This window comes from Pogona vitticeps, chromosome 1 (genome assembly GCF_051106095.1).
Source record: "Pogona vitticeps strain Pit_001003342236 chromosome 1, PviZW2.1, whole genome shotgun sequence".
NCBI classification, from domain to species: Eukaryota; Metazoa; Chordata; class Lepidosauria; order Squamata; family Agamidae; genus Pogona; species Pogona vitticeps.
Window position 1 is genome coordinate 279,583,787 of NC_135783.1, and position 57,215 is coordinate 279,641,001.

At 40.5% G+C, this 57,215-nt stretch overlaps 1 long non-coding RNA gene across 1 annotated transcript; it reads right to left on the reverse strand.

The window, feature by feature from the left end:
• Positions 1 to 8,618: 8,618 nt before the first annotated feature.
• Positions 8,619 to 29,152, reverse strand: LOC140702568 (uncharacterized). Its single transcript, XR_012081778.2, has 2 exons — positions 22,017 to 29,152; positions 8,619 to 12,742 (listed from the first exon to the last, which is right to left on the reverse strand). It is a non-coding gene; the product is annotated as an uncharacterized LOC140702568 (long non-coding RNA).
• Between the last annotated feature and the right edge of the window lie 28,063 nt (positions 29,153 to 57,215).

The window sequence follows — 57,215 nt, forward strand, 5'->3', positions numbered from 1 at the left end:
TAGTAATGCACTCTGCTCCCATGTGCATCTGGGTTCCCTGGGCATCAAAATTGGTTTAAAAGGTTTAAGGGCACATTTCTTGTTAGTCAGCATGCTATGCCATTAACACTATGTCTTATGCAATCTCAGCTATTAGCATCTGCTTCATTATTTCCTTCTCAGTGTTGACGAGGCCATCATGCAATTAAGACAAACAACTGATAATCTTAGCCCTGCTTGGTGATGTGTAAGGATGTGACAATTACCTGCACATTTCCTACTCTTTATCAAAACAAGAGTGTCTGAACACAACGGGACTCCATGTCAAAATAATTATCAACCAATGTGAGATTTTTTTTGCTCCCATATGAAAATGAAAAGCACAGTGCTTCTTTCATCTACTTCTGTATTATGAAAACAATGTGAGATTTGGTGCAAGATGTTTTTATTTTGAGTGAACCTCTTCTGTTTAATGGGTAATGTGGGAGACGTTTAGTTAGTGCAAAAGCCACATCTATGATTTGTGTGTGTGTGTGTGTGCGTGTGTGTGTGTGTGTGTTGGCAAAGAAGCACCCAAGTGCAAAAAATGCACAAGACCTATCGTTATCATGACCAGAAAGGGATGGGGGGGCAGTGAGAATGAAATAAGAGATGATTAACGTGCTAGTGACAAGTGTTTTCTATGAGATGCTGGGTAATTCTTGGACCAGTTATTCTATATATATAAAATCTATTTTATTTATTTATTTATTTATTTATTTATTTATTTATTTATTTATTTATTTATTTATTTATTTATTTATTTATACCCCGCCTATCTAGTCATTTGGACCACTCTAGGCGGCTAAACATAAACATAATAGATTATGACAACAGTATGTCAGAGCATTCCAACTCTTTCTTATTGATTGATTGATTGATTGATTGATTGATTGATTGATTGATTGATTGATTGATTAGGCATCCTTCAGTCTCAAGAGACTGTGGCAACGTGGTCTGCATAGAAAACTTGGAACAGCATCTAGCGTGGCTGAGAAGGCCAATTCGAGAATGACAATCCCTTCCCGTGTTGTTTCGACGCTGTATGCGAAGCTGGAGTGTCCTCTCCAGGGCACGAAGCCTGGGTAAAATAATATGGAGGATAGGCTGTTACCCAAGCAGCAAATCCCCCCTCTCCACATCGCTGAAATAGTCCAATGGAAAGGCAACAGCCAAATCAACTGGTTCCAGCGATGTCACAGGAGTTGTCAGAGTGACACAAATTGCCTCCGGGACTCCGGCTCTGAATTTTGCCTCGAGGTTAACTTCTGAAGCCTTTTCCTTCAGTGGATATAGCCGCCAGTGAAGGTTTGAAATCAGAGCTTTCCTTCTCCTAGATGGGCTGCCTTCCAAGGCTGATGAGCCCCACCTACCCGGTGGTATCATAGCTCAAATAAAGAGCCATTTGGGGGACATGCTTGCTTTTGCACACCCTGCTGCTTGGATCCCTCGCAGGTGAAAACCAAGCGAAGCCAAGCTCTTCTTTGTGGAAAGGCAGCAGACGCCTGGGCGTGGATCTGATCTCAACCAGTGCCTCCCCTGGCTGAGTATTTGCCTATGAGAGAGAGAGAGAGAGAGAGAGAGAGAGATGGGGCCTTATCGTGCTTGGGCAGCAGACTGGACATGATGGGATCCCTTCCAGCTCTACAGCTCGCTTCAGGCTTCCAAGCAGACCTCTTGGATAAACCTTGATCTGGGATCAATCTCTTTCTCCTCAAGAACCATGATGGCCTTGGACGAGTTGCTTGACCGTCTGTGCTTCCAAACTCTGATCGGCCAAGTTAGCTACCTTCTCTTCCACCTCTCTGGGTCTCTGCTTGGGGAGACCCTATTGTAACCAATAACTAATAAATAAAACGAATAAACCCATTCTGTAGGGTTTATTGTGCAATCATTGTGCTTACTTACATGGAAGAAGTAATAGCTGGAATAATGAGTAAAAACGTTTTTTTTTTTTAAAAAAAATCCAGTAACAAGTTCTAAGTGTGAGAACTTTTTTGAGAGGGAGGGGCATTTTTTTCCTGAGTAAATACAATAAAGCACATCCCTAGAACAATGAAGATCACAAAAGCAACTCCATCTTTTGATGTTTAATTTAAATCATAGAGCAGTGCTGAGAATTTTACAAATTCTTGTTCAAAATGGCTAAACCATTCTACTTGTTGCTGTCGGATGAAGCAAGATTTGCTGTGTTCTGTACATTCGTAATATACATCATATGTACCTCCATTATAGACATGCTGTTTCATTTATGAAAGGCCAACAGAATTTAATTGCAAATCAATGCGGCAACAAAACCAAGGGGAGTACATTCCACTTTCCTTAGACGCAGCAATAAATTTAGTTGAACTCGACTGATACTCTGGCTGCAAGCCTCAAATTACATTACGCTATGACTGGTCCACTGAAATAAGCAGGAATGGTTTATTTATAAGTAAAAATGTTGAAGGTGGCCATCTCAACCTACAGTTTTCCTATTTATTTTAATATTACATTGATCTGCTACATTTCAGTGGAAATCAAGGGGCCCTGCTAAACAATTGCTCTGTACTGTGCTGCATTCAACATGCAAATAAGTTTTCTTCAATAAAAATAATTACTGGGCTCTAGCAATTACTAACTTAACATCCTTTTCTTTATGTTTTCTCATATCACAGCCACTTTACATTCTCTACATAATAACATATGGCACATAACAAGCTTCCACGGGCACTGAGTTACATTGAGTTTGAAAATAACGTCTTATAGGTAAGGAGTTTGTAGCACTTTAGTTTAATGCTAAATTGCTGTTTTGTGTTAAATAGGAGGGAAAGCCCAGTGACGCATCCAGAAGTTAGCCTTCTAAAAGCTGCAGTTTTAATGCGAAGACATTCAATTTCGAAACATTGAATGCTTATAGAACTCCAATCCCCTGGAAGTGTGGATGACCCTTTCCTTCTTTTCTTCCTTCAGCAACTGAAAACCCACCTCTTTAGAGAGGTTTTTGAGGAGTCAGCAGGCAGTTGAGATGAGGTGTTTCTTTGTTAATCTGAAAAAGTGCAGGTAGCACATTTTAGAAGGAACATAGTGGTTGAAATCCTGTTGCTTAGCATGCTGAGTTGCAGCCACAGTAGGGACATTGATTCAATGGAACTTGCAGAGGATCTGACTCACCAAATCCCTGCAGATTCAATGATTTAATAAAAGAAACCACTGCTTTTATTTTGCAAGACCTCAGCAGGGCTGTTAATGACAGGATGCATTCGTTCATATGGTTGCCATAAGTTGGAAAGGACTTGACAGTGCATAACAAGAAGTATTTTCAAGGTGCAGCCCCTAGGGAAAAGGAAAGAATACTTTTCTCTTTGGGGAGACGCAAATTAACACCGTTACTAAGGAGCATTGAGCAGGTCTGGCTACAGCAAACTAATGAATAATCTACTAAGTTTTCTTCCCTTAGAAGAAGGACTCCAGCGTTAATGAAGTGTTTGCTGCTGTTGTTTGGGAATAAAACAGGAATAAAACAGGGGTAGTGCTCAAATTCAAGAGACAAAGTAGTTGGACAGCATAGGATATTTTCCAGGGTTCCTATATGAGGATATTTTGCAAGGTTCCTGTAAACTGACCTGCAAAGTGTGTGCAGTGTTTGTGCCTGAGAACAGCACAGTGTAAACTTGCAGCGAGTATAAACTGGTAGCACTGCTGGGGGGAAAAGTGAAAGAACTGGAGCAGTGTGAGTGGCCATGCTTAAGGGTATAAATAGAGAAGATGAAGAGTACATAGAACTCCTGAGCAGCAGCTGCCAGAGAAGACACTGGAGGTAGAGGATCAGCAAGACAAAACTGACAAGGAAAATGCTGTGAAGAGAACAACCACAACAACAACCACAACAAGTTACACTGATCACCTGTGGTCTGAGCTGGTGGGAAGGGTGACCTTCCTCCTTATTTTGGATTACAGCCTTCCACTATGAATTATGGTGCTGCAGTGAAGGCCACTAGTAGCAGCCATGAGTGATAAAGGATTATGAACTCAGTTCCGTTCCAAGACTGAAAACAAACTCTTTGGCTGAGTATATGCTCAAAGGCACTCTATTCTTTAATTTTAAGTGCATGACTTTTTTGCACATGATTCTGGTACTTTACACCTAGATCTTTGAGTTTTGGGGGGAAATCCCGTTTCAACAAATCTAGTATCTGCTCACCCTGGTCTACAAAACAAAATGTTTTTTTTGTGATATATTTACTTCTAATTATAAGAAGTACATTCATGTTTTTAATGCTCCATTTTCTGGAAGTGACACAGTTCATAGAGCAGGGGAAAGAGCTCTTTAAAGTTAGACCTATTTTAATTGAGGTAGTTTAATTATGCTGCTGTATTCTGGGATAAACTGACTACCCTGTAGAGTAAATCTGAAAAGCTGCAGGGGCCTTCATTGTGGTTGGGTGAGTTAGGAAATGGCCATAAAAGACACACTGTATCTCGACAAGACAAGACTGCATTTGTTTTGTATTTTAAATTCCCCTAATTTTTGCATGTCTTTAAATTAATTATTCCTCCTTATACATCAAAGCAAAATGAAGGACATTTACAGTTTGTACCGTAATAATTATCCTATTGCTCCAATGACAGGGTTAAACATTTCTTAGGTTTTTGAGATTACAAAAGGAAATGCAACTAATTATAGTTTGAAAGAAATTACAGTTCTGGTTCTTTATATTCCTGGCCTCATTTGCTTGCACACAAACCAACCATCTGTGGGAAGATACCTTAAACTAATATAGACCCATCTGGAAAGTTCACTATCTTGCCCATTAGACCTATTGTTTATTAATCTGCTTTTCAAAAGAAAAAACGTATGATCCTGTAGTAGAAAGATCTGATCGAAGAATTCCACACCAAGAGCCCTAGAAATCACTTCCTAGGTTCTACCTCTTATCTACTTTCTACTTTGGAAAGACTTTGGAACACTCTCCCACAGGACAGGCTGGCCCATCTTTGCTGTCCTTTTGCAAGCAGGTGAGGTCCTTTCTCTTCAGGCAAGCTTTCTCTGAGTAACTGGCTGCCTGATTAAACAATTTAAATAGATTGTTGTGCCTTACTGTTTTGAATATGTTTTGATGTTGCTAATGTTTACTGTTTTTTAGTGTGATATGCATTTGACTCACTGTTGCTAGCTTTTCATACTGTCTTAATGCTGTAAGCAGCCTTGGGTCCTTTTTTAAGGAGGAAGATGAAGTAAAAATATTTTAAATAAAATAAATATTTTTTCCATCTCTCATAGAGTCATTTTCCTTTTCTTAAATAGCAGAGTCCTCATTCTTTGAACCTAAGTCATCTAACTGTGCTGTCCTGTGATGTTGAATCTGTAGTAATTTTATTTAATTTGGCTGCTATTTGGGTGAGTGTGTGAGAATTATGTAAGCTGAGTACTAAATTCAGTCAATACCATTGAAATAGAGTACATGGCTGTGATCCTATGTAAATTAACACCATTACATTTTTAAGGACTTACCTGTGTCTTTCAGCTAGCCTTTGCCCATTCAGATGAATAAAGTTGTATTCTTTGGAAATGTTCACATAATAGTTTATAGAAGTATGCCATGCATGCTCTTGCTTGTATCTAAAGTTTCATTTCTTTCACTCCTTCATTCATGCTCACTTTTTTTCAGAGTCTCTCACTTTGAAAGTATCTTTGTCTACACATGGTTATGTATGTCCTCTCAGGGGTCCAATATAGGATGAGATCAAGGGGATGAAGGGCATGAAGGTTAAAAGGAAAAGAAGAAGTCATCTGGGACCCTACAGGAGACATACATGGCACTGGCAAAATATTTCCTTCCTTCTTAAGTTCAACCCATTGAACAGTGGTCTTACAAGTAACTGCATACCGAGCTAAGAGGCAACTTTCTGCTCTGGCCAGTAGAAATGAAATGTGATACTAGATCTATGGAGGTTAACTTTTTCTACACAGTGGCCTTTGGGTATTCTAAAAACAAAATAAAACAAACACACCCACACCCCACACACTAAAGTCATCCCAGACACAGTTGTTTTTCTCCAACATGGGGACTTCTAAGTAGACTCCTGCATGGCAGAAGTCTAGTTAGCTCTTATACTGAAGGTCTAAGGATATTGTTGCAGATGATTAGCGACTACATTCACTGGAAATCTCACGGAAGCCCCATTTAAATCAATTAATAATTGTGCTTTTGGAACAATATATTGTATACCTTTTCATCTCGATGGGTTACATCTGCATAAATCACAATTGCATGCCGTCCTCAATTCTGACTTATAGTGACTCTTTCCAGGATTTGCTAGGTACAGAGTACTCAGAAGTGGCGTATTATTCTATTTGTGGGGAAGGGTGCTCTGGGAGGGCAACTCCTCCAAGGCTAATCACCTTGGCTATCCTCCTGAGGAATTTAACTCCTGACCCCATACCTAACTCACTACCCAGCCAGCAACATAGTATTAGATAAATAGGTCAGGCTGGTATGACCAATATTCATTTATGCTTTTAATCTTTATTGCATTTTAAAAAGAAATTATATATAAAAAAATAAATATCACAATATTAGCACATAAACAAAATAACTTTCTATTCTCTTTCGGCAAAACAGTAAGTCTTTAACATTTTTACTTCCTTATTTTCCACCAAACATTTATTTTCTTTGTAATCTTAATAATACCTTTCTTAATTCTTATTTTATATCCATATTAACAATCTGCTTTATTTTCTTTTTACTTCTGTTGAGAGCAGTTCTCCTTCTAATTTAAACCTAAGTCACTTGGTACAGGTTTGGAATCTTTCTTCCATTTCTCTCTAAGATAATTCTTTACTTTCACACCATTGAGATTCATGCTCCATTCTACTCTTGCCTTTCAATGAGTCTGTTAGTTTGTCCATTAATATTAGTTCCTGTAATTTTATTAAACAGTCCTCCACCGAAGGTTCCTCCTTGTCTTTCCATTGTTTTGCCACTTGAATTTTGACTGTGTCTAATATGAATAAACAAATTTTTATCTCCTGTCTTGAGTTTAACTTTACCATATTTAACAAATAAGTTTCAGGTTTCATCTCCATTTTTATTTTTTAAGTGTATGGTGATTATTTTTTCTATTCCTTTCCAAAATTTCCTAATAAATTTACATTCCCAGCCCATATGATATAGTGTTCCTTTTATTGTTTTACATCTCTAACATTTATTTTTCTCATTTTTATTCACCTTTGCCAATTTCTCTGGTGTCATAGACCATCTATATAATATTTTCATATAGTTTTGTTTCAAATCTCTACTTATTAATAGTTTTTATTATCATTGCATGCTCTAAACTAGAGATGGGGACAAATCAAAAAATGGCAATTCATTTTGCTCCATTATTTATCAAGGTTAACAGATCAACAAATACAAATATACAAATATATTTGACGAATGATTGGCGGCCGGTAGGCACAATGGTGTGCTATTGTTGTTTTAATCCAAAGGATGAATAAAAACAGGTAAATATTCATCCCTTCGTATTCATCGGGGTCTCTGGAACCCACAAATATGGATCAACAAATATTTAACAAATCAGCTATATTCATTTGAAAAAGAGACGGTTTTTATATTTGTCCCCATCTCTACTCTAAACCAAGCCTCTGTTTGAATTGTTCTGCCTAATTCCTGCATCCATTTTATCATATTTTCTTTAGTTATTTCCTGTACCATGTTTCTTTCCAATAATGACCAATATTCATTTACGCTTGTGAACAGGAATAGAAAGAATGAAAACAGCTGAAAATAGTGCATGGAAATTCAGATTGCCTGTGAATTCAAAGTTTCTTTAAGGGGAGTGCATATTTTGGAAAACTATTTTAAAAAAAACAATTAGCTGTAATTTCTGTTTCAGCACCCACCCATAGTTAAGTATCATTACAGGACAGAATCATATTGCTTTCTATAATTAATAGGGGTAGTTGTGTAAGGAAAGTTAACTGCTTCCTAGGTTGTCCATGGTTGGAAGTGGTTGGGTGCAACTCTGCCACTATGTCACAACTGACATAATAAACAGGGTTCTCAATGCAGATATCACCACCCACAGCTTTATTTGGGTATGAACCAACCATCTACACAGGCAACACAATGGGATAATCAGGAGCATGGCAGATCATGCCAAAAAGACAGAAGCCATTGCTTAAATTATGTTAAATTATTGGTGTTTCTTCAGGACCCAGGCATTTCTCATTCCATATATGATAAAAGTTTTTGTTGTAACATCTTGAGCATTACTTCGCTTGCATGGGAAATTAATGCAGTGATCCTGTACTTACTGCACTTCTTGGTGTCTCCTTTCTTGGGGGCTAGAATGTATATTGAATGTTTCTAGTTTGTTGTCCATCTTCCCCTAGATTTGTAGACATATTCTTGTTAGGATTTTGACAGTTTCAATCTCTGTAGTTTGAAATTGTTCTATCACCACTCCATCTACATTTATTTATTTCAAATGGTAGCAGATCAGCTTTTACTTCACTTTCTAAAACTGCTGCTTCTTCATCATAGGATTATTCAAATAAATGTATCATCTTTGTGTCTCTTCTGTATAGTTTTTCAGTATATTGTTTCCATCTTCTCTTTCTCTTGTTCAGATACACTGTTTCCTTGTTTGTTAGCATCCCTAATAGTTGAACTTTCCCTTTGATGTTTTGGATCTTCTGGAATCTCTTGTTTTTCTTTATTGTTCTCTTCTATTTCTTTGCTCTGATTATTGTAATAGTGCTCTTTTTCTCCATGTGATAGTCCCTGGAAATTTGAATGCAGGATTCTGACCCTACTTCTATCATCTTATACTTTAGCTTCTCACCTGTCCTTACTAATTTTAACTGCTTCTTCAGTCATCTGTCTAGGCTTTCTATTTATTTATTTATTTGATTTATACACTGCACCATCTGGCAGCCAGGCCACTCAAACAACACAATATCAAAACAAGATAAAAATAAAATAATGCATATATTCAAATGAATATGATAACCAGTGAGATAAATTAAAACAGATGGCTATGAAGATGGTAAAAAAGATGATGAAAGGGTGATAAAAACGGTGTTAAAAGGAAGGCTGAGATCTCAAAAACTTAATATTCAGGGGAAGTCTGGTGGAAGAGTCAAGTCTTCAGTGCTCATTTAAACCCATCAAGTGAGGGTGCCAGGCAGATCGCCATGGGTAGGTTGTTACACAGGTGGTGGTAGTGAGACTGCCAAGAAGGCCCGGTTTCTTGTTCTTTCCCTCTGGGCCTCCTTCGGGGTCAAGGCCCTCAACTGCCCCACCTGTGAAGAATGGATATCACGGACAGATCTGGCTGGGAGCAGGCATTCTGATAGGTACCGAGGTCCTAAACCATTTAGGGCTTTGAATGTTATCATCATAACCTTGAAGTCGATGCAGAAATGAACCGGTAGCCAATGAGGGGTGGCCAGATTGGGGGAGATGTGTTGGAATTTCTTCACCCCAGCTATTAATCTGGCCGCCAAATTCTGGACCAGTTGAAGTCTCCACATCAACCTCAATGGTAGCCCCATGTAGACAGCACTGCAGTAGTCTATTCTCATTTTTCCCTTCTTATTTTGACTATAGGAATAGGCTTTTGTTGTTATTGTTGTTGCATTCTTCCCTGATAATATATCTGACTTCAAACCACAGATCATTACTCTGATCAATTAATAAAGAACTAAGTTTGGCCTTACTATCAGACAGAGTGAATCAGCTGCCTTGTATAATGCAGCAATTAATGCCTTTACTGTATCTCAGGACAGCACAGTAGCTTAGGGGACACAGAACAGGCTGTGTGGCACATAGAACCTGGGAGGCAGAGAGAAGTGAAAAGCTGTTACCTGTTCTTTGTCTCCTAAGCTACCATGCTACCTTGAGATACAGTAAAGGCATCTATTATTCCACTAATATTCATCTGACAGACTGGGTGTCATCAGTGTATCAGGTGTGAGAGAAAGCACCCTCTTTGCTGCCATTCCCTTGGGCCAGCCATGTAAAGATAGGAACAGAAAAACAAAAATCAGCTGTATGATGTGGCAGGTAAAAATCCTAATGTAATAATAGTATACCCTCTAGATAATGAAAAGTAATCTTACAACTCTATTCTGCTGTGGCCAAATATCATAAGGAGCACTCTTTCTAGTTCTGGGCACAACGATTTAAAACAGATACCAACAAGCCTTCAGGAGGGTAACAAGAAGTTTGAGAGACCTGGAGACCAGGTCCTATGAGGAAGTCTAGAGGGCTGAATATATTTAAACTAAAGAACAAACCATTAAGACTTTATGTTAAATTGCAGAAGAAAATGTTTCAAATAAATATTAGGAAGGATGTACTAATGATACAGGTTCTCCAATAGTGGGTGGTGGACTCTCCTTCATTGAACATTTTTAAACAGGGGGTGGCTAATTAGTTACTTATCAGGGATGCTATAACAAGCGGATTCTCTGTATTAGCAAGGGGCTCACCTTTAATTCTATGACTATACCTCCATTTTAATTTTTTTAAAAAAATCCATATTAACTCCAGTGACTATGCTGGCCAATACTGCTGTGGAGTGAATGGAAACTCAAAAGATCTTGATGGTGTGTGGCATGTGAACCTGACATCATTTGATTGGTTTTACAAAATATCCCCACCACCATTCAATCTACTTTCGTCAGCTTTACATTGTGAAATACTGACTGAAATGAATACTACAGTTTCACCAGGTGTTGAACTCTGAACTTTGGATCCATTCAACCTGCATTCCTAAATTAGCCTTTGTGACTATAATAACTTATTGTGCCAAACACATCCTTAGTTTCTACCAAATATCTGTGAAATATGAAGAGTGTTACATCACCAGGATTTAGGAGAAAAATTAAATGAAGAGAAAATAGTGTCCAGATTTATAACTCTTGTTGGGCTCTATCTTATTTAATGGTGTCTGGGGTGTGGAGAACAGTAGCAACAGGTGCTTACTTGAACACTCAGAATGGCCTTCTTGAGCAACAAAAGATTCAGAACTAGCAAGTTACAGAACACTAATTATAGCCAAACACTTTCCTTGGAGCTTCTGGCAATAGCTTCCTTCATTTCACAGTCTAATCCCATTACTTACAGCTGACAGCAGTCTCTCTCTCAATCTCTCTCTCTCTCTCTCAACACTGCATATGCCAAAAAAAACCTCCTCCAAAAAAACAAAAAAAAAACCCACTTCTTCTCTGTTTCATATATCAACATGGCTAGCGATTTTTTTTTTCTAGGAGTTCCCAACATTAGCTATTTCCAAACCAGAATAAATATCTCTTGACTTCTTTAGGCTGAAGATTTCCCTTTCATCTCTCCCTCCCTCCTTATTCATGAGTACATTTTTTTCATGAATCTGGTGTTTTTAAAAAGAGTCTGCTGATGAAATGTCTCACATCATTGTAAGGGAAGTAGTGATGTAATTGGGCACAGAGCTTAAAAATAGATGCAGGGAAGCAGCCGCTTTGTTCCTCAAAGGGAAGGAAGATCATGTGTTACCGTTGAAATTCATATGACCTATTTGATAAAGCCGCAGTGTGTTCACATTCCAAGGGCAGCAGCACTCTCTCACACATGGAGGGAGTTTGGACGGGCAGGCGGGAGGGGGGGAGGCACCAGAGAAAACTGTCAGCTAGCACAAATTCCAGCTGTCGTCTGCATTCATCGCTTCCTCAAAAGGCTTTGGTTCTTACCCTCGTAACATAAACCTGTCAGTTTTCCTTCAAACAAGTTACATTTCCTCAAAGATCAACGAAAAATGCCTCTCTTTCTTATTACAGTTTATACAATGGAAGGATCTGATGGCTCCAGACAGGTTCGGAATACACTTTATCGTGCTGTACCGCTCACCCTGCCTCAACCCCCCACAAAAAACCCCTCAATAAATAACACTGCAGCACTTTCTGGTTAATTTGGTTCCTTCAGCTCCCATGACACTAAAACAGAGCTGGGTAAAGGAAACTATGCTTTTGCAGATTTTTCATCTGGACTGTTCGATTGTTGTGAAAAATGTAAGTCTCCCACATCAACATAATAGCAGTACCTTGAATCCAAATAAGCGTGGTCTGAAATGAAAATATGTCAGATGTTCACTGTCTTCTTTAATGTTTCTTCCCATTCAGTGTATGACTCCTTCCAATCATTCTGACATCTCCCACTTCCCACTCCCTCCCTCCCTCCAACACATACAAGTTGAGGAAAGATAACAATGTAATCTTCAAAATCTCTGAAAGCATCAGGTTATAAACATAATCCCACTATTTTGGAAGTTACTTGTTGTAAATAAAAAACTTTGTAATTAATCCCTTTTTTCTTGTAAGTCATCATTTAGTTACAGTACAAATGTGAGGCAATGAGAGATAATGGGCCTATCCAGATGGGCATATAGATCACAATTTGGTTCACTTTTGGTGCAGTTTGGTTCATATCAAATTATGGCATCCACATATGTTTTGACTCCACCCATTCCATTTTTTAAGAGGTGTCCCATTCCTTTCTGGCACAATATTAGGGCTTCTGTTTTTTTCCTTACTATTGATATTTTTTTCTGGTTCCTTCATTGCTACCTCCCAAGTTTCAGTCTTCTTCAAATTTCTTGTCTGCAGCCTCCATTTGGGTTTATGAATGAATCAAGGTACACAACATCCTATGATTTGTCCTTTTCTCATGTATGCCAAGCAACGTTTACACACTTTTTTCTCCTGAAGGAAAAAAAAAACAGATATTAAGAACCAATTTTAATTCTCTGCACTATCCCAAGCATCTCCTCTAAAACTTCCAAGAATTGCACTTAACACATGGGAAATGGCCAAACATGCATGAATAAATACAAAACAAAAGGAACTGGTTCAGAAAGTGAAGCAGTTTAACCACAAGAGAGTTGGACTTTTTGCTCCACTTCAGTTCCTAGCTTTCTGGTTCACTAAAAAGGAGAAGAATTGGACTCATTGAAATGATCCTTCCATGTTGTTGTTGTTGTTGCTTCTGCAGTTGTTTTTTCTAAATGTGTAGATTGGCCTTCTGTTGCATCATATAACATTGCTATAAAGAAGGCTTTCATGGCCGGGATCTAATGGTTGTTGTGGATTTTTTGGGCTCTTTGGCCATGTTCGGAAGGTTGTTCTTCCTAACGTTTCGCCAGTCTCTGTGGCCGGCATCTTCAGAGAACAGCACAGAGAAGAACACAGAGTGCTGTCCTCTGAAGATGCCGGCCACAGAGACTGGCAAAATGTTAGGAAGAACAAGCTTCAGAACACGGCCAAAGAGCCCGAAAAACCCACAACAACCATTGCTATAAAGACTTTGCCCTATTTTTAGGCAAGCCTGTAAGTAACTGAAAGGGAAATTATCTGCATTGATGGATAATACTGTTCTGACTAGAGTTCACAATCCCAACCCAGTAGAACCCAATTCCCTGGGATTTCAGGGTCTAAACCTGAGACCAAGAGGCAGGGCTTAGTTATGTCAGATTGGAAGGCCCATGTAATGCCATTGTGATAAACACTTATCATATAACAGAGGTGGAACAAGCAAGAACTGGGAGAGAACCAAGCACGCAACATATACAAACGCCATTGTACTGTGCCAACAAAAGTTATTGCAAGCTGGGAATGAATGGAGAAAGGTGCCCAGGTTTTAAAAATACCTGTAATCCAAAAATAAGTTTTCTGCTCTTAGCAACACTCATTCCAAGATTTAGGTGTCTGCCTGAAGACCCATGGAAGGATTGCAATAGCTTATCCCTGAGACAACACCCAGCACTCTGCGACTTGGAAAACCTAGCCCTGGATGGTCTCAATTCTACTGCACAAGTTCAAAGGTGGCTTTTCCTACCAGCACATCTTCATGAAGTGAAAAAAAGATGTTTCATGTAGCTTTTATAGGTAACTTTTACCATTGACTGACTGACTGACTGACTGACTGACTGACTGACTGACTGACTGACTGACTGTCTGTCTTTCTTTCTTTCTTTCTTTCTTTCTTTCTTTCTTTCTTTCTTTCTTTCTTTCTTTCTTTCTTTCTTTCTTTCTTTCTTTCTTTCTTTCTTTCTTTCTTTCTTTCTTTCTTTCTTTCTTTCTTTCTTTCTTTCTTTCTTTCTAGTATTTCCCCTTGCCTGAGGAAGGAAGGAAGGACACAATATGAAAAAATGGGTTTACTTTATTTACCTCATGAGCACAGCTCTGTGAAGTGTCCATTGCAGTGTACGTGTCAGGAGACACTATAATCTGTTCAACCTTTCCTTTACAAAATTGAAGCATTATGTTTTCAGAGAAAAATGGTTGGCTGAAAATAATTTGAGGAAGGAACTCAGCAGTTCATGACAGAACATTTTACTCTTCCTGGTTCCTTTCTAGTGATAAACACATTTAGCTATCAAAGTCTTTCATGTTGAAGTGTACATTTATCTTGACAAAAAAAAATGGCCAAGTTCACTACAGTTGAAGAAGGCAGGCAGGGCTGGAGATACAGTGGGAAAGGGGAACAGCTGAGTGTTGTTTCGTCAATAATTTTATCTCACTTAACACACTCCCAGGATATCTAGGAATTAAAGAAAGGAAATATTTACATACTAATTATATATCTGTTTATTTAATTAAGTTATTATGTGGCCCTGGCAGACAGAGATGGCTCTCTTAAACTCTTATTCTAATGTTGCAATTACGGCATTATAAAAAGAATTCAGCAAATAAAACGCTAGAAATCTTAAGACAGAAGAGGCAATTTTCAGTGAGCCAAAGACAAGCTATGGAACTGATCGCTATACTGGAAGGATCATTTATATAAAAAGAAGTATATGATTGTATGGGGCAGAACCCTTGGCAGTGGCAGGGCTGGGGGTGGTAAGTGAAGGGCTTCTCTCAGAAAATGTGTAGAAGTCTCTCCCCTAGTTATTAAATAGTTTACATTGGTCTGCATACAAGAAAGTATTTTCCAATCCATCTACATTGCCTTCTAAGATAGTAATTTTTATGTCAAAGATATTTATATTAAGAATCCCACAAAACCACAAGCTACTTTCCATCGACGCAACCTGTATGGGTCCATATATACAGTTTCCATTAAAACATATGTAGTGCTTTATTTACAGCTTGAGATTTGGCTGTTTATTTTCAACCACTGGCTACTATTCCCTTCAAGAACCCTTTTCCCAGGCAGCAAGTTACAACAGTGAATGTACAGATTATGAAAAGAGAACGCTATGGTCGTCAGAGTAATTTTATAAGATGTTGCCAGCTGATTTCACCACAGATGGAATTCAGCTGCAAACTTGCCTTTCTGCTCAGGCTCATACTGAGACAAAATGGAGTGGGAACTCACCAGTGCTTGGTGGAGTTCCATCCCAGTTCTACAGGCTCTTGTAGTTTTATTTGGGAATTCATACCCAAACTGAGCAAGTGAATATGGGTAATGAATGGGCCATGAGGCTGTTCTTAACATCCTCAGCCCCACAGTCCCTGTTTCTGATCTTGTTGATAGGAATGGTAAAATCTGAAGAGAGGTTTACATGCAATGACTTCAGTGTGATTAGGTAAAAGTTCCCCTTGACATTTTTTGTCCTGTTGTGTTTGACTCTAGGGGGCGGTGCTCATCCCCGTTTCCAAGCCATAGAGCAGGCGTTTTGTCTGAAGACAATCTTCTGTGGTCACGTGGCCAGTGTGACTTAGACATGGAACGCTGTTACCTTCCCACTGAGGTGGTCCCTATTAATCTACTCGCATTTGCATGCTTTTGAACTGCTAGGTTGGCAGGAGCTGGGACAAGTGACGGGCACTCACTCCGTCACATGGATTCGATCTTACGACTGCTTGGTCTTCAAACCCTGCAGCACAGGCTTCTGCAGTTTAGCCCACAGCGCCACCATGTCCCTTCAGTGTGATTAGAGGGCTCCTAATAAAACAAGGGGACCTCTTTATCATGGCTCCTGATGAAACAAAGGGATCATTTATCACAACTCTGAACAAAAGAAGGATATTTTACTTGTGCTTAAACAAACATGAATAGAAGCCCCATTCAGACATCCCTGCTCAACCTAGAAAGATTACATATTGGGGCCTGTATTGAGTAGATTCAATGCAAATAGTCCATGCTCTGCACACCTTTACATACCACCTGTGCAGCACTGTGATCATCATTATTTGTTAATGTTATTTTTAACAGCTAAATCAGCTGGCTGGATAGCCCAGTGGTTTAGGTATATGGGTATGGTACAAGCGAAACTGAGGCACCTGGGATTTTCCCCAGAGGCTGTTCTGACAATGGGCACAAATCATACAAAAACTGAGACAAAGAGTACCCGACATAGAGAGACAGAATGATATTAATCAATGCCCCAACTTGCTGCAGCTGAGCAAGTTACATACCTCTCACTATGTCCCACAACATAGTAGGGCTTCCTTCTGAACCAGATGGGGAGTGCTCCCCTTGGCCACACTTGAAGGACGTTTCAAAAAGACACCCCTTTCAGAGTGGGTATGCCCGTGTGGCTCGGGGGAGGTTGAGTCAACGAAGCACGTTCTGTTCCATTGTCCGTATTATCAGGGCATACGAGAGAAATATATCTCACCCCTAACCGGGAAAATGTTGGGCCCTACGGATGCAGAAAGGGCCAAACTGCTGCTTATAGGATCCAGCCCACAGACAATGAAGCAGTGTGCCAGTTTTTTGGCAGCAGTCTGTAAAACTTGCAAAGCCCTTTTAAGTCTTGAAAAGAGATTCCAAGGGTAATGAGATTAATCAATGGTTACATAGCAAGGATCAATCTAGTTTTAACGTAAATATTCCGAATTTATTGGAGCATTTCCTTTTTAAAGTGCGTACCGTATCTTCGTATACTTTGTTTAATTTTATTGGTCTTTGACCTCAATAAACTGGATGATGAGGTATATGGCTGCAGAGCCAGAGGTTGTGACTTTGATTTTCCACTGTGCCCCTTGACAAGCTGCACAGTCCCAGGACACCCCTAGAAGAAGGGAATGGTAAACTACTTTTGAGTATTCTGTACCTGGGAAACCCTGAAAAGGGTTGCTTTATTTATTTATTTATTTATTTATTTATTTATTTATTTATTTATTTATTTATTTATTTATTTATTTATTTATTTATTTATTTATTTATTTATTTATTTATTTATTTGTTTGTTTGTTTGTTTGTTTGTTTGTTTATTTGTTTGTTTGTTTGTTTGTTTATTTATTTATTTATTTAATACCCCACCCATCTAGACCAAAGTCTACTCTGGGAGGCTCAGAATTGACTTAGTCTCACATTGTTGTTGTTGTTGTTATTGCAGCTAAATGAGATGTCTGTGTTGAACAGCAGCATATCTATGAATGGCAGATACTGGAGATAAGCAATATGTCAAGTGGGTGAAAAGCAGTGGTTGTCTCCTTGCCATTCTGTAAACTTTGCTGAACTGTCTGTTTGGCAATGGTTGCAAAACAATGCTGGACTCAACAGGTCCTTAGTATTTATCCAACATCCCATTGAGTTATGATCCACCACTCTAGGTTAGGGTAAAGGTAAAGGTTCCCCTTGACAATTTGTCCAGTCGTGTCCAATGCTAGGTGGCGGTGCTCATCTCCGTTTCCAACCCATAGAGCTAGCGTTTGTCTAAAGACAATCATCCGTGGTCACGGAACAACGTTATCTTCCCACCGTGGTGGCACCTATTTATCTACTCGCAGTTTGCATGTTTGCATGCTTTCAAACCGCTATCCACCACCCTAGCATGCTTTTATTCACAGAGAAGACTCTAGTAAGATGTCACACTGGTATAGAAAATGTGTGTTTATGTCCAGCAGAGACTTGTGGTTTGTCTACAAGGCTCAATTGGAGTGGGTTAGAGTGGGCAAAATAGGGCCTCTTAAGGTTGGGTAAGGTGCAATCCGTGTTTCAAACAATTCTATTGTGCTCACACCCCTTAAGTAAACAACAAAAACAAACATCCCCATCCTTGTGCTCATCTTTCTCCTCTTCCTTCTGGGAGGAAATTTTATATATATATTTACATTTGTCCTGAGCTTGCAGTTTAAAAATTAATTTTATTTTATTTACGTATATATGTAGTTCCTGAAAAAGGCTGTGCGCTGAAACACATTGTGCATTTCAAAATCAGAATAAAGATTGTCTACATCCTGAGACTTGTTTCTCATTTGGACTTCTGTCTTAATGTGTTTGCTCCTCAGAATCATTCCAGGGTCATCCTGCATGACTAAAGAGCTCTGATGCTCTTAAAAGAGGAAAGGACAGTATCAACATGGATGGCTGTTTCTCCTGTCAAAGCTAAGAGAGACTCCAAACATTTGGAATATTTCCAGTAGGACCTCCAAAAAGTGATCCTCACCATTGGGGGAACAAAATGAGGGTGGGGGCATTCTGTCTCCACTCTTCAAGCAAGTACACTTTTTCTCAATTTGCCATCTATTAGAAGAGAATAGTAGCTGAATTCCTCATAAATTTGCTATGAAGGCAAATACTGTAAACTGCAAATCAGATAAAAGTACACTGTTTTAGAGTCTACTATGCAGACTGGGTATTTGGGGATTCATAGTTAGAAAAAATAACTTTTCTAAGTTCTGTGAAAGTAGTGCATAATATAAGCTGTTTCTGTGCTCCTTGAGGCTCTTGGCCATAATGAGATCTGAGAACTGTCATATGAAACATGAAGGCACTTTTTGCGCCATTACTCGAGGCTAGGAGAGCTGCATTAGGCAGCTCTCTTAGCCACCTACTCCAGGTCTCCCTTTCAGTACTAATTATCTGTTTATAGGATCTGTCTACTATAGAGTCCAGCAAGCCTAGCAGTTAGATGTTTGATGGCTGTTCATTGTTCTGAGACTGTGACCAACCCCCAGTATCGAGGTAGCCAGTCCAGCCAACCTTCCACTCTAAATCTGGTACTGCTGAATGCCAGGTCCGTATCCAACAAAACCCAGGTGATCCACGACCTTATCCTGGAGGAGGATGCAAACCTGGCATGCATAACCGAGACGTGGATTGGCGGGGAGGGGGGTCCTCCCCTGGCTCTCATCTGTCCGCCCGGTTATGCCATCCAGCACCAGGGCAGACTGGAATGGCGGGGGGGGGGGGGGAGTAGCCATTGTTTATAAATCCAGCTTGGAGGTTACTAGGCACTCCTCGGTGGTAAAGCCGGGTCTAGAGGCACTCAACGTGTTGATTGGGGTCAGAGATGGTATTGGGATTTTGCTGGGCTACTGCGCTCTCTGCAACCCAGCCACTTCCCTTCCGGAGCTGGCCAACATTGTCTCCGCGGCACTGTTGGGATCCCCGAGGCTTCTTGTCCTGGGTGATTTCAATGTGCATGTGGGGGCAGAGGCCTCTGGGCCAGCTCTTGAGTTCTTGGAAACCATGGCTTCCTTGAACATGTCCCAACATGTCAGCGGCCCCACCCCTGTGGGTGGCCATACGCTGGACCTAGTTTTTTCCACCAATTGCAGCGAGTGTGGTCTGATGGTGACTGACCTCGTGTCGGTCCCCTTGCCATGGTGAGATCACCATCTGGTAAAATGTAACCTCACAGTGGCTCTCCCCCCTCGCAGGGAGCAGGGACCTATTGTCATGGTCTGCCCTCGAAGGCTACTTGGATTCCAGGAGGCCATGAGAGGTGTTACGGCTGACCTGGCTAGCGCTCCTGTCGACACTCTGGTGGCTAGATGGTCCACTGCTGCCGCCAGGGCCATAGATATGATTGCACCCAAACGCCCTCTCCAGCGCAGAACCCACCCGGCGCCCTGGTTCAACCAGGAGCTTTGAGTGATGAAGCAAATAAGGAGAAGGCTATTGCGTAGATGGAGGAAGAACCTGACAGATCATAACTGGATAGCTGTTAAGGTCGCAACTAACCTTTACCTGAATAAGGTAAAGGCTGTATGTCGACCATTCTTCGCTCACCGGATAAGTGAAGTGTCCAACCAGCAGGCGGAACTATTCTGTATGGTGCACGACCTATCCGGAATGGGTCCAGATGATAGGCCTCCCCCTGGTTTCTCAGCTGACCAGTTTGCAGCCTTTTTAAAATCTAACGTGGAGGCCATCCGCTGGGAGCTATCTCCTTTTTTTAAATATAGTGAGTCGAGCAGAGATGTCCAGTGCTCCGTCTTGCCCAGTAAATTTTGACTCCTTTCAGCCTGTCACGCCTGACACTGTGGACAAGGTGCTTGATCGCTGTCGAGCTACCACCTCCTCTCTTGACCCTTGCCTGGCCTGGCTAATCAAAGTAGCCGGGCCAAAAACAACAGAGTGGGCCACAGCAATAATAAATTGGTCTTTCCTTGAGGGCAGGTTTCCACCTGCCCTTAAGGAGACACTCATTAGGCCCATCAGAAAGAAACTTAATATGGCGGCGGACAAGATTGGCAATTATAGGCCCGTTGCCAATGTTTCTTTCATGAGCAAAGTGGTGGAGAGGGTGGTGGCAGACCAACTTCAGGCGCACTTGGATGAAACAGATGCCCTGGATCCGTTTCAGTCGGGCTTCAGGCCGCACCACGGTACAGAGACGGCATTGGTCGCCCTGTACGATGACCTGTTGAGGGAGGCCAACAGGGGCAAAATGTCTCTGCTGGTCCTCCTCGACATCTCAGCGGCCTTTGATACTGTCGACCACGGTATCCTCCTGGGGAGGCTCTCTGAGTTGGGAATTGGTGGCTTGGCGCTTGCCTGGCTCCGTTCTTTCTTGGACGACCGGCCCCAGAGAGTACAGCTTGGGGAGAGTGTTTCGGCCCCGTGGAGTTCCAATTGTGGGGTCCCACAGGGGTCGATTATCTCCTCAATGCTGTTTAACATCTACATGAGGCCGCTGGGTGGGGTCATCAGGGAGTGTGGAGCATCATGTCATCAGTATGCGGATGACACCCAGCTCTACGTCTCCTTTTCACCAACTGCAGGTGATGCTGTCCTGTCGCTTCAGCACTGCCTGGGGACCGTACTGCAATGGATGCAGGAAAATGGGCTGAGGCTGAACCCAGACAAGATGGAAGTTATGAGGGTGGGGGCCCCCATGGCTGGTGGCCTGGGTGACTCTCTCTCGTTTGGAGGGGTGGCACGAAACTGGGTCTTCTTGGCGGTGGCTCCTCGCCTCTGGAGCAACCTTCCTCCGGAGATTCTTTAGGCCCCTACGCTGGGTATATTTAAAACCCAACTAAAAACATGGAGGTACATCCAGGCCTTCCAGAATTAAGCCTGCCAGCACTTAATTCTTTCTCCTTTTGCTATCTATCATTTATTATTTTTTTGCACTGTTTTTATTATTGATATGTCAATGGCTTTGTATTATTTTAATGAACATATGTTTGTTGGTAGCTGCCCAGAGTGGTAGAATATACCAGATGGGCGGGATATTAATCAAATGAAATCAAATGAAATCAAATCAATCGATCAATCGATCAATCAATCAGTCGCTCAATCAATCAATCAATATTATTCTCTGAGACAAACATGTGTCAAAAGATAGCGTATAGAGAAAAAAGGGCACTTTTTTGAAGCTGTCAGCTTTAGTTGCCCAAATCAGTTTTGTGAGGCCTGCAACCTCCATCAGTTGTGTATCAGTAATCGTTAGCAACCTTTACCTATAAGCAGAGATTAAGCCCAATTCTTTCCATAAAGGCACCTGTACTTTTGCCTTTTAATTCCTCCCACTATTTTTGTGACTTTGCCCTTCAAACTCTTATGCCTAAGTTTCCAGCAGGCTTTCGGGGAAGGTGGTGGTGATGGTGGAGGATGCTGACTATTAATAGCCAAAGATAAGGCTCATTTACCATTGGGGAAAAACTATGTGAGATGGGGATTTTGGTGATTTTAATATGTTACATTTCTATTTTTTCCCCCTTTCCAAATCCACTTTTTGTTTTGTTTTGCTAATTCACTTTGAAAACAAACCAGAATGCAGAGGTAAGCCAACACTCACCAGTAATATAAGCAGATTTTATACCCAATCACTGATTTTTCTTGTTTACTCACCATCTACAGTCTTTTTACAGAAACATCTTGGGATTTCAGAGATGGACGAAGGAAAACACATGCAGAATCAAAGCCCTAGCCATCATAATCATCTGAACCGAAGAGGAAACATTCCTTGCTTTGTCAAACACCTCTTTTTGCCCCTCCAATGAGAGAACAATATTATTTTGGTCCTTAGACTGACTACCCTCAGTAACAGGGCTGCCACGTTTCTCTCCTGTTGGCTGATAGGGTCACACAAATCAGCAGGACAGAATCAAGACTGCAGACACAAATGCCCCTTAGTTCTTCCATGCCAGGGCTTAGCTCACTTTTCACTCTCTGTTGATTTGAGTTTGTAAGTCACAGATGAACCATTGCTTACGGATGAGTGTGCAGGACCAGATCTGGGGGCTTCCCATTTATGTCAGGATTTTTTTTTAATTTTTTTTCACCACCCAAGCTGACAGCTGCCCACTTGGCAAAGAATATGGCATCGAAAGTAGTAAGGGAAACTTCTTGTTCCAGCTGGCACTTCCTTATCTAACAGTGAGAGCTTTGTAAGTGTAGACAGCTGCAGATACAGAAATTGGCTCTGTGTGTATCAATTGGATTTGTGAAGTCAGTAAAAGGCCATGAGGCAGATTCATGGGATTTCCTGTTAGTATTAGTAAATGGAATCTACTGCAGCATTTTTAAGGAAACAGAAGATGCAGTTTATGATTGGAGGCTGTGGTGAAGGCAGAGCAGGGAGGGGAGAGGAATGAAAGTGTGAGGGTGGTGGTTTCCTGAGAAACTGTTGTTAAATTCCATTGGTAAGAAGAACAGTGAGCTGTAGGTAAAATAAGTTGACTGGGTTGAACCTTCTCTACCAAAAAAAAGCTAAAGGAAATGGGAACAAAGTTACACACTGAAGTATAGTAACTATCACTCAACTTAGTCAGACCTTCTGAGAAATACTGCATAGCATCTGAGTGCTGTGTTGATGAAAAAAAGGATAGTAGTATTTTTCAAAGTTACAGTAAGTTTCGTCCTGGAACACCCCTCCCAGAATTCTCCAGTCAGTAAAGTAAATCAGATTCTGAGAGTTGTAGTCCAAAATGCTCTGATATTTAAGGAGCTAAAGGCTGGCCTCCTTTGTTCATTAGCTTACTATCATATCCTCCTTCCATGGAGCTCCCCTTATCCTCTATTGTATCTCCACACAATTCTGTCAGGTACATTAGGGTGAGAAAGCCACATGGCTGCGGGAGATTTAAACCAGAGGTTGGGAAAGGAACTGTTTTGGACTAGAACTTCTGCAATACAGTACAGTTATCATGGAGTAACCATCTCTAATTTAAACTCAGGCCTTAGGCCATGATGCTATTAGGATGACATTATGGTGCACACTTCTAAGGCCCTCAGTAAATGTGTTTACTTTTCTTTAAAAATATTTTTACATTCAGGTCTGTAAAGCTGTGAACAAAGATATAGACTGTTTGGGCCCTCTTTCATCTTCAGAGGTACTGCATAACATTTGAAAGGGGTGGGGTAGAGGAATCTTCTGTTGGAAGAAATTAGTATTTCCCTTAATTTGCAGAGAATAAAATACAGAACAAATAGCTACAGCACAGAAGAAACATAAAGGAAAATCATGTAGATTATAAAAGGCTAGAGCTTAGTTAGAACAGTATTGGTGCAGCATAAAGAGTGGATCCTAGCCCTGGGTGACCAGCTTGCCAGTCAATGCATCCCTTCTGGCCCCTGCTGGGAAAACAAGGATGGCTGAATCAATGTAGGCATGAATACCCGCTCCCCCCGGGTGCAAGACCACTAGAGGGTGGCCCACTGTCACCTGTCGTGGTGGACTGTGGCAGCCCTCTTGAGCCAGACATGCCCACTCCTCAATCTTGGTAAAGTTGGTATCTCACCACCACCAATCTTCTTTTCCTCCTCACTCCTGCTCCAGAGTGCTCTGGTTAACAGTCTCTGCTCTTTGATCAGAGCATGCAATTTATAGCTCTTTGGCTGATTGGAGTATCTGTCAGATCTGTCAAGGAAGGCTTCACCCCTCACACCCCAGTCACCCTGCTCCCCATTGAGTGGTTCCCCTAGTGCAAGGCAGCTGGAAAGAAGAGGATGCCACGAGGCCAGGGGAAGATGGCAGCCAGATTCCACATTTTGTAACTTGCTGGGTCACAAACTGGTACCCAAAGGTAATCTGACTGAGGTGACCCAGGCTTACATATTCTGGTGTAACTGCAATAGTATATATAGTAATGGCAAACTGTTGCTCATGAAGGATTCATCACATATATTCTTCACTATTTGCCAAGTCACACAACTGGTGTGCGAGGAGGAATGCAAGCAGCAACTCCATAACTAGTGACAATTCACAACTGCAACATATGTTATTGCATTTATTTATTTATTTATTTATTTATTTATTTATTTATTTGTTTGTTTGTTTGTTTGTTTGTTTGTTTGTTTGTTTGTTTGTAATCCGCCTTTCTCCTTAGAAAGGACCCAAGGTGGCTTGCAACAATTAAGACAGTATTTAAGTTAGTAACAATGAGAATCAATGAATACAATACCAAAAAATTTAAGCAACACCAACGCACCTTCAATGCAGTATGGCACAAACTGTAAAACAGATATTTTCCTTTGAAATTTAATAAAACTTGTTAGCTTGAAAACCACTAAACAGAAGGACCTGTCCGGAAAAGAAAATCTGTAAAACTTTAAAAAAATGTTGGCAGGAATACATGCAATTTTTAGATTCATTTAAAAAAAAAGCTGGTGTTGGTTAACTAACATTCTTCATTTACCCCCTTCAATCCCATAATACAGATTGAAATCCATACAAATGTGCCCATATCTTTCTGATAAGTTTCTTCTGTTCAGTAGGAAAGAGACACGCTCTTCATAAGCAAGAAGATGGAGAACAGTAGAGCTTAGGCTTGCTCTGTTTTGTCTTGATGCTTGTTGTTCTCTCCCCACACCCCTCAACATTTTCTGTGATGAAGGGAGTGCTCTCAGTCTCATGGGCATATCAAAGCTGAAGAGGAAGGTCTATTTCAAGCTTTCCCCCTTGGTGAGAGGACCAGCCACTGATAGCGGGTCTTCTGAAAGTAGGCAATCAAATCTCATATGGATTGTTTTGGAAATATAAAAGTAGTAGTCAATTTCCCTTTTAGAATAGCATCTCCTTAATGTTCTAAACTGGTAAACAGGGTCCACAGTTGCTTTCCCTTTGTGACTGCTATTGATGATTTCACACAAAATTCCCTACATTTTTGTATTATGCTTGCTTGGGATTCCTTTAATTTGTTTACTCTGTTGCCAAAAGTTGGTATTCTTGTGATAATTTGCTGAACTGTCTGCTCCATTTGTATCCCACATGTGAGATAGTGGTGGGGCTAGCAAGGGAAGGCACTGTAACCAAAAAGAAACAAAAGAAAATTGAAAATTTGAATGGAAGTTTCTGGGGTGAATTATGTAGGAAGCGTGGTTGTGAGAACACAAGGATAAGCTAGAGAGACATTGGGTTTCACAGAGCAACAGCAAACACTTTTATTCAGAAATAAGTCCCATTGCGTTCATTGGCCATTACTGTCAGGTTACATGTGCAAGAGCAAAAGACTACAGATAAAAGTATTGGTCAGCTATGAGTGTGTGTGCATGTGTATATTTGTAAGTGCATGTGTGTGTGTGTTTCCACGTATTTACAGTCACCAAATGCAGAGCTGAAGGTTCCCAAAGCAATTCTCCAAAGCAATCCTCTCAGTGGTTGCTAATGGTTTACCCATAAAGGATGTGGCTGAATTCTATCGCAGTGAGACACACTGTTTTCCCCATCTTGCATAATGCAGCATAGCAAACTCATGCTTTGGGAATGCAGGATCATGAGCCTATTCACAGGAATAGCTGTTCTTCTCTCCCAAGATTGCCTTATTTTGGAGTTTCACTCCAAAGAAGCTTTGTTGGGTTGTGTAGATTGTACATCACATTTGATGTATTTTTAATTGGTTATCAAACCACTACTGGTGGGGTGCGTGTAAGTGTTTTGTTGTAAGGTGTCCAGTTGTTGACAAATGCTAGTTGTACAGACTTAAAAGCAATGCAATATTTCTTTTAAAAAGACAGACTTTTTTTTCTCCAAGAGAAAGAAAACACCAATGAGAATTAGGCAATATACTGAAACAGTACCATTAACAGTATGTTTGTATTTGCAGTGCCCAGAAAGATGTGGCTTAACTCTAGGCACATCCATGCATTCTGTTTGCCCTTGTTTAAGAGCAGGTTCAACTGCCCATTGATTTGGATTAATTTAACTACAAGACATGCATGCAGACTCATATAAAACTTTTCCAAATCCTTCCCATTTCTGGATTATTTTGTCTTGAGTTTTGTTTGGCAGCCCAGAATCCTGATTGGCTATTTCCACCTGTGCCTTGATCTCAGAGGAGGCCAGTTCTTATGGAGGTATGCACAATTAGAACTCCCCTTGACATTGGCTGTGATGTCAGCTATGGGATTGTTCTTCTCAACACTGAGGAGGACTGATTCTCTAAAGGTGGGGGGGGGATGAGAGCTAACAGCTCTAAGTTCTCCTCTACACTATGCAGATTCTTCTCTCACATGAGGAAGAAACCAGTACTCCTTTCTGTACAAAGTGGAACCTTCCTCTTCATGCACAGCAGGAGAGAAAGCTGAACACATTCCATGTGCACTGCCTCCAACGTATTTTTGGTATCACCTGGCAGGACAAAGTTCCAAATAGAGTAGTCCTAGATCGAGCTGGAATTTTTAGTATATATACACTACTGAAACAGTGACACCTACGTTGGCTCGGGCATGTTGTGAGAATGGCTGATGGTCGGATTCCAAAGGATCTCCTGTATGGAGAACTAGTGCAGGGAAATCACCCCAGAGGGAGACCACAGCTGCGATACAAGGATATCTGCAAGCGGGATTTGAAGGCCTTGGAAATGGATCTCAACAGATGGGAAACCCTGACATCTGAGCGTTCAGCCTGGAAGCCTGTGGTGCATCACAGCCTCTCCCACTTTGAAGAGACCCTTGCCCAGCAGGCTGAGGTAAAGAGGCAGTCACGAAAGCAGCAAAATCAGGGAGCTAGATGGGGTACAGATTGTACTTGTCCTAAGTGTGGAAGGGATTGTCACTCTTGAATTGGCCTTCTCAGCCACACTAGATGCTGTTCTGAGTCCTCCATGCAGAGCACGATACCATAGTCTCTCTAGACTGAAGGATGCCTATGATGTATGATGATGGAACCTTCTTCCATGAAACTGGGGACTGATGACATGGGCTGCGTCAGGATGTGGAGGGGAAGGGAAGAGGGGAGAAGTGGAAATTATTCTTCTATGATTCCAAATATGCACACTTTACTTTTCAATTTAAAGCACAGATATACGGGTGGTGGAGGATTTTGTTTGCTTGCTTTTGTTTTCAATATACTTAGTCTCTCCCAGATCAGACCACTTAAAGACACAAGGGATGGAGACAGGGCAGAGAATGGGAAGAAGGAAGGAGAGGTGGGAAGAGAAAGGCAGGGCACCTGTATGGAAAAATCTGGATTACATTAAAGGAAAACTGATTATAGGTATGGAAACCTGGAGTGAGTAAATCTGGATCAGTTGGGGGGGGCATGGTTCCAAACCAAATTGATCCAGGTGACAAAGGCTGTCTTGATATACTGTAAACAAAAGAACAGCTTGGTGTAAGCAAAACAGCAGCCGCCATAAAAACCTACAAAACTAGCCAAAGCAACCTTCATTGCTTCATTTTAGCACGTACGTACGTAACAGTAAAACATATCCATACTTATCACATCCTAACTTGTGGGCATTCACTCCTTAATATAAAGGGAATAAGGAACATAAGTGCCTTCCTAACTATATGTCTATCTACTCAGAAGAAGTGCAAATGCATCCATATAGGGGAGAAGGAAAAGGCCAATTTGAGATGAAACATACATTTTCATATTCATGTTCAATTGTGATCGTAAGTGTATTGTTCTCTGGTGAGACCAACAAGAGTTGGCAGACTAAATTAAAATCATGTATTAAGCTAACAGAGTTTAATTTTGATTTACATATTAAAATACATATATAATAATGCATATATAATTTACATATATAAAAATACAGAGTATTTTCACGTGGCTGAATTGTTAGGGACATATTGGCTCAAATCCTGTAGGTGTAACTACAGCTGCAGAAGGATGAAAATATCACCATTAGGGGTTGATTTTTATTAATTAGAATCTCCCTACTTCTGTCCCATTGCTTTTTTGATTCCTAAGTAATGCCTTTCATTGTATGGAAGCTGTTGGAGCCACAATATGGTAGACATCTTTAATTACCAAAATTCACAGCTGCAGGACAACGTTAGTGGCAAGAGGAGGTTTCTTGTAATTAGAAATGACTTCATCGCCTCCCATGGCTTCAACATGATACAAGGCATCATACAGGACTTCAAAAAGCCATGGGACAGAAGTAGGAAGTTTTTCATCACCAAAAAAAGAGAGCACCCCCTGCTGATTACATCATCACTCTTTCTGAGACATGCGTAAGTTATAGAGCAAGATTTGAGCTGTACTATATATCTTATTGTTGCAGATGCACAGTAAGGGAAGTGCAATTATGCAGAAAAGAAAACAAACTCTTAAAAACTGCCGTTAGAATTTTGAGATTGTTAAACTTCTGGTAATAATATTTTGCTTTGTCATTTCAAACCCGGGCTTCGGAGAAGGAGAGAGAGAAGGGGGGGGGAACAAGAGGTGCTGAACGGGAAACAATGGTATACAGTCCTTCACCACACTCTTTACCATCAACTGTAATCCTTTTGGTGGAATCTTGGATGTTAGCCAACTCACAGTGAAGCATCTGATGCTCTTTCATCCAATGAAGTGTGCTTTTTTGGGTGGGGGAAAGGAAAAATATGATTAAGGAAGCTTTCTTTTGCTACTTAGTTCCTCTGACTTAGTGCAGCCTTTGGCTGTTTCCTGAGCAGAGAAAGCTGCAGCGAAGAGGCCTCCCTGCAATATCCAGTCCCCAACCCCCCACCCTGATCTGCATGTCTCAACATTTTCCTCTCAACCATCATGTAGGTCTCCTAGCATTGTTGATTCCCATTCTGCCTTGGCTGGGATGTAAATTGCTCCCATCACCCCTCCTCTCCTCTCTGTTCATGTACTTTCAAGGGGTTTAATCTGTGAAGGGGGACCTACTTCAAAGCCCTCTGAAGCAGTTCGGTTCTTGAAGGAGAGAAGACCAATAAAACCAAATTAGATTTTTATCTCATTGTCTCTGGAGGAATGAAGTATAATAATTATTTCAGGCAAATACATGTCGGAGACGGTAATTAAGATCCCTATCATGCCTTTATAGACAAGTAGATTCTAAAATAAGCATTATTAATAGGATTAAACATTATTGTGGTATACTCACCCCTTTCTAAAGTGCCTTGGAAATTTGAATATACATAGTTGAGTTCAAAGAGGTGGATGAGGAAAGGAAGGAAATCTACTAGGAGGTATCAGTGTTATTACTTCAGCTCTTGTGCCTCTGGATTATTTTATCCCTTAATCTATATAGAGGGGAATTTGTGGGAATGTTGAAGGTAGCAGCTGCTTAGTAAGGGGCTGCCAAGAGTTTATTCTTTCATATGTAACACAATAGACAGATAGCAAACTCTTAAGGCTAACCTTTGAACCCACCAGATTAGATAGAAATACAGTGAAAACGCTCAACTGAAGAGAATGCTGCATGTCACGAAACCCAAATTGGCCTCACTGGCAATGGTGCAAGCTTCTCAGAAGAACATTTGCTGCAACAAGCTGGACAAAGTTTGTTGACAGCTGCAGAGATGACCCTGGGTGCACTGGCACTGTAGCACAAAGATGGGATTTAGGAATCAGTCCCTCCTCTCTCCTTTTTAATGTACCCTCGTTCCTTGTTGAAAGGTCTGTAAAAGCCTTCTGAAACCTTTGCGGTCACTTCAGTTCCGTTCAAAATGCTCCCCAAATTCTAAATAAACAAGCAAACAAACGCATAACAATTATCTCACCCTGGTAATGCTGGCCAAATTAAACCATAGTTTTGAAACTGCAGCTATGCTTGCTGTGAAAAAACCATCTGCATATTCAGATGAAAGATGGTATTTATGTATTTGATGTACACATGAATTCTGAATACATGGGTGCCTGCATTAATTTTATTTAATTTCATGTCATTAAAAAATACATTTTGGTGTGTTGCTTGGTTGCATCATGTTGATGATACTCGTTGCTGCAATTTCTTTATAATTTGATAAATGACTTAATAAAGGCACCCATTCTGGCTGAATAGCTCTGTGAATTGACTACCTGGCTGCAAAGCCAGAAGTCAGGAATTTGATTCCCTGCTGTGCCTCCCTGGAAAAGAACTAGCCTGTGAAGCCTTGGGCAAGCTGCACAGTTCCAGAGCACCCTGGAAAAAGAGAACAGCAAACCAGTTCTGAGTACTTACTACCTGAATAGCCTTGGAAAAGGTCATTATAAACTGGAATGGATTTGAGAGCATATAAATAGTATTCATACATAATGGAACTTAATTACGAGTGGGTATGTATAGGACTGTGGACAGTAAAGTATGGTTCACATTTTTTAAAAGCAGTCTTGAAGTTTTGGGCCATAATAAATACAGATCCTTCTACAAGACTGAGGACTCATCTTAATTCTGATTAACATCTCTCTGGGTTAATAGCCAACACCAACACAATGTATGTGTGTATACATGTGTGCAGTTTATTTGGTTTGCACACATGACTGTCCACCACCCTATCTCTCTGTTTCTCCTTCTCTCTCTCTCTCTCTCTCTCTCTCCCTCTCTCTCTCTCTCTCTCTCACACACACACACACACACACACACACACACACACACACACATTTTTATTACAAAAAACCTTTTTGATGTCTACATCTTTTGATCAAGACAATTAAAACTTCTACAAGTAAAGTAATTATATATATATATTTTGCTTACACTTTGTAAACAATTGAGGCTGCTTTGCATATTCCACAGAAAAGTCACAGAGGTGTGTGATGAGCTAAAATTTGTCCTCAGAGCAGAAAACAATTTTGAGTGGAAATTCCCAAGCAAATTATCTTACAACAAAAATCGGTGATTTGGTGATTCAAAGCTAGAGATGGGCAAGAACTGCCAATTCAGTGGTTTGTGCTGGTTCTGTAGTTTGACATCCTGCCCCTTCTTGGGGGTGCCCACTGAGAAGTGCCATCCGGAGGAGGTGGGGCGGGGAAAACCAGGATGCTGCTTCTGACTGCGTGGTCTGTCAGAAGGGGTAGGGCGCTGAACTGTGGAACACTTTTTTGACTGCCGAACTGGCACGAACCACTGAACCAGTGATTCATGCCCATCTCTAAAGCTCAGCACTCTAAAATTTAACTCTCTGTGGGAGTACCATACCATCTTGGATGATAGCACAGGAAAATAAGTCCCACCTTATGTTCAAGGCTGCCCATTAGGGGTCAGCATTGGTGGGCATCTTTTGTGGCCCACACTGGGACAGGGAGCACACAGCCAGTGTTTGGAGCTGCTTGGCCCTGCTGCTGATCCTTCCTCTCTTAGCTGTTGTTTTCTGATGCCAGACTAGCACTAAGAGGAACAGAACAATAACTTCCATATGCTTGGTCTTTATTCCATCATCTTCCTCATGACGAGAGGCATGCTATGGCTCTGTCCTCTTTGTCATTGCTTTCAACATGGGAAAGCAAAAGTCTGAGGAGGGTGTGGCCCAGAACCTTTAAAAAAAGGGGGGTTCTGGTTTATGTAGAAGAAGCCTCCCAAATATAACAACTTCCCCCTTCTCAGACTGTCACTTTTACATATTGAAAACTATGATGGAGGAGGCAGGGCTAGTAGACTGTCCTCTTCATTTATGAATTACACACCCCAACTGCATGCCTGACCAGGTATATGGTATAAATTGGTCCCCAAAGATAAAGCAAAGAAATGGTTGACCAGAAGGGGACCCCACTGAAACAGCACTGTCTGTCAGAGCTTGGAATATTATGTTGAAAAATTATTTTGGTGGTGTTAAGTGTTAAAAATTGGAAGATTTATTTATTTATTTATTTATTTATTTATTTGTTTGTTTGTTTGTTTGTTTGTTTGTTTGTTTGTTTGTTTGTTTAATTTCTATGCCGCCCAATCTACCCAGAGGTCTCTGGGCGGCTCACAACAATTAAAGTTCAATACAATAAAAGATAAAATGATTAAAATACAATTAAAATACAATTAAAATTGCCATCATCAGGACCCACAGTTGATGTTATTTCAATTAAAAGCCTTCTGGAACAGGAACGCTTTGACCTGGCGCCGAAATGTCATCAACGTCGGCGCCAGATGAATCTCAGTCAGGAGGGCATTCCATAGTCTGGGGGCAGCTGCCGAGAAGGCCCTTTGTCTACAAGCCATCCCTCTTACCTCCTTGAGGGACGGCTCTTTCAAAAGGGCCCCATGGCTAGATCTTAACTGCCGGGTAGGCTCATATGGAAGGAGGCGGTCCTTCAAGTATCCAGGGCCCAAGCTGTTTAGGGCTTTATACGTCAAAACAAGCACTTTGAATTGGGCCCGGGCAGTAACTGGTAACCAATGTAATTCAGTGCTGTTAGCATTTAAGAGTGAAACCACCTAATTAATTCATGAATTAAAAGCTTAGTTCTGACACAACCGGGTGTTTTAAGGGTATTGTTTATACCTGCTGGCATAGTCACTCTTTTTGTTCACTCTTAGATTGTCTCCCCCATTCTCACACCTTTTTTCTAGACAAGCACAAAATCCCATATTGCAGTTGTTAGCTGGAAATGATGGGCTTCATCATATTTGAACACTGAGAAGTTCAGGAGAGTTGTCTGCCCTAAAAACTGGAATCCTACCTCCTTACTTCAAAAGAAAAAGGCATGCATACACCACCTTTAACTCTGACCATTTTTACATAGAATTTTAAGGAAAACATTGTAGTATTTTCCTACACTGTATTCCTGGAAATATTATGAATATTCCGAGCTTATTCTCTCACACAGCTGTTCAAGTTCCGGTGCTACATAAGGTTCTTAGACTTTAAAAGTGTTACAGGACTTTGTTTTGTTGGCAATACAGCAGCTGATCCACCTATCTGGATTTTTTTTCCAGAGGAAGGGCCATGAAAATCACCCCAGCTTTCATTTTAGCTCAAAAAGAATGCTCAAACTGAATTATCCATGAGAAATTGGAAGTCAGTAGTTTTCAGTTGTTTAATTGTCCCATAGAGTTAGCTGGTTTGACAGGAACTGGTTACTATGATATGAATAGCCACAAAGAACAGTAAACCTGTACATTGATGAGATATTCCATAATTCTTAGAGATTTCAGGAATGGCTTTTGTAGGGTTTTCCTAAGATGTGGATATGAAAATGATTAGAGTTATTGGCACTGTGTTAAGCATGGTTCACAAAGTTAGGACATCAGATATTCTTGAAGTAAAACTCCCAAAAACCTGAACATTAACTATGTTGGCTAGGACTTCTGGGAGTTGTGCTTTAAAACACCTGGTTTGCCAAGTTTGGGAACCTGTAGTTTTAGTGCCAATATTTTATTGGCGGCATATGGATGTACTTCTGAGGAAAGAATTCATAGACACATGCCTTTTATAGGTGATACAGAATAAAAAATTGATAACAGAATTTTTTTTAAAAAATTGATAAACAGAAAATTATTAACAATATTTCTGAAATATTGTTTTAAAACATTAGATCTTGGGTGGCTTTTTACTCTGCTTGATTAAAAATAGTAAAAAAATTAATATGAAAACCTCCACTTTCTATCATACACAATGCATATTTGTCATAGTGAGAGCATTTTTATTTTGAACACTTATGATTAAAGCAAACAGTAGAAGAAACCATTATCCTGCTTGACATGCATTGAACTGCATTCCTAATCTGTTAATCTGGTTGATCCTATGTCCAGAAGCAGACTGAGTATTGTCAGATAGTGAGTCCTTTTACCTTTTTAAAAATTACTTTTGTACAGCAACTTCTCCCTGAAACAATATTCCATTTCACTCTTCTGTATAAGACCCCAGTTCTAAATTCTCCACTCATACTCTCCTCAGAAGACTGTGTTTATTGGGATACAAAGTATGTACACATTTGGGAATGGGGATTTAGAAGGACAGAAAAGTTTAAAAGAGAAAAGTTGCATTATTTTGTAGATTGCTGGCATACCAAAAGTCAGCAGAACATTTCTTTCTATTAACTGTGATCTCTTTATTGTATATATTTTGCATTAAACCAACATGACTGTGACCAAATGCAGAAGTTTCTATGTCTTTACAATCTCTCTCTCTCTCTCTCTCTTCCTCCCTTTCTCTTCCGGTGTATAAATAGTGTAAGACAAATAATAGTTGATGGCAAGCGCAGCTAAAACGACATCACCTCTCACCATGTACAGAGCTGAGGTAGTTTTATGAAAAGAAGACATGGATTGGTGGAAAGCAGGGGAGGGAATGTAAACTGCTGTAACTGGCTGCTTTACTTGAAAATTCATTCAGTGAGGAATTAGCTTGGCAAATTTATGAGGTAGCCCCTGGTAGCAGTTGGAAGAGCAAAAACTTGGACCTCATCTGTGTCGGTGAGTTAAGCACGTCCCTCCCTTTAGAGTCTGTTTGTGCTTTCCAAGGCAATATTTGTTTTGGTCATAGTTCTTAAATTCTCATGCTTGTTTCACAGCAGCAAAAGGATGAACAAGTATTTGTTGCACAATTGTTGCATACATTACCACACTCAACACTGTTGAATTTTGTGTCATCATGACTAATAATACAAATACTTGCCAACAGAAATATGTAGCGTTTTACGAGAATTTAAAACTCTGGGGTAGAATATATTAAGGCTTTCTTCAATGCATGGCCACTTAGTGGAACTACTCTGGAGTAAATATGCAACATATCAGATTAAACACATTACTTCAGATGCATACTTCAGATAAGAGGGACACCATTGTCTGTTAGTGTAGGGTAGTCGGCTGCACTTGGCCTTGGCACTCCAGCGCATACATGTATTGTGTAGGTGCAATGAAACATATTCATGTGTGGTAATTACATAAATTGGTCTACCTATATATGAAGGAGTGATGGTAGATTTATTTATCCTTTATCACTTACTTTGGCATCTACTGTCTTCAAAAAGCAAGGTCTTTGGGAAAAAAACGCTCCCAGGAATGAAATTGTGGGAAGTTCCTTTTTCACTGCAGCTTTATGTCTGGAGTCCTGATTCCATTTTCAAGCAAATTAAAGAGTTAGTTAAAGGCCTCTGAACTGTGAGCTCTGAAAAGGAAATTAAGTCTTCAGCAGAAGTGCTATAACACTAAGCTCCACTCCTGCAACAAGGCCCAGTTCTAAATAATTCAAGCTTTGCAAGGAGATTTTTAAAAAATAGCATGGAAAGACACAGATCTTAGAAAATTCAACCTTGCATTGTCCACTCACAGGGAAAAAATAATAAAGAGGAACAGCCCTTTTGCCTCCATGTGAGAACCCCTCAATCACAGAATAGACATTATGATACTGTTCCACCACAAGCCACCACTAGCTGAAATCCAGTACAATAATTCATGCACAGTATAATGAAGCCTTTCTAATTGCAAAAGATAAGCAGCCATCCCCCTCCCACAGCCAGACACAGCAACAGCCTCTCCCCACACCCCTTTCCTTTCCCTACCTTAGCCTCCAACCCCCACCCCCAACACCCCTTTACCTTAATCACCGCTGCCGAGGTCTCCTTCAGGCCTCCCAGCCACACATGTAAAAGGGAGACTGGCTGCCTTTTGCAAAGATGACAGCTGCAGCTTCCCTACCCTAAGTGAAGCCACAGCTGCCATCTTTGCAAAGGGCATCCAGTCTCCCTTTTACATGTGTGGCTGGGAGGTCTAAAGGAGACCTCGGCAGCTGTGATTAATCTAAGGGGGTGTCGGGGTGGGCTAAAGTAAGGAAAGGAAGGGATGGGTGGGTAGGCTGTGGGAGTGGCTGACTGTACGGGGAGGTGGCTGCCTATCAGCCTCTGATCAGTTGATCAGCGGCCCATAAGCAGAAAGGTAAGGTTTGGGAGGCTTTTTTTGTAATGTTATTGAAGACAAACTCAATGCCTCATGCATGCCTCTCAGTGCCAAAGACCTCTTATTCTGCTGGGGCCAAAAATAACTCCCCCAATACCATGGGCTTCTGCGCCATGTGGTAAACTCTCCTGGGGGACCCAACTTGTGGGTGAATAACTCAGATGTCCAATATCCAATCTTCACCGAAGTTGGCAGGCGTGTTGGGGAAAGACATAGGAAGCGCCATTGTGATTCCAGATTCTCTAAGTACCGGGGGGGGGGACTTTCCTGGGAGTGTCCTCTTTCTGAGTATATAACCTGGGGGTCTGTTATCCAATGTTCATCAAATTTTCAGGGGTTGTAGAAAAGCATCTAAAGAAGCTTTTCTGCAAATTTGGTGTCTCTAGGTGCTTAGAGGCCAGTTTTATAGCAATTTAAAGCAAAGACAAATTGATGAATTGATTCATCGATTCGTTGAAGAATATTTGCATTCGTTGCATCATTAACCTTGTCGAATCGTGAATCAGAACAAATCACCATTGTTTTATTTGTCCCCATCTCTAGTAATGCATAATTATCATAGTTGATATGCATTATCAACTCTAGTGCTAAATTATAAAAGCTACACAGCGAAATCTGGGACTAACACCGCAGTGGGGAGGAATCAAGGTCTGCAGAGTTCATGGGAGAAAAACCCTCAAGGGGTCTTCTCTGCTTCTCCCCCCCCCCATGTTTTTTTTCCTCCTACCCTGTGACACTAAACATTTTGGGATTGCTGAGCATGTTCATCCTCATTGGGCTGCTTTTGAAAGTTGATGCTTGGGCATACATACATACATACATACATACATACATACATACATACATACATACATACATACATACATACATACATACATACATACATACATACAGAGAGAGAGAGAGAGAGAGAGAGAGAGAGAGAAGTTGTGTGTGTATGAAGGTGGGGGTATGGGTGTGAAGGAAAGTTTATTATTCTAGTATGTGTATTGAAGATGTATGAATGTGACACGAGGGGTGTGTGTACTTGTGTGCGTGTGACTGAGTGATGTGTGTGAATATACAACCAGCCGTGAGCCAGTTTGGCCCCTGCACTGAAAATGGTGACTCAACCACTGTTATACACAGTTGATATATGAAGGCCAGAAAATCTTGCTTTTCTTGAATTCACGTAACTGTGACATCTCCTGTGATCTGCAGTGTTAAGAACACTGAGAAGTTTAGGAAGGTCTGCCCCCTCTCTTTGGCATCATTTTCAAGCCCAAGATGATTCATAAGAACTCTTCTCAGTTCTATAATTTGTCCGGGTAGTTATATCCCATTCCACCTCTCATTATCATAAAGTCATATCCATAATACTTCGCTGGATCTGGAAACTTTTGCGTGCTCTAATAATTATTTCTGATGCAGGCAATGTGTTTTGTATTCCAGTCCAGGTGGATGTCTCTTACTTTGGCTTACATTGTGAAATAATGTTTATATGTGGCATACACTACAGCAATACTTGATTCTCTAGTTCATTCTCAAGAGAATCATGAGTTATTCTTGCAATAGTCTAATTCTACATAACCAGATGAGGCTTCCAATTCTCTTCTTGTGAAACGGTGCCATAGTCCAATAAGCTTTCGTCATAGTTGCTGTTCAGCCTAAATGGCCTTTGTTCTAGGCTATCCTGCTACTATTCATTGGGTTTCTCTCATTAATTCTTCTCTCTTCTGAGGAAGTGATTAGAACATCTCAGATTAGTGATGCTATGCCCCTGTCTGTTCGGCATAGAAGTCACTTTGCTTTCACTCTCAATAATGATATTACAAGGTTATTTACATTTAATACATGTTATTCATTTTACACCTAGGTCTTGGTGTGGTTGTTTGTGTGACAGTGCATGTGTGTGTGTTTTGTTTCTAAAATCCTCCCTGCTAATCACAGCGACATTTTTCTTTCACTATTTAACTAATCTTTATCTGAGGATTTGACTGTTTTTAAAATGGCTTTCTCAGTGATGTTCCATGCTCAAAAGCATATCCTACAAAACGGCTATGACTCTGGAGTTCACAATCCTTGAAATTTCACCAGTGGAGTTAGAATTTAGTTTAAATCTCATCATCAGTAAAATGTGGGTTTGGTGACTTTTCTCATGAACTCTGCCCCCTTTTTATACAGCTATTACTATAGGCTGATTTACAAAAAGAGCAAATCATATATTGATACTATTCTCAAATTTCACACCCAGGAGCAGGGGCAAACTGCATGCTTGACTGAAAACTGAAAACAAAGTGTTTTGGAGAGCGTCTGAGATCTGCAATCCCCCCCCCAAAATAAAAAAAAATAAAATTACTTTTCCAAGCACTCTGTGTCACAACTACCATCTTTTACATGTCTGAATGTATCAGCATTCAGCCTTACTCAAATCTACACTTTCTTAGTTTGATTTGTAAAGGGAGGAGGGAGAGTTCCTTAAACAATTCCTAACCATCCAGACTTACTAGGATTTGTTGAATGTAATTCAGTATTATATTTTGAAAAATGTCACAGAATAGTCCTTCATGATCAAGTTACAAACAAAATGTGGTCCTACTTTTACTGGTTTCCTCAAGGGGCTGTTGGTGAAAGAAGACACAAATAATTCTAAAAATGTGCACACATTCTTTTTATTATCCATAAACCTCCGCTGCTTTAGAACAGAGTACATATCCTGCTAAATTAGGCAGAGGCCATCTAGTCTAGCATCCTGCTTGCCACCTAGCTAGTTAGGTATTTCTGAAAGCTCACTTACAAGACATGAAGAGAATAGCTTTTTTTTAATCCAGAAAAAGTGTGTGCTATTCGCTGTCTGGACACAGATGTCCAACTTAGTGAATATGGCCACAGATAGTACCTGGCACAACCTGGAAAAAATTATAAAATACAACACTGGTCATGCTCACCAGGGGATTCTGGGGATTGTCCTCCAAACCAGTAACTTTTTGAAGGAGTAGCAGTTTGCTTAGGAATTTGAGAAACTCTGAGAGAAAATTTCTGCAAAAGTTATAGTTTTAGACTACAGAGTTGTATCTTGGAGAAATAATAGTTTGCCCTTGGCAGAGAACTGCCAGGATCAGTCAAAGGCATTTGGTTGCCTGTAACAAAGACCAAGATGACACCCACTCACCGATGACCAAAATAGCTGTTGAATTTTAGTTTCACACTAGCTATGGGAGAGTTTTCATTCCACTGTGCTTAAGGGAAAAGCAAAGCGACACACCTACCTTTGTCTTCCAACAGCTCATGTTCACTCATTGCCAGCTTCATTGAGCCTGGCCTGAGGAGGAGATATCCCCCTTCTGAATGATAAGGCTTGCCCTAAGTCCAGGGCCCTAGCTCTTCTTATTCTTCTCCTCCTCCCAACTTTGCTTCAGCTAGAATGCTTGTTTCCACATTAGAAATGGAGATGAACGACCAAAATGGCAGTTCGTCTTGGTTCATGGTCCATTAAAGTTGACAATCACGAATTTCCTCTCCGTGAATCAATGAACCACAAATTGTTTTGTCAGTTGATCAGGTTTTTTTTAGACAGCCCAAGGCTGTCTTAAAAAAAGCTGACCCCCCAGCGTGCCCCCCCACCCAATTCCGACTACCCCTTTCCCCGCCCTATATTGGCTGCCGACATCTGTGTCATCATCTGTGCCCATCTACCACCACTCACTGCAATGGCCTCTGCAGCCATGGCTAGCCTTAAGGGAATCTGGGCAGCCCTTTGCAAAGATGGCGGTGGTGGCTTCCATGCCCTAACCAAAGCTGCAGCAGCCATCTTTGTAAAGGGCAGCCCAAATTCCCTAAAGGCAGGCTGTGGCTACATGAGGCAATGGATGGTGGCGGCGGCACTGGACAGCCTCAGATGTTAGCAGCTGCTAAGATAGGGAGAGGAAGGGGTGTGGGACAGGCTGTGGGGCTGCCTGGCTGCCTATGGGCCCACTGATCAGCTGTTTGGTGCTCCCACAGGCAGAGTGGGAAGGCTAGCTTTCTCTTTCGCTGTATGGGGGAGAAATAAAAATGACCAAATATTCATCCCTTCATATTCGTTGGGGTCTCTGGAACTGACAAATACGAAGGGATGAATATTTAACAAATCAGCAATTTTAACGAATATCACAATTTGGTGGGTTTTTTTGTTCGCCCCCCCCTGACTATTCCACATCCTATCTTACCTCCACAAAATTTTTAATATTTTCTTATCCTTCAAAACCTGAAAAAATAAAAAGAAACCTGATACACTATTATTTATATCTTTGGTATAAAACTTGCTGAAATGATTTGTGTTTGAAAGCTATAATATGGGCTTAAAAGTGGCACAAGGCAATCCCAGTCTCTAATATACTACAACCAATAGACTATAGTGTATATCGTTCTGCACAAGAAATCAAATAACTGTTTTATCACATCTGAACACAGGGGAACATTGATTTTCTGCATGAAGAAAGACTAAACATTATCTTATCTGAAATTAAGCTGGGAGTATTTTGATGCTCTGCAGTTTCCTTTTGTTGCACACCAGTTTCAATAACGTGTATGCATTACTTAGGAAAGTACTGTGTTAACAGGTACCACCCCAACAGATTTCTCCTGTCTACCTCAATCTTGATCTGAAAGGACCACCTGTAGGGTAAAATGTTAGCTTGGTATCCATGATCCATTCATTTCTTGGCCACTCTGATGAGCTCGCCAATTAGTGCCAACTGTGGTGGTAGAGTCTGTGATTTGGACACATGTTCATTGGAAAGGAGACTGAGATACCCGATTCATTTCACATAGCGCACAATGAGTTCTTTGCTCTACGCTATACAAGTGAGGATTGTCGAAAGCTTTCTTCACTGTTAGCCTCTGTACGCTTACTGAGTGTAAATAAAAGGGAAATTGGTGTTATTGCAAAGACAAATTAGCACCAGAACTGAGCTGTATTTTTTTAAATGTGCTGCTAATTGTGTCCAATTTATGCTGCAAGTCTCGCTCAAATGCAAAAGCACAAAACCAGTGGAAGGTGCCAAAGCAAGCTTACTTTTTTCTTCTTCTTAGCAAATTATCTATCTAGTTTCACACTACAGCAAGTGCCAAAGGGTTGCAATAAGAGCTTTATCTGGGGTAATCAAATTAGCACTGCATGTTAGTAAATGGAGTTTAATTTACAATGGCATAGCTTTTCCATAGATTATATGGGCTGCCCAGGGAAAGTGTTTTAAAGATTTAATTTTAATTTTTTAATGAGGTATACTCTGATTATTCACCAGCTTTTCATATTGGCAAGGTTGCAAAGTGCAAGACAAAAGACAAGATTGCAGTTTTCACAGAAGTATGGATTAAACTTTTCAGATGAGCCTCAATCTTTTAAATCAAGCCTGAAACTAACAGCCAGGAAGTTATAAAAACTAAAGGAGTGGGTTTATTGTTACTTTACCTAATAAGTTATTTCCTGCCCTCTTTGTCTTACATTTGAGCCCTTACTGAACTTATAAAATCAGTGGGTACCTCCCAGCTCTTTTAAACTCAATTGGTCACGTGCATCTACAAAATAGGACTGTTCAGTTGTTGAGCGCCCATATGGGCTATCTCATGATCAGGATGAGCAATCTAATTCTACCTCCATTATCACCATTGTGGACAGCAATCTTCTGAACTTCCCTAATCCATGAACAACCTCTATAAAATCTGGAATGCTGATTTGCCAACGTCCCCAACTACAGGGAGAATGTTCATAGTTATGGAAACCTCTCCTCTTCAGAAGATGACCCTACATGTATAGAGGGCAACCAGAAATTTGGATGGTGGGGTTATGACTATACTGTTCTAATAACTAAATAGGGTTTATAGGTAGTCCTTTGTAGTAAAATGGGTTGAGCAGTCAGCTGCATATTGATGATCCTTAGACTGTTCTGTTGAAGAATCATCTTTCAATTATCTCTAGCTAGTGATCTCTATTACATTGGGATGGTTCAAGTCATTTCAATACCAGAAGTTGATCAGTATATGGTGCTCCCTCCTCTCATGTCCAGGAGCAAAGTACTCTTAGCTAATAGGGCTATTTCGCTATATCAAAGTATTCTATACATCTCGTGGATGCTTGTGATCTGAGCTTGGGTAAAATTTCAGGGTGAGGCTAGGGATACAAAAAACAAAACAAAACAAAAACAAAACAAAAAACCTCTTCAAATTTTGGTTGAGAGGCTAACTCAAAAACATAAAACAGCTGTTGAAGATGTTCTCACCCTCACTACTCATTGAGGATTTGTGGTGTCTCTTGATTTCTCACTTGTTGAGAGACTTCTATCATACTGAGCCTTCTTTTTCTGCAAAGGACTTACTCTTGCATCCACCTTGCATAGCTGTCATAATGGAGCAGTAGAATAATAATTCTGTGGGGCCTGATTTCAGCAACGGATTTTATTCATTTTTTTAAAAAAGTAAGTTCTCAGACTCAACAATGTAAGTTCTTTGCGCAGATAACACACAAAGAGGATTACTGTTAACAGATTGCATCAGTTTTAGGTTGCAGTACTTTATGCACTTAATCTGTGAGAACTTTCCATTGCATTCAGTAATGAATTACTTTCAAGTGGGTATACGTGGGATTGATAGATTGGCAGATTAATTCATGTTGCATATAAATAAAAATACTACCTCATGTGAAAAGTGCATGCTTTCTTATTGGATGATGCATGAACGGTAGAATCAGGAAAGAGATTTCAGAATCTCTGAAAGAGACATGATGCTCACCATCCTTTATTTATAACAAAACAAATTGTTCAAGATATTTAAAAACACATTATTTAAATCATTTAAGTTCATAGCATGGGACCTAGGCAGTCACACTGCTTGTGCAATGGTTTGTTGAGTTCGCACAAACAAATTGAGTATGGGAGTACTCACTGCTGCCTTGCAGAACCAGCAGCTGGACTTTGAGAGTGGCAATTTCTGTTTCTGCCCAGAGAGAACAGGAAAGCCTGAGGGTGTGGCAAATAATGTCATAGCCCCTCCTATTTAAATAGTCTGGGGTTTTTGACCGTGTGGGTCCTGGCTCATTATATCACTACCTCCTGCTGAATCTCATCACACTCTCTGAGTATATGATTTGTGTGTGAGAGAGAGTGGGGGGAGAAGAGGCAAAATTTTCTGCTCCTCTGGCAGAGGTCCGTTTGTTTTGCCTCAAATGTGGAATTGATTCCACATGTATGTATATCCCTGCTGCTTTCTTTAAAATCCTACTATCTGAGAAAGTGCTATACCAGATAGCAGGAATTTTTTTTTAATTGAAGTACTGTACTTGTCCCTTCCTGATTGCCCCCTGGCCGGCAGAAATGCTCACACCCGCCTCCTGATCACTTGTCAAAAACAAGGGAGGGATGCTTGGGAAAGCTAAAATAAATCAGGTCTTAATAGTCTTTATTCTGACCTTCTCCCAGTTCTGATGGATGAAGGGAAAACATCAGATGATGAGGATGATTATAAATACCAGGCACAGGCAATCAAAATTATAAAAACATACACTGGCATTATATAACAGATAAAAGATTTAAACAAAAACCTAAGTATCTGTTAAATATTGGTGCAGTATGTATTCTGTTCCTAATATTGCTGTTTCCTGTAGCTCTGATGACATTATTTCTGAGCTCTGCTACTGCTTATAATACTATGTGAAATTTCTTGATATTGTTCCCAAAGCCCCGATGACTATGGGGACCACTGAAGTATGTTTCATCCACAAGCAAGATATTTTTGATTGTTTATTATTATTATTTATTCAATTTATATACCGCCCATCTGGCTACTAACACCACTGTAGACAGTTCACAGCAGAAGAAACTGTGTCTCTCTCAGGTGACATAGTGCAACTATTAAGTTGCCATAGGAAGCAGTCAATATCCTGGCTCATAATAAAGGCGAGACAACAGTTTTGAACTTCTAGAGCTGCAAACATGAATTCCAGCTGTTTAGAGTTCATGGCTCATTTGTAGGCCAAAATCAAGACCCCTCTAGGCAGACTTCCTATTCACTATCTCCCTGGAGATGGCTTAAGATCCTGCATCAAGTTTTTTAAAGTCACTTATTTGGTTGGCCCAGTACAGGTATCATCGTAGTAAAGAGTTCAAATTTGGCAGTTTATTTATTTATTGGCCAGCATGGCTGCCGCTACATTTCATTTTCCTTTGAGAAAACAAAACCTAGCCATCTAGCAAGGAACTCAATGAGGAAGACTGTAAATTGCTGGCAAGGCAGACTTTAATCACTAGGGAATAACTTCCAAAGTTTCTTAGACTGGTTTCCTACCTAAAGCAATGTGGAATTTACCTGGTATATTTGATTATTATTTTTCTTGCCTCCTGTCTTTTCTCCACCATGTCTTATGAAGATATCTTTTGACTCTGAAACTTGCATATAATTATATTTCTTCTCCTCCTGCCTCTCCAGTTTGGCTTAATGTATCTTAATCCACTTGATAGGTAGTTTGGATGTTGGATTTTTGTTTAATGGTCAACCGAGAAGAAGACTCTGCATCTGGGTTCTGCATATCACCTCTTCATAAGAAATTTGTTTTCTTTCCATGCATTCTGAATACTGAAAAACAAAGAATTTTTTTATTTAGTTTTGAGTTAGCTTATTGATTAGTTTCTCTTATCACCAAAAGAAGCACCAGTTTCTAAGACTAGGCTCTCAAAAAAACAAAGAACATCTTCACAAACAGAAGAAAAAAAGAATGAAGCTTTATGGTGAAGATAACTTTAAGTGATGGATCTCTCAAACCCAGTGGCACTGCATTATATAGTGCAGAAGACAGAAGTCAGAATGATTCTCAAGAAACTCTTATGGAAAAACCATTAATGTAAAACATGTGTTTTTGCACAATTGTAGTTCCCCACATGTTGGATGGAGCTGAATATGCACTATTTGCCAATTGAGGTGGATCAGCATAAAAGATGTGAGCATTTTTTGTCTGTGTTGTCTCCCTTAGAATATCCTCTTCAGTCTTCTGAACATCCTCTGATATGGGGCCTCCTCCCTGCATGAGCCAAAAAGATTGCCTATTCTTCTAAACAAGGCTTTGATGCTAAATATACCAAAATGTTTGATAGCTCTCCAAGTTAGGAAGGTAAAAATAGTTCATTTCCAGCTTATTTGAACCTCCTTAGCAGCTCTGATAGGAGAACCCAACATTACTAAGGCAAGGGAATTTATTTCTTCCAGACCAAACTGCCTTTCTTCTTGAAAAACCTCTGTTGTCAGGAATTTGTGAATAGCAGGAAGGCTGCTAAGTAAGGGTTCTTCCAAGCTATGATGAAGATCTTTTGCAATGCCATTGCAACAGTTTTAAAAATTAGTCCCATTTTCCAGCCCATGGAAGCAGAAGTCTACTTAGAAGGAATAAAAGAGAGTAGGGATAACTATAAGCTGGCTGGATAGCCTAGTGGTATAGGTATCAGATATGGATCCAGAGATTAGTTCAGTTTGTCACTATGCATCCTCAGAGAAAAGCCAGCTTGTGTGGCCTTGGGCAAGCTGTGTAGTCCCGAATAGCCCCAGAAGAAGGGAATGGTAAACCACTTCTGAGTAGTTTTTACTTAGAAAACCCTGGAAGGGGTTGCCATAAGCTGGCATCGACTTGACAGGACCCAGTTATTATTTATTAATTAGTTATACCTATGTGTGATATACAGGGACGTGGTGGCACTGTGGGCTAAACCGCAGAAGCCTGTGCTGCAGGGTCAGAAGGCCAGCAGTCGTAAGATCGAATCCACGCAACGGAGAGAGCTCCCGTCGCTTGTCCCAGCTCCCGCCAACCTAGCAGTTCGAAAGCATGCAAATGCAAGTAGATCAATAGGGACCACCTCAGTGGGAAGGCAACAACATTCCGTGTCTAAGTCGCACTGGCCACGTGACCACGGAAGATTGTCTTCGGACAAAACGCTGGCTCTATGGCTTGGAAACGGGGATGAGCACTGCCCCCTAGAGTCGAACACAACTGGACAAAAATTGTCAAGGGGAACCTTACCTTTACCTTTATGTGTGATATAGATTCCCAAGGTGATATAATGGATAAAGTGAAGGACCCTAGACTCCAGAGAATAGGATTTGAATCTCTGCTCAGCAATGAATACTCGCTGGGGGAGTGGAACTCATAAAATCACTCTTTAAATATCTCACTTGCACTGAAAACCCTATTATGGTCGCTATAAATTAGTTTTGACTTGAGAGCACACAACATACACACACACGTGGGTGCTACAGATAGCATCTATAAAATGTGGACACATTACTATAAGATCAATGGCCTGTATCCAGGACTACTACTGTGCTAGAATCTGTTGCATTAATGGTTGCACATTTTTAAAATTAGCACAAGCATTGCCAACAGTTCCCTTGTTTGCCACCAGGTAAAAGAAGCTCTTTATCTTTGGCATTTTGTTGCTTAAGACATTGCCTTTGTTTTCTCTGTGTAACATCCTTTGATAGCTGAGCATTCATAATGAGTAGTTATTTTTATTCTCTCTCTCTCTCTCTCTCTCTCTCTCTGTGTGTGTGTGTGTGTGTGTGTGTGTGTGTGTGTGTGTGTGTGTGTGTGTGTGTGTGTGTGTGTGTGTGTGTGTGTGTGTGTGTGTGTGTGTGTGTGTGTGTGTGTGTGTGTATGTATGTGTATGTGTGTTTTAAACTGAAGTCTTCTGTCCAAATGTGTTGTTGAGTATTCTGTTCTGCTCAACAGAATCAAGCCTTGCCACAATGATGTCCTCGGCAGTGGATTTGTGACTACAGTATTTGTGAATCAGTCTCACTGAACAAAGTGGATCCAATAAAAATGAGTTGGTCTATTTATAAAAAGGTAGAAAGCGGCTTCCACTCTTAACCTGTTTGAACCCATATTCATGTGAACTCACATCTAATCAAATGCATAAATATCTCCTTTTTGTCTAACAGATTACAATATTTATGATTAGATTTAAAGCAGTATGAAACTTTCTTTCATAAACAAAGGGGAAGAATAATATTGCTTGATGTCTGCCTCAAAAGCTCATTCCGCATTTGCAAACATGCATGACTAGATGGTAATTATAAACATCAAACTAGGGAAGCATGTTTGTATTCGTCTAAGAACTGCAAATTTGTGCAGGAGGGAACTCAGAGCCTTATCAGAATATTTGAAAACTTTTTTAATGGTTTTACTGACCTCTCCCCTTGAGCATGTTGTCCTAACTTCACATGTTGTGTAGAGGTAAATACCTGCAGCAAGCAATGAATATGTGTGGTATATGCACATTTCCATGTGTAGCAGCATTTTTAAAAAGAAGTTTCATTAAAGAAATGAAAGGAGAGAAAAAAAAACAGGGAGACAGACCAGGCATTCTTCATCCAGCTGTTCCTTTCCTATTCCAGACTCCAAATCCCAACTTATTAGTGGTGAGAGCTATTTGGTCTACTCATGTTCACATATGTGTATTGATTCAATGCCTCCTCCTCCACTCACTCAAAGTATTTGCTAGGAAGAATTGACAGCAGTTCCATAGTTAGAACATACCAATTTACCATTTACCAATAGCACATTCCTATGCACATTTATTCAGAAGTAACTGAGTTCCACAAAGTTTCCCTCCCTCAAGAATAGTAGTTGAAATATCCTAAAAGTTGCCTCCCTGGAAATAAAAGTAGTGTTTGATGCTGCAACGCTAGAAAGAAGACACTGAACCTATGGAGGTGTAGCTTTATTGATTGAATAGAAAGTGCAACAAACAAAATAGTTCGGCTATAAGATAACTAGGTAGTCTAAGCTGTTGTATTCCAAGTGAGAGCTAGGTAGGAGACACAGTCTTGTTGTATAAACAGTTCCTTGCTTATCTAAATATTAAACTAGTCGGCTGATGTATATGAACGTGCCATCACTTACTCATGCAGTTGTTGGTTGCGCAGGGCCTGATGATCTCCACCACAGACTCTATGCTGCAAGATTGCCAGTTCTCCATGACAACCCCCTGTTCCATGCTCCTTCTTTGTGGTCAGGTAGGAAATACAGCCATGTGAAAAAGAAAGTCTACCCGCTTTGAATTCTATGATTTTACATATCAGAACATAATAAAAATCATCTGATCCTTAGCAGGTTAGATAACATTAGATAAATACAACTTCAATGTTGTATTTTTTGTACAATGAACAATAGATAAATACAACCTCAGATGAACAACAACACACAATATACTACACTGTGTCATGATTTCTTGTACAGAAATAAAGCCAAAACGAAGAAGCCATGTGTGAGGATCTATGTACATCTTATGATTCAATAGCTAGTAGAACCACCTTTAGCAACAATAACTTGAAATAATCATTGTCTGTATGACTTTATCATTCTCACTCTATTATGGAGGAATTTTGGCCTACTCTTCGTTGTAAAGTTGCTTCAGTTCATTGAGGTTTGCGAGCATTTGTTTATTCACCGCCACAGCATTTCAATTGGGTTGAGGTCTGGACTTTGACTGGGCCATTGCCACACCTTGATTCTTTTCTTTTTCAGCCTAGGATTTTGCCAAAGAGTCCACCAACATCACTTATTTCCAACAATTCTTCCTAATTCCTGAATGTTTTGACATTCAATGACATCTGTACATCACTTCAGGTACTTTTTATTTACCAAGACAAAAGGGCAAATAATGCATGCACAGAAATGGATGCTTCCCACTGTTACATTTTCTCTTCAGGGATACAATTATTTGAAAGCTCCATGCCTGAGCAATTAACTTGCAAATAAACCATGTGTTCTACCTCCAAATGATCAATCATAAAACAGAAGAAAGCAAATTTGCATCATGTGGGTTGGCACAAATTCATGGTCGAATAATTAAATAAATGTGTTTTACTTCTGAAAGGATGTCTGCTCCTAATGAAGTGCTAACAATATCTTCCAATTCAGCCCTGAGATATCATTCATGCAAGTCTCTGCAATGATTTTCTCTTCAAGCAAATGGTTTTCCTATCTATATTATGTTATGCGCCATCAAGTTGGAATTGACTTACAGTGACCGTAATAGGGGTTTCAAGGTAAGTAAGATTTTTAAGGAGATGTTTTATCAGTTCCACACTCCCAGTGAGCTTCTACAGCTGAGTAGAGATTCAAACCCAGTTCTCCCATGTCCTTGTTCATCATTTTATCCACTACACTACACTGTGTATCCTTCCTGCCTATAATCTGAAACTTTTATAATGGTGGATGAAGTTGATATCTGCATCAAATGTAAAACTGAACACGAGGGAAAAAACCAATTATTTTGGAAGTGACTAAACTTCAGGGCTTCTTTGCTTCTACAGAAAACAGAAGCATCTATCTTCCCTTAATCCCATCCTGGCCACCCCTCCCCACTAAGGGCAATTTAAAATGTATGCTGTGTTCTTTTTTTTTTTTAAATCAAAACTATGAAATTATCTTGGCAGACATAATCCATCAAGAAAGGCAAGGACTGAGTAAACAGGTGGTAGCCCTCCCTGTTCTAATCACCCTATCCAGATCTCTAAGATCTACAAATCGAAAAGAATCCCAGCCAATAAAATGAATGATTGCCAAGTTATACCAGTCTGACCAGCTTCGATATGGGAATCCAGGTAAAGGTGGATCCTGCAGACATTGATTGCAAAACACAGAGAAAACATATCACAGAAAGCAGCAATCTGCTCTGGTACCCACTCTCCAGTAAATGGGTGAAAAAGCCCTTGCACAATTTGGAAAAGTGTCACTGATCTGCCGGATGTTACTGAAAATTAAGTCCCACAGAGATCTGTGGGCCTTCAAAGTATAGGATTGCTGGCTTAAAAACTATACCCTCCCCCACATTCATCAGATGGTCTATAACCAAGAACTATTTCCCATTCAGCGTCTTTTTATTAACACTGTACTTTGCTATATGTCTCAATGGAACTACTGTATATTAAAACGCATTTTAAATATAGGATGTGAACCTCTATATCCAAACAACCCTCACCTGAACAAAGTGAGTTGGTCAGGCAACTGGCAGTACAGCTGCATGACTGCAGAATAAGGCCATTGTCAAAATTCACAGGGTTACCATTTGCAGTTCAGTTTATGAATTGTAACACATGGTTATGCAAAGAATTCTCAGTGGGCACATATTTTACTTTATTGCAATACAACATGCATATTGGACAATCAACCATGACATTCAACTCACAGGATTTGTTGGCAAGTCATGAAGGCGTCTTGCATGGCCTAATCAGAATCTAGGCAGGTATTAAACACAGATCAGCCTGATTCCTCCGGCATTTAAAACAACCACAAAGCCACTCCCATCTATGAGCTAGAAGACATTTTATATACAGGTAATCTTTCAAAAATCTCCAGTGAAAGAGAAGCTCCCTCTCATTGTGGCACTTCTTTTGATCTTTTGTCTTTGTTACATCATTCATGAAGATGGTTAATTCAGATCAAGAAAATGAGGGAGGAGTTTTTAATATTTACAGTCATTGCAAATATCTGTTGACTACAAAAACATTCAAAATTTGTTATGTAGCCATACATTAAGGACTAGCAGGGCACAGAAAATAGTATACATTTGGCAGAGGACTTCCTCTCCCTCCACCCACAGTTTGGAAAAGTTCCTTTTTGGTTTACCGTTCTCAACGTCTCCTAGCCAGAAGATTACTGCATGGCTTGGTCATATTTTTGTCAATATTTATATGTTGCTTTTTGGCCCAATATTTCCACCTGTGTTTGACTCACAGAATACAGAACAAATATAAAAAGCTCTCAACATTTGTGTGTCATAGGGTGGCTGAGACTCGTCAGAACAGTTTTCAAGACATAAAGAATTCATCCTGTGGGTACCGGCATTTCTTTATGTCTTGTAGTCATATAACCCTGTTTAACTGCATTTTAGACATGTCATTCGGAGCCTGTTTAGCCCAAATGTCTAAGCTTCCATTTTTAAAAAAGTACAACAAAAAGTGCAGTCACAGTTTTGGCCCATTGTGTAGCAAGAAACAACTATGTCAGAATGATTAGTCAATGAGTGAAGCCATCCATATTTCGATTGGATGTTGTACAAACTGTACACATGGAAGATTCTTGAGTTTCTATTATGGGGATGGCTTTGGCGTCCCTGAGATTACACAAATGTAAGAGTAGATGATATCTCTTATTGGACCACTAAAGAAATCAAACGAATTGCAAGCTTTCGTGCAGGAATCATGTAAAAAGTCCTACAATGCTGCAAGGAATGGTGCTTGAAACCATACTCTCAGAGGACTTTTGAAACATGAATCTGAGGTCACCTCTCACAGAGATATACCATCAATTTTCAGGCTGTTATCTACAGTTTTTAAACAATTATTAACATTTTATTAGTTTTTCAATCTATCTACATTCAGTTCATGCTTGTTAAACATCGTGTTACATGGGTTGCTTATAAATATTTGCTTTTGCATCTTGGTGTCTTCTTGGTTGTCCCTTCAAAATCTATACATTTTTCAAGCATTTGAACCAATCATGTGTGTATTTTAGTGTACAATATTGGCTACTATCATAATATTACTCTCACAATATGCAATGTTCTCAAAATCCTCTAATAAAATACCTAATAAAAGCAATTCTGGTTTCAAATCTATATAATTTTGAAGCAATTTAATCAACCAACTTTATATTTTATACCAATAATAACTAAATAGTTTCTTAACACATAATGTTATCTAAAGCATTTTATATAGATTTTCTTTATATAATTGTTTAGCCATTTCTATCTCCACATTTCTGTCATATCTATATACATGTCATACCTAATATATGTTAATTTGTTTTACCTCTTTCTTATGTCTAGCTTCAATTTACCTTAAGAACCACTGTGTCTTTACCCTGATTAGTGATTCCTTATTTCAGTTTGATTCCCTTTTCAAATATATGATATGTCCCCTTACAATTCCAGAAGTTAGGTGTAAACATGCTTTCAACATTGAAGGCCACCTTATTATATTTTTCATTTCTAAGTAACTCCTACTCTTGTTTATCTTTTCTCAATTCTTATTCCTATCTCTCCCTTGTACCATCTGAGATCATTTTTTCACTTGATTTATCTCCAATAGATCTTCCAGGCTATTTTTAATTAAATATGCTAGTTCTCTTTCCTTATCTTCCCTCAGCACACCTAAGACTCTCCTCGGCTCCAGGGTTAGAATTAGATCTTATAAATTATCTCCTCTAGTTTCCTCTAGCCCTCCTTTGATTGGCATACATCATCCACCACCCTCTCATTTCTTTGTTCATTATTCCCTGTCTCCTGTTGACAATAGACCTTCCTTAACCATTGAATAATTTCACCTCCAATTCCATCAATACTTCCTTTCATAACTCCACTTTAATAGAGTGATCATCTTTAGAGTTAAACATGAATCCAATCTCAGACGTAAAGGGTTTCCCCAACTTAAAGGATCAAGGACACTTGCTCACCAAATAGTTCACTCAATGTTCGCATTCATGGCCTGACGTCTTTTGCAATCCAGCCCCAGAGGCAGTCCATTCCCATATTAATTCTATCCCCGCTTGTGCTCCAATCAAGTTCAGAACTCAGGATGCAGTTTTAAAAATTCCACTTTGGCAGAATTAGACTTTCAATGGTTAATTTGTCTATACTTCAGTCAGAAAAAATAAGAAGTCAAAACTACTATATAGTGTCCAAGGTCATTGTTATGGGCTATTTGCCAATGCTGTAGTTAGCTGTAGCTATAACAGTAACAGGTTGAACTCCCAGAGTTGTTTAGCTAATAATGATTTTAGGAGAAAGATTTCTTAAGTTTCTAATGCCAAAGTAATACCAAACTTCCTTCCTTGAAGTATAATTAAATGTCTAATTAGTGTCCAATTTATTTTCTTTGTATCTCCTCCCTCTCTCTAGATTCACCACTGCTCTATAAGTGGTGAGGATAAAAATATTGGCACCCTTCCAATTCTGTCAAAAAATGCAACCTTTCTCTCAGAAAACTGTTGCAGTTGCAAATGTTTTGGTACTCACGTGTTCATTTCTTTGGTTTGCATTGGAACAACACACACACACACACACACACACAGCAGAGAAGAAATGTCAAATCTGATACAATCCCACACAGAAACCCAAAAATGCAGTGGCCAATATTTTTGGCCATGACTGTATAAAGGAAATAAGCAATTGGGCTGGTTTCTATGCTCCCTGTTGGACTCTACCTTACTAGTTGTAGCACAAAAAACAAAAACAACAAAAAATCCAAAAACAAAAGAGGAAATTTATAGACACATAAATAATTAGGAAGAGGAATGCAATCTCTTCAGACATATTTGGAATTTATTTTTAAAAAAACCTAGTCAACATGGGACCAAAAAAGGGTCAAGGTTTCAAGAAGGGCAAGCAGCTGGTAAGGCATAAGGCTCCAGCCAGGCCTCCACCAGTAATTTCTTCATCTGAAGATGAGGAGTGGCTTGATTACAGTGCCATAGTAGCAAAGCTGAGTGAGCTTGAAAGGAAGAGAGCCATGGCTAAGGAAGCGGCTAATTTGGCCACCCCCAGGAGGTCACGTAGAGAATCAAAAGCCATGTAGGATGGCTGAATTGAGGCAATTGGGTGATGTAATGTTGTCACACATTGCTCTTCTAGAAAAGAAGTGTTCTGCTTCGGCAGGAGCATCATCAATGGAATCAGTGTGTGGCAGCCAACAGACCATGCGTATTGATGCAGAAGTGGGTCTGAGGCTCACGTCCCTGGCAGTGGTGAATAGTCAAATGGACGAGCATGGACAAGCATGGTGAGGATGAGCAGACCCGTCCAGGACCAGCTGTACCAGCAGGAAGGCAGACAGAGGTCAACTGTGCCCTATCTAGCACCAGCCAAAATGTGCCAGAGGTTATCCCAGCACTCCCGCCAGCATGGTTATCTTGGCACTGCCGGTAACAGTCTTCCGCCATAACACATACATCACACAGAGAAGGGATGTGGCCTTGTAGTGAAGTTAGCCCACCAACCTTTCTCATTTAAACACTGGCTTATTGTCTTGCAGCTTAGGTAGGGGTTCGCACACACCAGTAGGGCCCATACCAACTTTGAAGCACTGAATAGCACCCTATCCACCCTGGTCTTTTCCTAGACAAACCCCAGGTTTTGTTGAAGGTTTATGGGAAGTTAACCATCCCACAATCCCAAACACTGGGTATATTTCAGTCCCTAGGAGTACTCTTCCATATGGAGATCAATCTCTGCATCTGGGTGACCACTTTCTCCCAGCTACAACAGAGAAGACTTGACGAGATAAATATGTGGATTTATTCGAACTCCTGAATAGAAAAATGGAGGAGAAAAAAGGCACCAAAGAGGAGGATAGGGAGAAAGAAAGATTTAAGGGGAAAAAACCCAGAGAGATGCTGGGCAAATTGGCTACCAGGTCTCCTGATATATACGGGGACTGTGTTCAAAGCGTACCCTTCAAGCACTTTTGCCTTAATACAATATATAGACTTGATATACAGAGCGTAAGTAGATTTCCCTGGGCATGCATGGCTGCTCTATGGTGAGGGGTTTCGTATGAGAGTGGTGATGCAACCCCAGATATGCTAGGATGTGCATCACCACAATTTGTGGTTGCAGCTGATGACCCTGTCCTGCCCCAACCTGGGCGACTGTTTTGATAGTGGCCATTTGATTCAGAGAGCCAATAATTAAAATACTCCCTGTGCTCTGGTGGGCCAGGTGGTTCAACCCTGCCTGGTCTGTTGGAAATTTAATGTCAAGGGGTTTTGCGACCATAAACCATGCAGATTCTGACATCAATGCTCAATTTGCAGGGGCCACCACGGTTCGCCACATGCTTTAGTGGACGCCCAGGATCAGATGGCAACAATGGTAGCAGTGGTCCCAAGCAGCAGGCAAAAGGGCCCCCCTTTGAATTAAATAGATGATTTTAGCAGACTGGTTGCTTTCATATCCTGATAGGTTGGCAGAGCGATATTTGCTGGATGGGTTCAGGTTTGGTTTTAGGTTCCCTGTTCAAGGTGTAGGGCAAGCAATTTGAAATCGGTAAGGGGTATGGAAGATGTTGTTAGGGAAAAGATTTAAAAATAAGTTGCAGAGGGGCGGGTGGCAGGACCTTTCACCAAGCCACCCGTGCTAAGATTGTGAGTTTCCCCCAAGGGGTGGGAACTCCCAAACTCCCAAAAGGTACCAAGTAAGTTTCACCTCATTCATCATTTATCCTACCCTATGGGGGATCAGTCAATGACGAGATCCTCCAGGAGCTATGCACATTGTTATACATCATTCGATGCCACAATGAGGATGGTTAGATCATGTGGCAATGGTGCAGAACTCAGAAAATCTGACACTAAGTTGGCTTTTCGATTATTGCCAGTTCACCCAGAGGATTTTGAGTTACTAGGTTTTCAATTTGAAGGGTTATACTACATGGACAGGGCAATGCCGATGGGGTGCTCAATTTCTTGTGCTGCGTTTGAGCATTTCAGCTCATTCTTGGAGTGGACCCTTAAGTGCAAGGCGGGGCTTTCTCAAGTGGTTCATTATTTGGATGATTTTTTTATTTTGTTGGAAGCCAGGGTCCACCCAATGCAAGCACCTCATGTGGACTTTTCAGGTAGTGACTAAGGAACTTGGGGTACCTTTGGCAGAAGAAAAAAACTGAGGGCCCCTGTAAAGTCATTACCTTTTTTGGGATTCAATTGAACACTATTCAACAATCCAGCAGATTGCCAGATAATAAGTTAGTCAGTGGACCTCAGGATGTGAATTTGGGACCTGTTGTTGTCGTTTAATCATTAAGTCATGTCCGACTTTTCGTGACCCCATGTTTTACAGCGTGCCAAAGTTACTTTGAGGGAGTTGCAGCAGGTAGTGGGTCACCTCAACTTTGCATGCAAAATTATTGCCCCAGGAAGGGCTTTTCTTAGGAGGCTATGCAAAGCCATGAGTGGTTTAATGAAACCTCACCACAGGCAGAAAATTTTAGTGGGGATGAAGGAGGACCTATGGATCTGGTTACAGTTTTTAGATGGATTCAATGGAATTTCATTTTGGAGGGACGAGGTACACTTGAGAGTTGAATTCCAAGTTCAATCTGATGCTTCTGGGTCAACTGGATACGGCATTTATTTTAGAGGCCGATGGTGTGCTGGCTTGTGGCCGATGGAATGGTGTGACTCCGAAGTCACCCGAGACCTTACATTCTCGAAGGTTTTTTTTCTGATATTGGAAGCCCTATGGCTATGGGCAAATTCTGCTGTCACATTTTGGTGCGACAACATGGCAGTGGTGCACATGATGAATACCCTCACTTCAAAATCCTAGAGGGTGATGAGACTGGTGAGAGCCTTTACGTTGCGCTGTTTGAAATATAATATTGTGTTCCAGGCTTGCCACGTGCCTTCCATAAATAATGAGCTGACTGATGCCCTGTCCCGTCAACACAACGACCTGTTCAGGGTGTTGGCCCTGGGAGCTCAGGCTCATCCAGAGATATTGCTACAAGAGGTATAGAGCTTTGAAGGAGTGAAGCCAACAGGGCGATCAGTTTAGCAATTGTTCCCAGTATTGGGTGCAGCTATGCAGCTGCCTGTGAAGAATGTTTCACTTTTTTTCAGGGGAGAAGGCCTGGGTAGATGATGACCTATAACAGTGGACCATTTACATCAGTACGCAATCCACCCACATTGTAAAGGTTTGTCTCCCCTCACCATTCAGAGGAGAATGTCTGCTTTGGCATTTTATGCCAAGGCGCATAGTTGCCCTGATCCGGCAAGTGACTTCAGGGTCAGGAAAATGATTGAGGGTTGGAGCAAAGAAAGAGGCATGCAAGAAGATAGGCGCACTCCTATGTCCCCAAAATTTCTGTTTCAGTTAGGTGAGGTTCGGGATGATATTTGCAATGACCATTACAAGGTAAAATTATGTAAAGCAGCAACACTTTGTGTATTTTGGGGGCGTTTAGAATTAGTGAGTTGGTAAGGGCATCAAAAGTAGACATTTAAAAAACCGGCTTTACAGATGGATGACTTATTGGTTTCCAAAGACAGAGT